This window comes from Cryptotermes secundus, unplaced genomic scaffold (assembly GCF_002891405.2).
Source record: "Cryptotermes secundus unplaced genomic scaffold, Csec_1.0 scaffold330, whole genome shotgun sequence".
Taxonomy (NCBI): Eukaryota; Metazoa; Arthropoda; class Insecta; order Blattodea; family Kalotermitidae; genus Cryptotermes; species Cryptotermes secundus.
Genome location: NW_019734317.1, coordinates 2,060,914 through 2,133,002, shown reverse-complemented (window position 1 = coordinate 2,133,002; position 72,089 = coordinate 2,060,914). Strand labels below are relative to the sequence as shown.

The following is a 72,089-nucleotide window of genomic DNA, read 5'->3' as shown; positions in this document are numbered from 1 at the left end:
GTGGGTTTGGCTGCTTCGAGAATGTTGGACTGCTTCAACAAGTAGTACATGCGCATCGAGTGTGAGTTATTGTAAACCGTGAAGTGACGCAGTTCAAACTCGCGTACAGTCTGAACAAAATATTATTGTACGAGTATATAGTGTGATTATATTTACAATATCACCATGATTCAAGGCTGAAGAATAAATAATGGGTAAGCCCTTGGGAATTACATGACATATATAATAAAGATTATATTTTGCAATTCATGACAAAATAATCACAGTTAATTTTCATTTGTAAAAATTGCTCTTCTGTGTACATGTAGAAAAATTTATTGTCTTTCAGGTTGTTTTTAGTTTTTATTTCTGTGTTGCATAGAATGGAAAATATGGATTTTTCTTCTGATGGTTTGCAAATTTAATTAATCAGGGTGATTTAAATACCGGCCGCAGAGGGCTCCCGGCAATTTAAAAGTCCGTACGTTAAAGGTTAATCCCATACCTTCACCTGTCTTTGCTGATACATTTAAATGTGACTTGCATTTGCAAAATGAAGTAATGCTGAGATAACCATGGAAAGAAAATAAGTAGAGAGCTACATAGTGCTCAGAATAAGAGGAAACATTGTAACACTACAGGTGGTCCAGCTACTTATATGGCTTTACCCCTCATACCTTCTGGTAGATCTAATCAGTCAGTTCCAGAAGAGGTAAGCACAAAGTTGTGTTCAGAACCACTACTAAAATATCTGCTCTCATTCTGAGGCTTGAAACCATCTGTTCAAGTGGCACTGAAAAGTAAAATGAGAAGAGAACTCACCAGATACAGGAAATACTAGCAGCCCTCAAGAACACCTCTCATCTTTGAAGGAATCCTTGCAAAACACGCTGAAGTTAGTCAGCCGAGATTGAAACAACAGTATTTCTTATTTTCAAGAGCTTCAGCAGTGCAAAGTGTGTTCCTGTACACCTTTAGGTTACCCCACAAATAAAAGTCACAAACACTAAGATATGGCAGTCTTGGAGGCCACATTCCTGTACTAATGATCATATCACTAAACACCTTTTGTAGTAGACTCATTCAATTTCATGCAGTGTGCACAGTAGCATTATCTTGTTGAAAGTAGCCATACTGTCTTTCATTGTCAGTCATCTTTTCAAAAAATGGTTCCATTATAATTCTAATGTGTTGGTCCAAGTTGAACCTAATTTTCCCAGCACACCAGACTTCAATCTTTATGTCATGTAGCGGAATTTTGTGAACTGTGTGGAGATTTCCGTCACTCCATATTCAAGTCTGCTGAGAATTTGCATAAGTGGTTAAGTGAAAGTATGCTTCGTTGGTTATAAACAGCGGCTGGGGATCTGTGAGTCCATTGTGCACATTTTCAGCATCCAGTTACAAAACTCAATGCTTTGGGGAGCATCAGCACGTTTAAGCTCATGCTCGACCCTAAATCTGAATGGTCAAAACTTTATTAAGAGTTATACCCCAGAAGATAAAACTCTTCATAACCACCACTGTAAGACCTTCAAACCTACAATACCTTGTTAATTTAGTTCCTTTAGAAGCAGAGCTTGCAGACGTACCTGTCTCTTGTGACAGTTGTTTTAGAGATTTCTGAGGGCTAATCTGTAACAATGCCTGAATGTCTTCAAACTTGTCATCCGTGAGCTCTGCTTTCTTGCACTGTCATGTTTTATCAAGCACTAGTCCTCTATTCTGCCACTTCTTAATAATAAGTTTGAACACACAAAATTTTGTAGGTGTGTGTGAATCATGGTATTTGCAGATGAATCTTTCCCTGCAATGCATGAGTTCTCTTTTGTATGTATGTTTCAACAGTGAATATTCTCTGGAGAGTAGTGTACATCATTGGTTATAAAGAAAGAGAACTGAGCTAACTAGTACAACTTCCCCCTTATCTCTTATATGACTGACAAGGGGTAAGGGCCAAATAAGTAGCCAGTCTGCCTGTGGTGCTAACAATGTTTCCTTTGTACAAGAAATTTATGTCAGTACATTAAAAACTGAATAATGAGTTGTGAAGAATGAAGTGCAAATGAATGGTAGGATAAATGTAGAAAATATCTAAAATCAATACAAAGTCCGTCAAGTGTAACAATGTTTTTTAGGTCACTTCTTTCTCACTCTTGCCTTACATGTTTCGGTTTTAGTAAAACCATCTTCAGAGGCACATGGTACTAACAAGAAAACACTGGCGTTGTTTAACTGTACACAGTATATATGCTGTGTGGGCACTGCTACAAATGTCGATGTGTAAAAGCACAACACTAGCTTGGAGTACTGAATGCACGTACAGAATGCACGTTCAACCTTCGCATTCCATCCGAAGTTGCCCTCGCGTTAAAACATCACTATTAAAATATTTAAAAAATATTTAAAAGTTTAAGACTTTTGAAGTAAAATATAAAAATGTTAGGCTGCTTCTTAATTTATCCCGATGTTGGGAGATGTCTTGAGGTTGTATTGGCTTGTAGTTGGATTATTCCTGTGCGTTGTGTGTTGTGTACACAACAGCCTAACATTTTTATATTTTACTTCAAAAGTCTTAAACTTTTAAATATTTTTTAAATATTTTAATAGTGATGTTTTAACGCGAGGGCAACTTCGGATGGAATGCGAAGGTTGAACGTGCATTCTGTACGTGCATTCAGTACTCCAAGCTAGTGTTGTGCTTTTACACATCGACATTTGTAGCAGTGCCCACACAGCATATATACTGTGTACAGTTAAACAACGCCAGTGTTTTCTTGTTAGTACCATGTGCCTCTGAAGATGGTTTTACTAAAACCGAAACATGTAAGGCAAGAGTGAGAAAGAAGTGACCTAAAAAACATTGTTACACTTGACGGACTTTGTATTGATTTTATGTATAATAGTGTAACGGACCAAAATGAAACAATTCAAAATAGTAGAAAATATCATTGAGAAGTTTTTTTTTAGTTTTGTATTAATTGTCTGTTTTATTTTTTATATTGCTGATTGATAGTTAACTGAATGTGATCCACAAGGCGAAACGAAACAAAACTCACAGTTTGCTGTTTCTGTAAAATCCATTTTCATATTATCCTCTGGTTTAAGTCAACATCTCCCAAGTGATTTATTTGCATCAGGTTTCCCTGACTTAAATTTTGTATACATGTTTAGTCTCCCTCATACATGCCACAAATTTTCCGCTTCTCAGTCCTCTTCTTAGTTCCTCTCTTATCCTTTCATTGCCTGTCTAAAGCTTGTATGCTAAAATACTCAAAACAGAAGTTTTACCCATTGTTTTATAACAGGTGTAAAATTATGTTGAGAGTGTAGTTCAACATTTGTACTGTGTCACATTGTGTAAATGTTTCTCACAGTACAAGTCTTATGACTGTAGCAAGGATTCTGCAACTGTAATCTGCGCCAAACTCCTTTATGAATGTAATTTGGAACTGTTACATTAACTTGTGATGCTGACAGGCAGAGGTCACTCAATCAGTATAGTCAGTATAGCAACAGAGTTTGTTTTTGTTTGTGATAGGTATGCCACCCGGTATGCCGATGGGTCGAGGAGGTCCAATGGGCCCACCAGGGATGAGAGGACCACCACCTGGTATGATGAGAGGAGGTACATATAGGAAGCTTGCTGCCATAAATATGATTTGACACAGAAAATACTGGAATCCCCATTTAGTGTTCCTTTGCATAATCTTAAACCTTTATTATCTCTACTGTTGAACCATAAAACTACAGGCATTGATCTGAACAGTAAAAATTTCAATTTGAAATTTACTGTTGCAATTGCTGAATAATCTGAAATATCACTATAGCAGTCTTTCTCCTGCAAATTATTACATGATAATAATATTTTGTAAAAATCACCAACTTCAAGCAGTGCTTCACGTAGGATGAATTTCACTGTAAACCCATATGTTGACATACTGATTGTTTTTCTTTGCCTTTCAGGACCTCCTCGTCCATATTAATTTGGATTCATATGACAAAATGAATGTACGGAAAATCACTTATTACAAAGGGATGTGAATTGCTGTGTTGGTGTGACAGTGAAGACAACTGTGAAGTTCTAGAGTTTGCAGTTTTGTGATACATATAAGATTTAGAGTGAATTGCACAAGTGTACATTTTCTATATTGTGGGACCTCCATATTTTAAATGTATTTTTAGGTGAGTGAGTGAGTTGTGATGTAGGAAACTTCAAACATCATTCTGCATTAAAAAAATGTTCAACCTTTTATGGTTATTAAATTTTCCAAACCAAATTAATAAGGCTGTTAGTTAATCCTCGAGGAATTGTCTTGAAGTTCTTAATATTGGCTGGCATGCAGATTAGTTATCTAAGAAGTACTGCTCTTTCTAATGAGCAGTATTTGGTAGGCTGTTTTCCTTCATCTAACAAAACGGTAATATGTCCAACCAAAACCCGTTGTTTCTCATATTCTATACTGGTTATCTGAAAAAGAACAGAAGTTCAGTGCACCATAATTCTTTTATAAACTTTAGCTGAATCTGATAGGTTTAGCAGTTTAAAGGATTCGAATATTGTCACTGCAGATCTTGGACCATGAAGGGTTAAGGTTAGAAAAAAGGTAAAGCTATCCTTGTAACAGGCTGTGAAAGTCTATAGGGTTGTGAGACATTGAGGCTTCCAAATTTTCTGGACAGTTGGCTCATGGAAGTCAGTAAGGTTGTAAGCCTCATGTGCCAGCTGCTCTTTACTCCCCAGGAAGATTCCTGGTACTCATTTCTGTTACGAGGCCGAGTCAACTCCAGGGCCATAGTGTGGCTAACTGACATAACTGACATTTGTCAAAAGTGAAAAGTAGGTACTCACTGATGTAATCGCTGACATCTTGATAAGCCTCCCTGAATATGTATACAGTAAAGAATGTAACAGATTGAAAATGTTAATGCTTGTTTACTGACAGGATTGATTCGCATACACTTTATTTTCCCAATCTGGCTCCGTTCATGATGGTCACTGACTGCTCCTTTGAAGGGAAGGGAGGCTTATTACTGGTATGTTGGTTTTTTGGTTCATTTAAACACAGGACTGAATGATAAATTGCCTTCAGATTTACAATGCTTTGAACATTCTAGAAATAATTTGCTAAATCAATTGAATATTGTCTGATGGTATCAGAATGTACAATCTCTGTTAAATTAGATCTGAGTTGTCCAGATTTATATTTCTAATGTAGAATCCAAATACTCTTCATAGTTTACAGAGCCATGTTCGTTTTAGCTGTCATTGCTTCGAGTAATTATCTCACTCTGAACATACAGTGGGGGGGGGGGAACAAACGTTGCATGAATTGCAGAACCCATTCCAAGAACTTGACATATTAACTGATATGTTACACACTATAAAGTAATTTCTGTTGAACTTTGATAACAGACTCGTGGTTATTTATAAGATCAGTTAGTTTTATCCTCTTCCTGTCATGACTTTGGCCACTAGCCCATTCTGAGGCCAGATTGTTGAACCCTCTGCCTTTTCCATTGATTGAGCATTTATTGAGCTTGCCATAGATGCTTAAAAGGTGTCATTCTGATTGCATGTTCTCTCCATCTCTTCTTACTATCTTCAAATTGTTATACAATACTTATTACCCTCAATTGTTTACTAGTGTATTAACTTCCGATGTTGCAAAAATGTTAATTTACACCTTCTTCATTGATGTAGAGTATTTCTTTAAAAACAGCATGTCACAACTGTAATGGTTATGGAAATAAGATCTAAAAGTTTGTGATGATGGTACATTAATACAAATGTTATGTTTCTGGACCTTATCCATGGTCTTGTTTTTATTTAAAACGCATTTTGGAGACTATTTTAAATAGAAACAGGACAGTGGATAATGTCAAGAAACATAATATTTGTAGTGGTTATGAACTTGAAATTATTCCCATGCTGTCATATGAAACCTGGAATTGCAAAATTGCTGATGCCAGAACCAGCAACCCTACAAGAGTTTTACATTTCTTTTACAGTTAACATACATGAATGTCAAATTTGAACCTTAAAATAAGCATTATATTGTCTTACAAGCCTTAATCCACATTCAAACAAATCACATCATTACTGGCTGTTTTGCTCCCCTATCCAGGGTTTGTGCACATTGCCATATCCAAAGCCATTCGCACTGAGAAACCTTAACCCCACACGCACAAATGCACGCCAAGGTCAGTAACATACTTTGGCTAGACCAAATGTTTCCCTTTCTGTGCAAAAATAAGTTATCTTACAGAATACTACCACCCAACCCACCAAGGAAACACGGTGATTGGTTCACACAATGCGATTCGATACATTACGATTGATGAATTATGATTTGTTTACACAAATGCAACTTGATATATTGCAATAGCTACATTGTGATTGGTTCTGACAACCTTAGTTCAACGTATCTGCAAAGAGATGGCAGAAGATCCGCGTGTTTCTACTTCTAAGACGCAGTCAACTCCATGATGCAGTTGACGAACCAACCGTGAGAATGCGCTGACATGTATAAATCTCGCTGCCTTAAATGCATTTTTTTAGCTGGCATGTCTCGCGCGCAGTAACTCTTGAAAAAAAAAAAAAAAAAGCTCTCGGTTGATAATGAGGTGATGATGCCACTGACGAAGAAGGATGCTATTCCAAAAGGTGCAATCGAATGCCAGTAAATGAAGAGTTGTCACAAAGGGACGCAATACGAAATCTATGTTGGAATTTATTTTTTTGCAGTTGATAAGAGGCAAGTACAGAATGCTAACTAAAACTTCGGCGTTTTGTAAGGAATTTCTACTCCTGTATGGGCCAGGATACGGTTATGATAAGAGGTGTGCCGAGTAGCTCAAGTAGTATAGTGACTGGCTAAGGGCTGGACGACTGAGGTTCATGTATAACAGATGAGCCCGAGTAGCTCAGTCAACATAGTGACACAGTACTGGCCGAACTGCAGGGATTCACTCATAACAGGTGCTCCGGGTAGCTCGGTGATGGGTTACTGGCTGAACGACCAGGATTCTCTTGTTAGAAGTGAGGCGAGCGAGGCACCTGGCAATATGCCTCCTTGCTACCGGCAGGGCAAACAGGGTTAGGTTACAGGAGTTGAACGGGGATAGCCCAATGAGAGTAGGCCTAGTAACTCGCTAACTCATGGAAGTGAGCCCTTCTTGAGAAGCTGCCAACTGTGCGGCTACTCAAAAATTTCCCAACATTTTATGGAACCAGAAGTGTTCAGCTCCATGAGTAAGTAAGTAAGAAGGTTCACATGTTCACAAGAGACCTCCAGCGGTCCCTATCCTGAACCAGCTCAATCGAATCCATACCATCCCATCATATCTCTCTGAGATCCAATTTAATATTGTCCACCCACCTACGCCTTGGTCTTCCCAGTGGTCTCCTTCCTTCCGGCTTTCCCACCACTACCCTATATGCATTTCTCCTCTCTCCCATTCTTGCTACTTGCCCTGCCCATCTCATCCTCCTTGACTTCATCATTCTAATTATACTTGGAGAAGCGTACAAGTTATGCAGTTTTCTGCAACCACCTGTCACGTCATCTCTCTGCTGTCCAAATATGCTCCTCAACACCCTGCTCACAAACACCCTCAGTCTAGAGGCCCAGTAGCTGCTGACTGAAAAATTCGGGTTCGAATACAATGGATGACAAGGCATATATCTGTCAGTACTGTGACCTGTTACTGGCTGGACGACCGGGATAACTCAGTAAAGTGACTGGCTAGGGCCGCACCACAGCTCAAGCGGTTAGTCGCTGGCTTCCCACCGCGGTGGCCAGGGTTTGATCCCGGGTCTGGTCAAGTGGGATTTGTGGTGGACAAAGTGGCGCTGGGGCAGGTTTTCTCAGAGTTATTCAGTTTCCCCTACCAATCTTCATTCCACCAACTGCTCCACAATCACCCTCACCTATCATCTGGGGCTGGTACAATAGGCCAGAAGTGGCCGCAGTACAAGGGACTTAGTCCCACCCCACTAACATTAAAAAAAAGTGACTGACTATGGGCTAGTCTACTGGGGCCCGATTCCCGGCAAGGATTTTTCTCCTCGCGACCACTTCTAGACCAGCTCTGGGATCCGCCCAGTCTTTTTACAGATGTGTACCTGGGGATCTTTCTTCGGTGGCAAAGCGACGGTTTGAATTTTCAGCGCTCACGTGGATGTTTGACGTAGCTCGGAATGCTGTATGGATATGCTAAATTCCGCTCACGGCCAGCATTAATAGGTATGTTAATGGAAATATAACTCATCTGTGTTTATGAGCCCTCTGTTGCTTAGTAGGTAAAGTAGACGCGGAATTAATGGCCATTAAAAGTAGCCAGTATCGTATCGTTATCCCGCAGGACGAGAAATGTAATTCAAGGCAAAGTTGCAAAACTGTAATATAACAAGAAGCTCTCCGCTTATTTTTATCTAATGTTGAGGTTAAGAATTACTGGAACAACACCTCCACTTCCCCATACGTTTTCATTAATTAGAGAGAGGAACTTCATTTTTCTTTACGTATTGTAAAGACCATATGTGAAATTTTGAATTAGAAGCATGGTTAGAGTCTTAATCATTTCTTAGTAAGGGACACTGTGCGTTTAAAACGGAAATTTCCCGTTATTGCTTCACCAGAGATGCGAGCTATAAGTCTACTCCATGTGCGTTAGTGTGTTCTGTGATCACACAAAGCGTGAACGTCTATTTGGTACGCAAGCTTCTTTTCGTGACAATTGTATTTCTATGCCTTTTTAAGTAAAACATAATATTTTTCATAATTTCGTCCATAACATATTGTTACGTGTTTTGTGTGTCACGCAACAAATAAATCCACGTAGGTCTCAAATTCAGTAGAACCTTTATTGTTCTCCACACTTACACAATCACACGCTTTACTACTAGGACCGCTTACACAATATCTCGGCCAATACTTCTGTAGCTCCAGCTATCTTCAGTGGCAGCTTCCTGAAGACTCTCTTCCTCGGCGGTTAATGCCTGACTATCTTATTCTGCGACTAATTCCAGACTGTTTTCTTTATCTATCGCGAGAGTCGTCTCCTGTATCCTTCGGCACCTATCCAAAGCCTGACTGTCTCCCAAGTCCAAGTCACATTGCGACTGACAGTCCGTCAGTCTGTCTGTCTTAGTCATCTGACTGTCTCTTGTCGAAGCTGGGCTTTTATAACTCGTCCGTTGCTATACAATGCCTTCTGTTGTCTACCGCTGGGGAAACGCTGCTTCGTTGATTCTGCTATTCCTACGCAACGGCTCACTGTTGGGGTTACAGTATCGCTATTGTCGCTTCCTATGCAACGGCCAGTTCTAGCGTTACTATGGAAGTGACTCCTGGATTCTGAACACGTTACAATATTATACAAATTATAATGATAAATAAATTGATAAAACTTAGATGCCTGCATTTCCTTATCTTCCTAACTTAACTGTGCTCCATCTCTTTAATGGAACATATAGGGAGCCCTTCTATCCAGGGTCCGGGGTAAAATGGCCATTTTATAAGATTTTAGAAAGGTTCACATTTCGGGAAACACATTATTTCCAAAGCTATTTTTAAAAATATGAGTTTTCATAATAAAGCCTGCAGTTTAGAACAAAAAACAAAGCATACACTAAAACAATGTAATAACATCATACAAGAGGAAACCGTATGGAGATATAAAAACATGAAACCAGCACCCCCAAATCCCCACGCCAAAATAAAAATACAAATCGACTGGAAGAAAGCACCCGCATCAGAAATGAAGAAACGTTATTTAACTCTCTACACCTACCGTATACATACAATATGTGGAGCTATCTATTTATGGCTCTACAACCCTTGTGGACCTTGGCCGCTTTTTCGGTTTCTTAATCTATACACAGTCGGTAGAGCTCTTGGACGAGGGATCAGACCGTCGCAAGGTCGCCACCTACACACACAACAACACAAACACAAAATAAACACACACAGACATCCATGCCTCAAGTGGGATTGGAACTCATGATCTCAACGTTCGAGCGAGCGAAAACAGTTCATGCCGTAAACACGCGGTCACTGTGATATACGGAACTCCACCGAATTGCCGATCACAGTGGCCGCGCGGTCTAAAGGCATGAACCGTCTTCGTCCGCTCGATCACTGGGATCCTGGGTTCGATTCCCACTCAAGGTATGGGTGTATGTCTGCGTTTATTCTGTGTTTCTGTATGTAGCGGCCTTGCGTCGGGCTGATCCCCCATCTAAGAGTTCTACCGACTGTGTATAGATTAAGAGCCTTAAGTGAAACAATGCGTTTCACGGATGCCCTATGCTCCAAGTGAGAGCAACAGGAAAGAGAGAGAGATTCACTTAATTACAGACGTACAAACCACAAAAATTAACGAAGATGCGAGAACATGTTCCTTTGACATAGAAAACATGTACACTAACACACCAAAAACAGACACTACCAACGTAATTATCAGTATACTAAAAATTAACTGAGGAATCGTCGTCGAAAATACAAAGGCCGGATAAGAATTTGTGGCAACACCTGTATAGTTCTGAAATAACTTTATTACCTGAGGTAAACACACTTACATTCCTTCAATATAAACGCCCCCCATGTGTACCACCTTCTGCCAAATTTGTGGAACGCGTCGTACACCATCGGCGCGTCCACTTCTGTTGATGTCCAACAGTGACCGCCCTACAGCACGAATAATCTCCTCTCTTGTGTTGTAACGTGTCCCTCGCAATGGTTCTTTCATTTTGTTAAACAGATCATAATCGCTCGGAAGAGTATGGCGGATGTTGCAGTATCTCCCATCGCCATCGGCGAAGGAGATCCTTGACAGTTTCAGCAGTATGAGCCCTTGCATTGTCATGAAGGATGGTGGGGTTCGTTGCCAACAAGTGTCGGCGCCTTCTCCTGAGTGCTGGACGAAGATGATTACACAAGAAATTGCAGTAGTAGGCAACCTTTACTGTCTGTCGTTGAGGTACAGTGTGGTGCAGTATCACTCCATCAGTATCATATGCCACAATGAACATCGCCTTCACATTATTCTGTGTGGGATGCACTTTCTTTGGACGAGGAGAGCCAAGATGCTTGCATTCATTTTATTGTCGCTTCAAGTGCGAGCCGAAGTTTCGTCCAGAGTGACGATCCTTCCAAGGAAGTCGTCACCTTCCCTCTGGTGCCAGTCCAACAAGTCTTGTGCAATTGCATAACGTTGCCATTGTTGCACCTCGGTTATTGTATGGGGTACCCAACGCGCTGCAATTTTGCGGTATCCAAGAATATCGTGCAGAATGTGGAGCATGGTTTTGTGACATACGCCTACCTCAGCAGCTAACTCCCGCGTAGCCCATCGATGATCGACATCCAACAAAGAAGCAAGAAGCTGAATTGTGTGGTTGTCAGCATGGGGTCGTCCTAAACGACGGCTGTCCTGAATGGCATCCCTCCCTTCACGGAACAATTTCACCCATCGTGCCACTGTGAGATATGGCAAAGCAGCATCACCACATGCTTCTTGCAGTCCCTGATAACAGTTTTGTGCAACTTTAATTTTTATCCAGGAGCGTTGTTCTTGTTTCGTAAACATGTTAGGGTGCTTGAACTGGGCTCCTGCACTTCAAGACGATGCACAATACAACTCAGTGAAACACAACCAGAGCCACTCACTGCACTACTTCAACTGAACTTCTGCTCTCAGCTACAGACGGCGCTAGTGCCACCTGACGCACATCTTTCATGTTACATCAGTGTTGCCACTACTTTTTATCCAACCCTTGTATAAAAACGAAAGAGTACACATACTGAAAACAATAATGGAACAAAATTATTTGCACTTCGAATAGAAATATTACAATATTAGCTGAAGCATATATTCCAAATTTGGAACACAAATTTAAAAGTAAATTAACCCCGTAACAGGCCGTGAAGGCCCATAGGGTTGTGAGACGTCGAGGCTCCCACATTCTCTCTTGACAATCGGCTCACAGATGGCGGTAAGATTGTCAGCCTTACGCGCCGGCCGCCCTTTGCCCACAAGGAAGATTCCTGATACTCGTTTCTGTTACAGGCCTTTCGGCTTGTAGCATAGTGCCTCAACCAACTACGCTACCGAGTGCCCCTACACAAACAAATTTACCCAGTATTAATAAAACATCAAACATTCGGATATTTTAGATATGGCATCCTTTTAATCTGCCAACAAAAAAACAAACATAGAGGAAACCTTGGTTGAATTCAACAAATAGCAACCTACTATAAAATTCAGTATACGAAAGGAAACACAAAACTCCATTAACTTTCTCGATCTTTCGATACACCGCAGCGAAAGTAATTCGAATTCGCAATATACATCGAAACCACTCAACCAGATATCGTAATACATAATGACTCCTGCCATCCACACGAACATAAAATATCAAGTAGTAACTGCTTAGTAAACGGATTAAACACGTACCCAGTATCTAAAAAGCAGGGAAAATGAACTAAACAAAGTAAGAAACACACTACATAACTATAATTATAATATAAAGAAGTATCGATTCACAACACCGAAAAACAAAATGGGCCACTTTTACATACAGCTGAAATGAAACGAGGAAAAATATAAAACTCTTGAAGAGTACCCAAATAAGAATATAGAATTCAGAACGCATAACACAATAAAAAACAGTCAAACATTAACCACGAACAGACGAATGCAACCAAAGTCGTATCGACCAAATGAAATTCCTAGACTGTCCACTAAAATACGTAGGGGAAACAGGCAGAACATTGCACACTAATTACAAAGATCATATACAAGTATAAGCAATTAGAAATAATAAAAGTAATTTGGGATAGTTAAGCCACATATTAAACACGGAACATACATACGGGACCATAACAGATACAATGGGCATTGTAAAAACACAGAAAGGGGAAAACAAACACTCTAGAAAAATAAAACATATGCAGAATCAATAAAAATTACTTACGCACGAATAATATACAAACATTGATACACAGAACCCAATATTCAGAACAATGCGGGAAATGAACACCAGTTAGCAGCACACTCACCATGCCCCTTACATAAAATCAGAACCAATTACACGAAACATTCAGAACAGCTACACGCAGCACCAAAGGAAAGCCAACAGACCAACAAAACGGAAATAACATTACAACTACTGTGAGAGAACAACGGTATGTAACATGCAATATTTACTTCATAAACAAAACACTAATATAACCCACAACACGTACATACAACAAAATAATAATAGCTTGATATTTTAAAATACTTTATAAGTATTTTACACAGTTAAAATGATAAGAGTAGCAGTGTGCAGTTTCCTCTACAACCTGTCAACCCGATGGTGGGCAGTTGGGCCGAAACATGTAGGGTTTGAATGGTAGGAAGAGTCCACTGTTTTGCACTGTGAATTTAATACTTCGACGAAGTTTCACAGGGACGGTGAGAAGTGTGAGTACTAATTCAGAATGCACAGTGCAACTGGGTGCTGCAGTATGCTCGTAATGTTGCCCATAATACACGCTTCTTAGGTCCATTTTGAAATCTGCCCTTTGGAAGAATTCCGCCGTGTAGCCAGTTGAAAATCAACCGATGTTTCGGAGGATTATGTCACCATCTTCTTCAGAGTGGAATAATAAGCTTTGCAAGAAATCGGAAGCAAACGGAGCAATCCATTTGCGAAACGGTCGGGTTTATAAAGTCATTTTTCCTCGTTTTAATACCATCAGTGCCAGCGAACATTTAAATGGTTCCATTCCCTGTGGAAGGAGGATATTTAAATACCGACCTATATGTTTTGGGTACAAGAATCTCAGAAATTAAAGTTAGAGATCGGATTACCCGTTATCCTGACTGTGAAGTTTCTCTTGGTCTTTCCCAGCCTCTCCAGGTGAATACAAGGAGAATACCTTAAATTAGGTCACAGTCGCCCTTCAAACCTCACTTAATACCGATTCATGAATCGTCTTCCCCTCTCGTTAAAATATGTCATGTACAGCTGAAGCAACGTTTTGAAGGAATTAACAAATTAGTAAATGTAAGCATAGCGTGACAGTTCTGGTGCTTTCATCATCGTCTCTAGATTTTAATAATTCCTTTAGTTTAATTATGTTTTCTGTAAATCCGCGAGGCTTGTTAAGAAAATGAATTGGACATGGAAGATGTTGAATTTTTTACTACAATTGTTGATTTTACATTGTTTTTATTTTCTAATTTATTTATTTGTTGTAAAACTTTCCATTATGAAGCTTTCTAGTTAGATTATTCTTCTCTTCTTCTTCTTCTGCTCTTCTATTCCCTTTTCCCCTCTCTGTCTATGCTTCTTTTCTTATCCTTTTTCTCTTCAGAAATTCATATTCTTTTCTTTTTCTTCTTCCTGTCCAGCACAGGGACTTGACCGGGCGGTTACGCTCTGAAGCAACAGAGATTTTGCTACCGTTTCACTTATGAAATTCACTGAAATGAGAGTGTAACGGTGTGTTCCAACATGAATTATGCACCTTCCAAATGCGCTCTTTGCAGACTCGCATCCTTCGCTGAACTTAGTTTTCGTTGCAGTAGATATGAATGTACTGTTAAAAGAGGACCCGACGTTACAGTGCATTATTTTTCCAGTATTCTTAGTTAATTATGCGTCATATAGAAGCGTGTTTGAAATAAGATGTATACGTAAGGTGAGGTTGACCCTGTAAGCATCACGCCATGAAGTAAATCAGTACATTCATCATGTACGTTCTTTTATACGAGTATTATGGACTGAGAAATTATAGTAGAGCGTCATGTTAGAGCGCAGCATGAAACAGCCCTAAATTTTGTACCATTTCAGTAAAATGATACTCATGAAGAGAGCCGTCATGTTGAAAACACACTTCAAGTCGGTGGTTAAGATTTTCAACATCCATGTGAGATGCTATGTGCGGTACACTAGCCATATTTTCACCCATTCGCAATTAAGGGGATAACACCCAGAAGCCAGTTTTTCGTACTTTTCCTTAGGACCTCCAGGCACATTCCGCGATATTAGGCCACGACCTTTCCACTCCATTTTACAATAATCATCATCGGTGTACAGGATGCGAATTCGGTTACTTTGGAACTACGGTGTCCGACTACAGCATGTCGAAGATTGTTCTGGCCGCATGTGCCATAGGACTGACTGTCTTGATGAAATCATTGCTTTCGAGATAAGTTTCTGTCGCGACAGGATCGTAACTATTCATCAACATTTGTCTTGTTTGCTGGACTGTTCTTTTAAAGGAAACTGTCGTGGCCAGTTGGAAGGTACTGTCCTAACATTCGCTTGGCAGTGCCGACGACTACACATGTTGTATAGCGTCGAATGGTTAGGTTAGGTTGTGAATGATAACATCATGTGAAAGATGTTGCCTATTTGAATGTACAGTCCCAACATTAGCTTGGAGAGTCGAAGCAAATTTGAAATCTTCCGAATACAAAGCAGGAATTCATTTATATACAAAGCCTACCACGGGAATTTCTGAAGGTGCTGTACATCCTACGAACTGCTGTTTGTGGGAAACGTTCCGTGAACTGAAATTACCGGGAAACGGCTCTGTTCGTTGTTCTTGGCAGGCGTGGCCTCATCGGGAGACAGTACTCCGCAGTTTCCTGTTTGCATTCCACTGCTGCATTTCATCTCCTCTTCTAGACTGTCGGCCTTGCGAATTTCCCCTTCCCCCTCCCACTGCTCACTGTTGTGAACTATAGTCCTCGATCCTTCTACACGTCCTGTACAGTCACAGCTCTTTTACATTATCGAGGGTCAGTCACGCAGGAGATGTGTTTCTGCTGTCTGCCTGGGTAGCAAATGTAGCAGTTGTCTCTCGCTTCCCATAGGCCTGTTACAGCAACGAACATACATCCACCGCAGGAATAGATACGGCTGGCCTTGGCCTTAGTTTTACACATCGATCGCGTCGTTTCACTTTCTAGACATGCACAGACTCGCTTTCGACCCAATTTGCGGACCTGCTTTCAGTTCCCTGCGCTAGTTGGCAGCATTTCATGGGACGGGATGCTTGTATAAAATGATGTAACTAATTGCCGTTGTAAAGCATTTAACGGTAGAGAGACATTGTTACTGCTGTCTACATACTTACTTAAATATCTCCACTCTCCTCTCCTCCCCACCCCAGTCTTACAGTGTGTGGTAGGTCAAGGTTAACTTGTCTGCTTTGTTCCGTATACAGAAAGGCGGAGCAAACTGTTCTGACTGGCATGTTGCTACCTAATTGATACCTAGTTGCAGAGTAGGGCATCATATTCTAATAAGGGCGCTGAAGACGTGTGTACAAATAATGATAGCTGTAACCTCTGCGGACTTGGAACACGCTTGAATGTAGTTAAATAGGACACACCATGTCGATGACGCATTTCGCGGAATATTCATTTTCAGTGTTATTAGACATTCAAAGTACAGCGTGCGACCCATTATCCGGAAAACTTTGGACCAAAGGCTTTCCAGATTTTGTTTTTTTCTGAATTTAGGGTCCCTTGACCAAAAAATGAAAACGCGTGTACATTCAGCAATTAGAAACATTTATTAACATTTAGTTTACCAAAAAAAAGTGCTTGAAATTGAGCGATTAGATTTATAATTATCACTTTTGTCGGCACAAGAGTCTTTAATCTTTTAAACATGTCTTGCTGAGTTTTTTTTTTCACGTATTTAAGCGTTCCCAGTTTTGTAAAACCTCTAGTATTTTATATAGCCACATAAAAAAGACATTTTTGCTGGACTCTCTTAATAAGTTTCTCTGTTAAACTAATGCACTTATCAACTTAAAAGTGTTTTCATTGCCCCTTCATCGCAAAGCGGCAGTACTGTAATGTATTATTGTTTGCATCTATGCACTCTTCCTCGTTATGTTACAAAACCATCACTGGCAACACTTTAACAACATTGTCACGATAACATATCAGTTAACTATTAACATTCCTTTGGCGCGTGCTACGTTGTCTGTGTGAGACGATTTTACCAGAACAGGATTCCGTTACGTTTAGCGAACAGAACAATGATAACATAGGGAAATTACTATGATTTGGAGGCTTTATTGGTATAATAACAATACCCATTAAATATGCAACATGGAAAGCGTTATCCAACCTCCTGTTTTCACCAAGACATTCAGGTGATTTACAGCGTACTGACGATAAGTGTGCGCGAACTGCATATTTTTCAATTTCACCCCAAGTGTGAATTTACCCATTTTCTTGTTAATAATAATATTATTCATTCTTAAAATGACACGACCGCGTCTTTCCTGTCTCTTACACAAATTGCTTGATAACATTTCCACCTCTTAGGCACCGTAGTATCTGAAACGTAGTTGTTAAATACGTGAACATTCAATCTACTTTTAAAACTAAAAATGTGGGGGGTCCCATTACACAAGTGTTCACATATATACGTATATATCAGTGTACAACATGTTTCGGCCTAGATAGGTCATCATCAGCAGAATTCTTGCGGAAATACACAGATGGTGACATATGAACTACAGCGCTAGAACAGAACACGTTCTTTGCTAGTTACAGTTGGTAGGATCCGACATGACGTTAAATTTTAAATTAAGACGTATGTGGGAATGCATGTATAGCTCAATGAGTTATTCTCCTCGGCACTAGATGGAGGCGAGCGTCAGTTTCACACCCCAGCCGCTTTTACTTTAAGGAAAGAGGTTAGGGTGTCCACTCACTAGAAGGCTCGGCCTAAGTTGTTGCCAACAGAAAAATTCCTGCTTCTACCGAGAACTGAACCCCGGCCGTTCATCTCGTACCCAGTCACTACATAGTGAACCATGGGAACGATTCTTTTACACCACAGATGGGGAAGATCAACGAAAATGCCATGATATTCGTACGCTGAGAACGGATTGCCCAGATAGCGGTGCAGGTTGAGGCTCATGTCGGTCAAGGTCATGCACGTTGATAACATGCTCCAGGCGGTCAATATGCATGCGCAGGAGTGCACCAGCCAGCGCTTCAGTGCAAGGAATGTCGCTCGCCTCTGCTCTGTATTTCCCGACGAAGTAGTATCAAGGGCGTTACTGCTGCAGCGCACTGCACATGATGTATAAAAACATCACAGCCGTGTCCTGAGCTACTGCACTCTGAGACGTAGGAGAAAGTGAGTTTATACAGCGTTTTCGCCATAGACGGAAGGCAGGATATGGCAGTCCAGACATGTCCCTTGTACGCAATGTATAAAGTCACGCGGTCAGCCGAAAATGAAGCCGCTGATCCAACATGTACTTCGGCTAGTTATTAGTATCTAACATAGTTATGGCTCATCCCGCCTAGTGCCGAGGTTAAGAATGTGTGGAGCTATACCACCACTTTCCCAAACGTCTTTATGACGTGGTGCTCAGTTAACACAGAGATACTTCATAGTTATCTCAACATTGCGGCAGGTCGAATTAGATTTTTACATGCTTCGCTTTCGACCCGAAGATCGTATTTTACCCATTCCTGGTCTAGAGTCTCTTACATACCGTACGAAACAACATGTAAACTTTCTGGTTGTCTTTTGAAGTAGGAGCTGAATTACAATATGTTAATATTAAAATATAGATTTGATTCTTTTCTTCTATATTAAACCAGAACTGCTCGGAACTTACTGAACTTTAAATGGCGTCAGAGAGTTCGAGAGAGATTTCGCAACGTTCCCATGCTAGTCCCCTTACACGTTGTGACAAGTTGGACATGTTCATAAAATAAGCACTGAATTATTCGCAAGCTTCAAAATTATGTACGATGTGGCTATACAGTGAAATGTTGTTATACATACTAATCTGTTTATGGACTATGTTTATTGGCAGCAAAAACACTTGACTTAGTTGTAAACCATTTAGTTAACAGCTAGCAACATGACCGTTAAAATGCAACAAGAAATCCAAGAGACATAGCTGTAAGTAACTATTCATATGTTCTATGTCACGCCTTAGAAGATGAATTAAGGTGAATATATTTTAATAACGCCGGTCACGGTAGCCGAGCGGTCTAAGGCATGCACTGTCTTCGCTCGCTCGGAAGCCGGGATCGTGGGTTTGAATCCCACTCAGGGCATGGATGTTTTTTGTGCGTTTTTCTGTGTTTGTGTACAGGTAGAGGCCTTGCGACGAGCTGATCACTCGCCCAAGGAGTCCTACCGAACGTGTAAGATCTAGTAAACCGAAGTGAAACGGAGAGTTTCATGGAGGTAGGCCTAGGCCCAAATTGGGGCTGTAGCGCCATAGGGAAAAAATATTTTAGTAACCCTGTGGCTAATATTAAGAACAAGGCGTGCACTGTCTTCGCTCGCTTGGAAGCCGGGATCGTGGGTTCGAATCCCACTCAGGACATGGATGTTTGCGTGCGTTTTTCTGTGTTTGTGTACAGGTAGAGGCCTTGCGACGAGCTGATCACACACCCAAGGAGTCCTACCGTATGTCTAAGATCTAGAAAAACCGAAGTGAACGGAGTTCATGGAGGCAGGCCTAGGCCCACTGGGGCTGTAGTGCCAAGGAAAAAGAAATATTAGGAACTCGTCGCTTTTCTTGATTTAAATGGCGAATACGAGTACGAAATGAAGTGTTTATTGTGTTCTATTTTCTGTCCAACTCACAGCTTAGAAGATACAGTTCTCGCATCCTGTGTCTAATACAATGTGATTCTAAATTATTGTAGGGATTTCCGTGCCCTATAATCTTCAAACTGGAAACAACAAAATAAAACTGCATATGGAATATAAAAATGTAATTCATAAGTTTTATGTGGCATCGCTGTACTCGCCGCATGTCTGTCTGGGAGAAAATTTGACGTCATACCTCGGAATGGCGACTGTTCAGGACTCAAAATGGGAAAGAGCCACCTTCAGATAATGCTATCCGACTTTGGTTAAAGCAGTTTCAAGAGACCGGTAGTGTTCTGCGCCGAATAGGAGCAGGAAGATCGAGCACTTCGCAGGAAGATGTTGATCGAATCCAAGAAGCATTTTCTCGAAGCCCACAATAATAGACGAGCTTCTTTGCATTTAGTTATATGACACATATGACACACGACTGTCTGAAGGGTTGTTCAGAACCGCCTTCACCCCCATGTCAACAAACTGCACATTGTGCGGGCTTTAAAGCCGTACGATGTACCCCGCTTTTCCAATTTGCCAAACACATTTTATCATACGTCAAAGCTGATGAAAATTGCATTCAGGGATGGATATTAAGTGATGAAGCAACGTTTTACGTATCAGGGAGAGGAGTAAATCGTCATAAATGCAGAATATGGGGATCAGAAAACCCTCACGCCATTCGGGAAATCGAAAGAGATAATGCAAAGGCAAGTGTCTGGTGTGCTTTGTTATGTTTCGAAGTTTTGTGGCCCTTTCCCTTTGCTGAACAAACAGTGCCAGCGATGACCTACCATGACATGGCTACAATTGTATCTGTTACCCCAGCCAAATGTGGTGTTCGAGCAAAGTGATACACCCCTACATTGGGCTCGTACTGTCCGAGAATTTCTTGAGATGCATTTTCCTTGGCGCTGCGTTGGGCGTGATGGACCAATTCCGTGGCCTCCGCGCCCACCGACATTACGCCGCTTGGTTTCATCCTGCGGGGGATACGTTAAGAACATTGTTTACAAGCCCCTGTCACCTCCCTCGATGAACTGAAGCTCAGAATTGTTGCTGTGATCGAAACAGTTGCACCGCAAATGCTAGAGAACACTTTGAAGGAAACTGAATACCATTTCAACATCTTATATAACAAGAAAGGGGAGCATGTTGAAGTTGTCCAGTATTTTGCAGTATTGATTCTACGGGTAATAAAACTTTCTGAGTTACACTTTCATATTCAGTAAGCAATCTTATTTTATTTCCGGTCTGAAAATTATAGGCCACAGAAACCCCGATAATAATTTAGAATAACACTGTATTACCAACTCACCGTTTTCCTTATTCTTATTTAACAGCCATATAAACTTGAATTTCTGTCCCATTGTACTCTTATAATCTAACTCTGGTTTAGAAGATAAATTTCTATCACACATGTAAGTTTTGAGGTTTTCACGGCGATGACTATGAAGAAAGTCGTCTTCTGGGTTTAGGCGCCGTGTATTCTTCGTTTTGGCCGACGTTTCGGAGGAATGTATCTCCTCCATCTTCAGAGCAGTTGAATGGCTTGGAATGCAGCTGTGCTACTGCTCTCTGCATTCCAAGCCATGGAGTGTAGCAGTGTAGCAAGGGAGTGTTCATGGAGGCCTACCTCCACGAACTTCTCCGTTCACTTCGGTTTTTCTAGATCTTACACATACGGTATAACTCCTTGGGCGAGTGATCAGCTCGTCGCAAGGCCTCTACCTGTAGACAAACACAGAAAAACGCACACAAACATCCATGCCCTGAGTGGGATTCGAACCCACGATCTCGGCTTCCGAGCGAGCGAAGACAGTGCATGCCTTAGACCGCTCGGCTACCGTGACCGGCGAAATCAATTCATAATACTTAAAATTCCAATTTATGTTTTAAATATATATTATACAACCACAAAAGAGCTTTATCCTCATTACTTTATCCCGAAAAGTTTTGCAAAATAATTCATTTAGTGTTCCTCGTTCTTTCTTTAGTTATAATGCCTACTTACTAAGGGGAAACAGATTCGTCGATAACAGGCTTAGAGCATGTCATTCAGTCGTAGATACCCTATTAACTCATTGTTGTAACTTCCGTATTATTTTCTCGTGTTCTTTCCTGAATCCTTGGATGTAACATACATAGATCTGTATCCCCTGATCACCAGAAACGTACTTAACTCTTTTCTGCGGTTTGTATTTCAAGTCTCATTTCAATACGGCGTTCCTAGCCACAAGGACACCTGAAAAGAAAAATTCCCCTCCGCGAAATCCTATATTTCATACTTGCTAGTGGGGTGGGACTAAGTCCCTTGTACTGCGGCCAATTCTGGCCTATTGTACCAGTCCCAGATGACAGGTGAGGGTGATGGTGGAGCAGTTGTTGGAATGAAGATTGGCAGGGGAAACCGAAGTACTCGGAGAAAACCTGCCCCAGCGCCACTTTGTCCACCATAAAGCCCACTTGCCCAGACCCGGGATCGAACCCGGGCCGCCGCGGTGGAAGCCAGCAACTAACCGCTTGAGCTATGGCGCGGCCGACTTCCATACTTACTTACTTTACTAATGAAGTTGAGCCCTTCTTGAGGAGCCGCCAATTCTGCAGCTACTCAAGAATTTCCCAGTATTTTATGGAACTCGAAGGTTCACTCCTGTATTCACAAGATCCCTCCACTGGTCCCTATCATGAGCCAGATCTATCCAATCCATACCATCCCAACCTATCTCTCTAAGATCCATTCTAATATTGTCCATCCACCTACGCTTTGGTCTTCCTTGTGGTCTCTTCCCTTCTGGCTTTCCCACCAATATCCTATACGCATTCCTCGTCTCCCCCATTCGTGCTACATGCCCTGCCCACCTCATCCTCCTTGACTTGATCATTCTAATTATACTTGGAGAAGAGTACAATTTATGAAGCTCCTCATTATGCAGTTTTTTCCAACCTCCTGTCACTTCATCTCTCTTCGGTCCAAATATTCTCCTCAACACCCTGTTCTCAAACACCCTCAGTCTATTTCCTCCCTTAATGTCAAGAAACAAAGTTTCACACCCATACAGAACCATAGGAAAAATTATAGTTTTGTATATTCTAATTTTTATGTTTTTGGATAGCAGACGAGAAGACAAAAGGTTCCAGACTGAATGGTAGCAACCATTACCCGAGTTCAATCTCCTCATAATTTCCTCCTTAATCAGGTTTTGATTTGTTAGCGTCGTTCCCACATAATGGGACATTTCATATGTCACATTTTTAAAACAACTGTTTCCTATTTTTATGTCATGATTTTGCCCAGCATTTTGGTGATGAGACAGCAACATATACTTAGTTTTTTGTGTGTTTACTTCTAGACCAACCTCCTTACTTGCGTCAATTAAAGTTTGTGTGTTTTTCTTTATGGTATCTATATTATCACCCAGTAGATTCACATCATCGTCATAGACCAACAGCTGATGCGTCCCGTTTAATTTCAGTCTCACCTGGTTTTCCTGGACCTTCTTAATGGCATATTCTAAAGAAAAGTTGAAAATCAGTGGCAACGAAAATCTCCATGTCTAGGCCATTCTGGATAGGAAAATTATTAGACAAATGTTTAAATATACGGACTTTACTATACGTTTCGTTTAAACACATTTTAATCAGCCTAACCGGTTTCATGGGTGTCCCAAACTCTATCAGAATATTGTACAATACTTCCCTCCTAACTGAATCGTAGGCTTTCTTGAAGTATATGAATAGCTGATGTACTGTCTCATTGTACTCCCATTTTTTCTCCAATATCTGACGAATGCAAAAGATCTGATCTGTAGTTGATCTGTTATGACGAAATCCACACTGATGATACCCAATAATTTAATCTATATATGGACTTAACCTTGAAAGAAGAATATTGTATAAAATTTTGTATGAAGTTGATAGCAGTGATATCCCCCGATAATTACTACAGTCAAGTTTTATCACCCTTCTTGTGAACGGGTACAATAATAGACTCCTTCCACTGGTCAGGCAATTTTTCCTTATTCCAAATGGAAGTAATTAGCTATAATCAAAATACCGATTTAATGAATTTTGCGAACCCTACATTGCATCTTGCGTCGGTTATTTAATGAGCTTCCAGTATCGAGAAAGTATAGCGTCGGATTGTAGGACGGACTGAAAGAGCTTTGAAGCGGTCCTGGCCCAATCGAGCCATCAGAGTATTTTCCCCGAGGGACTGAAGAAAATAACGAAATACCGCATTTACGCATGTATAGGCCGCACATTTTTTGCCAAAAATTCAAGAGGAAAACTGGGGTGCGGCTTATATTCGAAATCACACTTCATTTAAAAAAAATGATATTCATAATTAGTAATACAGGGTGTAATACTCCTGAAATAATATTCCAAGAAAATTATTTTTTCTATAATTTCTGTCTGAAAATTGTGCTGCGGCCTATACACGAACGCGGCCTATACATGCGTAAATACGGTACCTATGAGGACAGTCGGCGTCCCGCCGAAGTTCGAATCGAGAACCTCCTGAATACAAGTCTCGAGCGCTGCTGTACAGCAACCTGTTGGGTATTACGTTGTTGACGTCAAGCGCTTTTCGTGCGTGATTCTAAGTATAGAATCGTGGCAAGAAAATCTGTTTAAGCCCTTCCCCCCTTAATTCCTGGGCGTCTTCACGAGTGACGGGGGTTTTATGTTACTCCAAGGCTCTCTACATCTTCATTGGCTTTGGTCCACAACCTGGTTATAGATAAGGAGACGTAAAACGAACATCTATACCCTCCTCACGATGGCTACGAAGTGAACGTAACACATGTAGGGTAGGTAACGTTAAAATTCTGGCCTCCTGCCTGCCAGCCAGAGGAGTCACAATGAGAGCAGTTCGTAATGTAGTCACTAGGTTTCGCGAATGTCTCAGCCGGCTGGGAAACCAAGATTAGTGAAGTCCCCGATCAAAANACCCTGAAGATGGAGGCGATACGTTCCTCCGAAACGTCGGTTAACACCACACATACACGGTACCAAATCCCAGAAGACTGCTTTCTTCAAAATGTTTTTAACTCACTATGCCCAGGACTGGGGGGCACGCGGTCGCGTAGTTGGTTGAGACACTGTTACAAGCCGGAAGGTCGAAGGATCGAATCCCGATGAGGTCACTGGATGTTTTTCAATTTACCTAATCGTTCCAGCCTCACCTTGGCCCTGGGGTCGACTCAGCCTCTAACAGAAATTAGTACTAGGAATATTCTTGGGGGTAAAGGGCGGCCGCCGCGTAGAGCTGACAACATTGCCGCCATCTATGAGCCGATTGTCTAGAAAATGTGGGAACCTCAACATCTCACAATCCTGTGGGCCTCCACGGCCTGTTACAGGGATACCTTTACTTTTTTTATACCTAGGACTGGTGTTTTAGTGACACGTTATACTGAGAGTACGGATATAAATCCTCGTCAACGATAATGGGTAAGAGATCCGGATACTGGACGTAGTGAAGAAGAACTGTTCTGAGGGAATACCCTATGGCTGAGAAGTATGCAGGCCTACGATTAAAGGAATACAAATCAATCAATTTAACTAGTCCCGTAAAACGCGGTCTCATGAAAACGACTATAACTGGCATTCATGAATTTCTTAAAACCATCATTAGGAAGAAAAGGTACCAGTCCCATTTTGACAATACCAAGAGTCCACCACCGGACAGGATCTCGAGCCACTTCCATTCTCCCTGAACTTCATTTGAATATTATCCTCCAGTCTTCTTCGTGGTTCTTTAAGGGACCGTCCTAGACAGAAATCTGTATGCATTCCTTGTCTCTACATTCTCATCCCCGCTTGAATTCCGTTATTCTACTAATATAACAATATAGGTCACAACGGCCATTATGTAACGTACCCTAAACTCATCGTTTACTTCATTTTAGGTCAATATCCTCTGTTTACCAGAGCAATTTGTTTCCACATTCTTGTAATCTGTTATTCCCTGAAATAAGAGTTTCTACATTTGACACCTATGCCAAACCACCAGCAGAATTATACTTTTGAAAGTCTTCAGCGTTTTGTGAAATACGAAGGGTGATAAACGTCTGTCGAGAATTCATTCTTTTACTGGTTTCATCACAAACATCACTTCTACGTGTAGTGCTGTTCCTTGATGCTTAAAATCTTAACTATTCTCATATGATTTAAAGAAAAACTAGTGTCAGTTCATTGTGAACTAGTTTCTGTTTCTTCTGATATGTTTATTATATAGAATTAAGAATAAACTCATTTTAAATATATAAGCTTCTTTTTATTATTTGCACATACATTAACCAGTGATCTGTGGCGTTCAAATAAACTTGACCAGAGCTTCAGTTCTTTCGTAATGAACTTAAATATTAACTTCGGTAGTTGAAAATATCGTCCGATGATACAGCCTCGAAGTGACGGTCTACCCGATTTCAGTATATGTTCTACATTGTTTCCATTGGACCCTTCAGAGTAAAATGTAGACCCTGGGTATTATTACATTCCATGAGCGCTGACAAAGGAAGACGCAACTGGTTCGTTTTCTATACTTCACGCCCATCTCTTCCTCCAATTAGACTTTCACAGATACACACTTGAGACACAAAAACAATCCCCATTACTAACCTTTTCATGTTATTAAATACACTTCGTGCACTGCAGTGGTTTGCAATAATACGATTTCTGAAAACTCAGACATATTGAAACAATAATAAATTACATGTATATATGACCACTGTTGTGCGTTATGTCAATCATGTTGCATCCAAACTCAGTTTCAAACTGTAAGATTCAATTTTGTTTTTCATTTCTATGACAACGTGAACGAAGTTCTAATGAATTAATGTGACATGGTACTGTGGTCATGTACACCAAACTCAAAATTATCATAATGAATTACTATCAAGTGTTAAAATGTACTATCACTGCAAGATGACCCTTTTTGTGTATGCATATCTATATCCCTATACACGCAGGGATTAACACTGTTAGCGTACTTCACCAGTTTACTGCTTGTTCGAAATACCTCCACAAGGGAAACCGTGCATGCCCTTGGCATTCTAATGGATCTGAAGCTGACTTATCATCACATTACAAGATGTAGAAAATACTCTTCTTAATATCATGTGGCATGCCTTTGTATATAAAATTTAATATTTAGTGAAAGATTCTGTCACTCTTTAAATTATGGATCTTTTAAAACAACGTAGATGGTGAATTTCAGCTTATTAGCAATGATTTTGTTGCACATATAAGAGATTTACAGAACATTGTAAAGATACAGTCTTTTGTTACTTAGTCCTTTCATATTGGTAACCTGTTTTGTCAAATCTTATCAGTAATATCAAAAGCGGATTCGGTGTTAATGTTAACATTTATTGGAAAGAATACAGGATATATCACTAACACTCAATTGCATAAAATACAGAATGTTTTGTCAGTGCTGAGATGAAGTTTCATACTTTATAAACAAACCACATTTCGTGGACTACACCACACACAATATTCCAGTCACAAATAAACTGTATGGAATAAATTCTTTCTCTAAGCTGAAAACTTTTTAGCAAATATGCCTTCTTGTTTTGTATACTTCCATTGTGATTGGTATTCAAACACATGTTAAACTGAGATACCAAGAGATGGCAGGAGAGATTTTGTTTGATGTCACACACCAAATATACACAGGAGAAACTTCATTCCACCAAATTCTCCATCATCATAATCACCCGGTGCAGGCTACAATAGGCCATCAGTGGCCGCCGTGCTGAGGGGACCCAGTTTTACTCCACCCCCCACTAAGCGAATTAAAAAAAAATTACACAGGAGAAAAATGATGGGTTTCAAGTTTATGTTATCTTGTTCGCAACACTGAAGAGGTTACGATGTTTTTTATACAGACAGCTTGGTTAGAATCATTGCAGATAATGTGCCAGCGTCAAATAAATAATAATATTTAAGTAAAATTCAAATAACAGCCATCTAATCATAACAAACATTTGATGACGGGAGCAGATCCCACCCATATTAAATTAAACTCGAATGTTGTCATCAGAAGTATTATTCTAAATATAAGAGGGGTGTTACATATGCTCTGGTAGATCTGTTTTATTAGATGTGACTCTTTTGTTTAACATTCTTCAAATGAAATTTTCCCTTAACATTAAGGTAAAAAAGTAAAGTTGTCCCCGTGCTTCACTAATTACGCACTACGCCATAAATACTTATGAGGGAGTGGATGTATTGACCCATGTTTTCTTGACCTAAACACTAGTTGGAGGTTGAGTGCTCAGCTTCACGCTCCGCCGGCTTTACCCCCGGTATCCATTAGATAAGAGGTTGGGTGGACCCCAGAGCCGGTCTGGACGACATGGAGAAGTGAAAATTCTTTCCCACATCGGGATTCGAACTCGACCCCTGGTCGACCAGCCCATAGCCAGTCGCTATACCAACTGCGCAATCCCGGCTTTTCCCTGAACAGTATAAATATAATTTAATCTGACATAATTAAAACCAACTGAACTTAAAAACATGTCTGATATTTAAAAGGCTAAATACAGTAAATGAGCTTTTTTGACTGAAGATTCAAGTAATTTTTTAGGTGTTTTGTTCTTATATTGTTTAGCATACGTGTAATTATTTTAACGCATCCAAGAACGAATAAAATGTTATAAAGCAGCGTGATGTGTACCCACGTCTTCTGAGATGCTTTGTTGGGCAGTGGTGTATCGGAAGGGAACATCAAATTTAGCTAAACACGTTATATCAGTTGCCAGAATTTGGATAGACCTGCATTCATCGAATGTGACCACACTTCCACATTTGTTCCGCCCAAATATGGAAGTCATTCTCGTTACTAGGAATTGGAATGGAAGTTCAGAAAAACTCTACATCAGCCAACTGGTGGTAACATTAAAGTTGGAAAGAAACAAATGACCATCCAGCTCGTTTACTGGATCTCTAGTTACATATATCTACATTACTCTCAAAAGCACTACATAAACAATTCTATTACGTTCTATGTAACATATTAATTTTTTCTTCTTTCAGTTGACAAGTTACATGGCTGCGGAGTCCAAGACTTATGTGGTCTCAGACCACATGTATTCAATTCCCACCCAGAATGTCTGTGGGGATTCTCTACTGTTTTGTCCTGTGCAGGTAAGAGGCTTGTTATGGACTACTTCCACATCCAAGGACGTTTACGAAATGGTGAAGGATTCATAGTTTGAGAATTAATTCTGGGTTGGAACAGGCTGTGAAAGTGGCGGGAAAAGATTTTATTGGTCTTCACTACTAGAAAAACTCACGATTTCTAACCATTTCAACGCAACTGTGTTCTAATAAAAATATTAACATCAAATAAATATTTTTCCAAATATAGCTGAACTAAACTCAAACAGTATTCTGGTGGTAGACCTACACAGTGACATTATATGTGGATATAGGATATACAGGTAAACATATTCCTTTACTGAAAGTTTTATGTTCACAAAGAGTAACATAAAATAAGTTTCAGATTTTCTTTGGTGAATTATGTTTCCATATGCACTCTTTTAGCACGTATCAAGCGTGACAAAGAACAAAGAATGAAAATTATTTTCTCACAGTTCTGTCATATTATATATAAACTACCTTGCAGCAGTTCTATATGAACAAGAATTAAGAAATCACATAACAGNTATTTTTTCTTCTACCCTGAAGATGGAGGCGATACGTTCCTCCGAAACGTCGGTTAACACCACATATACACGGTGCCAAATCCCAGAAGACTGCTTTCTTCATAGTCACCGCCGTGAAAGCCTCAAATCTTTAATTTTCTTACATAACTTGCCAGTAACTAAATTATGTCTATACCATTCGTTAACGCAAATTCTGATCTAAATCAAGAATTACACTACTGATATCTTTAAATTTGTATTGAGGAATTTTGCCTGCAAGTGATGCCAACGTTGACTTTAGTTTCTTAAGAAGCAGCTTTATATATCTTAGGAAATTTGGAGAAACTAAAATGACTAGAAACTGGACAGAAAGTTACGATTAATCTCTGAACACATTATATGGTTTTGTGAAAGGTTTAACAAAACGTTTACATCACATTCTCTGCTACTTCTTGACCTTCAAGAATCACCTGCATTCCAGAAGGCTTATCATATTAGTGCATAGTGGACACCTGTGTAAACACATGACAAACTACACTAGGACACTTATATTGACATCGGTTACATGGCACTTACAATTCATATTCCATTTCTATTAAATCTACATACAAGCTGGGTTTTTTATGTACAAAATCAGTAAAGTATACAACCTGCATGCTCACATAAGGAACTGGCGGTAAAATAACACTAAATTATATTTACAGTCTTGGTATTTTATACTATTTACAATACATGCACACGATGAAGCATATTTTCTTGCAACAGTTGATTTGGAACATAATTTTCATCTGCCCACATAAGACAAGTGCCTACACATATATAAACGTATTTCAGAAACAATGTCACTCCAATTCCAAAAACTCTGTGGACACTGACTTCTGTGTATGTTAATGTTATTGCTTCTGTGAAGTGCAATGGCGCACACTATTAATTCGGAATGGAACACTGTTTTGCCTTAGAGGCCTGAATACCACATTTATCACAGACATTATTGAGGTTTCCGTGCTAGCTAGAAGATCAGTCTGTGAGATCAAACCTTTTTAACCTTGAGCCTGAGTTCATTACGAGGCCCTTGCGTAGTGAATGACCGATCTAGATCGGACAGACACCACTTCTGGCGCTGCCGTTTCCATGGATTTGAGTATCATTTTTGAGCGTTTTCGTGGTGGCAGAATGAGAACCTCCCTGCTGACTGTGGCGAGATCAACTGGGTCTGGAGAGGTGGAGGGGACAGGACTCACAGGGTTGCTACTGGGGGGTGTCAGGAGAGGGTCTTGCTCATCTGCTGAAACCGAGGGTTCCATCTCTGACTCATCTGCATCCTCTGGTCGTCGTTGCCTGCTGCTGCTGGAGCTGCTACTACTACTGGGGCTGCTGTAAGCAGGCGTCAATGGCAAGCTAATGTGCACAGGCTCCTCCAGGTACTCTGGTGGTGGCAGCTGAAAATGGTATGGCGACGATCGCCGCTGCATTGATGGGAGGGGTTCTGGACACAAGTACACTGAGGGTTCTGTGACGGGCAGTGAAGGCTCCGGTGGGAACTCTTCCTGCCGCTTCCGTAATACTACACTGTCTTCATTCCGCTCTTCTGTGCCGGGAAGAGGTGACAAGCTCCGGCCCTCAGATGCAGCTGCGGCGACAGCAAGTAGAACGGGGTTTACCCCGGAGGAAGAGGACGCCGGAAAACGCTGCTGGTACGGCGTTCCGCCAGGGTACAGATAGTAACAGAGCTCCCGCATATTGGGGTGTGGCTGTGACTGTTCTTGCTGGGGCAACGGTACAGGTGGGGAGAAGGGCACTGCTGTGTTCGGAGAGGCTGAGTCAAACTCATTCTCGACAGGTGGAATCCGGGGCGGATGTTCGCAATCGCTGTCGCTCTTGTTCTCCTTATCACTACTGGATGACGCGCATGATGATTCGCCGAGATCGGTGTTCTGTCGCCCTGTCGAGGGCGCTGCGGGTGGTTGCGGGCTCCGAGCTGTGCTCGAGGGTTCCGAATGACTCTTGATGTGAACTTCCATGGTCTTCTTTGACGTAAATGTCTGGCTGCATATGGTACATTTGTACACTTTTTCTCCGTAGTGTGCCACTTGGTGGAGCTTCAGCACGTGGTTGTAGCCGAACGCTTTGCCGCAAATATCGCAGGAATACGGCTTCTCTCCGGTGTGGGTACGCGTGTGCACCTTCAGTTGTTTTGAGCAGGTGAAGCCCTTGCCGCACGCTGCGCACACGTAGGGCTTCTCGCCCGTGTGGGTCCTCATATGGATGACGAGCTGTCCGCTCTGAATAAAAGTCTTGGCACAGACTCCGCACTTGTGCGGGCGCTCGCCCGTATGGATTCGCATGTGGCGATGCAGCTTGCCACTGTGTTCGAAAGCCCTGGCGCAAATGTCGCACTTGTATGGTCGCTCCTTCGTATGTATGCGTCTGTGGACGCTAAGATTTTCCTTCACGGAGAAGGACTTACTGCAATACTCACACTGGTATGGCTTTTCACCCGTGTGTGTACGGTAGTGACGTGTCAGTCGGGCGGGAACAGCGAATGTCTTGCCGCAAATGTTGCATTGGTACGGATCCTCGCCTTCCTTTCCGTGGGAACGTAAGTGATTCTGATACGTGTTCTTCTGTGGGAAAGTCTTGTGACAGAACGAACACTCATACGCCTTATCTCCCGGCACTGGGGCGGAGGCTGGGGATGCAGACGACTCAACGACGGCGGCCGCCGCAGCCTCCTCGAACGCATGTGTTAGCGAGAAGACAGGCAAATCCGGGCTGCACACTAGCCGCTTGACGGGTGCTTCTTGCTCGTCGGGGTGCTGCTCGGGCACCATGGGACCAGTACACTCCGCACCACCGCAACCTGAACCGTCCTCGGCGTTGAAGTAACCCACCATCTCGGATACTCGGCTCCAGATGTTATCTGAAACAGACGTCATATTATCAGCAGAAAGCCAAGCCACAGAAGTTCTAATTATTTCTAATCACTGATGAAAACAAAAGAAAGCACTTCGGAGTAGAAGACCAATAACGTTCCCTTTCGCAAACTTAAGGTTGTAAATGCAGCACATAGCCAATACGTATTTATGCCCGTACACATATTTTGGCATTACTCTAATGCACTTAAATAAAATGAATTACTAATTCCTATAAAAATACAAAAAGTATATAAAATCGTTGCAGTCTGGTATTTGGCAGCTATTATTTTAAATTCCAAAACATTTTTAATAAATATGGAGCAACTCAATATGCCATGTTACAAAGGACTTCTATACTTAGCGGATTTGTGCCACATCCTACTAAAACTGCCACTTCCACACCGTTATCAGTAACACAAAACTGACACCTCTCAGGAATTAATGTTTAATATTTTTAATGTTTTTTATATCTGTTACGTTTAGTACATATATTTTTGTTGAACGTAAATAGCGTTTTGCGTTTGTGCATAAATATGGCTGCAAATATCTTTGTTGCTGTTCTCATTATGAACGTAAATACCTTATCAGTCAAAATAAATATAAATTAATAATTTGACGACCATGGATTTTCGTCACTAGTCAGATTTATGTGAGGGGGGTGTATTGTAAAAACAATCGGTATTTGTTATTTGCCTCATTGAGATTAATTTTCAAAATCAAAATATTTACTTAACAGATTAGTATAATAAAAACACGGCACGTGATCATTTCACGTGTTGTTGGAATAAATTACTGAAGATATTCAAACCAAAAGTTCTCGAATTCTGGAACTGTCCCGTTAGCTTCTTCCGAATAACTTCTACCACTAAAAGGAGCTATAAAACTGCCGTAATCATAACAAAATACAGTTCGCAGATATGGGACCTTACAATTCTTACCGGGCAATGTATTCGGCTTATAGGCGAGTAACAAATTCTTTATCCATTCCTTTTGCGTTTTTTCCCATATATCCTCCATACTGCACAGCGGTCAAGCAATCTTACAAAGGTATCCGTCGAACTTGCTGCCAAACCACGGACTGAATGAGTTGGGATCTCCGGAGCATTGTATCGGAGTTATGGTATTTACATCGCTTCCCCTACTGACAGCACGTGGCAAGGTAGCCCTCGTAGGAGCAACGCTGGGGGAGTGGCGCAATGGGCACAACCGCTCATGCGCAAACTGATGTCATGACAGAGACGAAAGTATCCGAAGCTTACCGAACGAGTTCGTATCTCCCCCCTCCTAAGTTGCATCCACGTGTGGGCTCCACGAGTGACGGAATAGCTTCCTCGACTTTGGCTTGTGAAAGGTCAGTTCGCGGGCTTGCTTCTCCGATTTAGCTTCCGACCCTAATGAAAGCGAGAGCGGCGCACGAAATGGGTTTCTCACGTAGATGATTCAGGAGAGTGGTATTGCTGTAATTAAAATTAAACAAATGCACTGTTAACAAAACCAGTGTTGACGCCTTATCACCCGAATGCAGTACCCAGAGAACGTGGGGGCCAGGCGGGTGAGAGACTATGTGGCAAGTTCAACTAGCTGGTGACTACCAAACCCAAAATCACTCGCGAAGAAGTTAATGAGCAGATTAAATACTAAAAGTAAAAGTAAAGCTATCCATGTATGAGGCCGTCAAGGCCCATAAGGTTGTGAGATGTTAAGGGTCCCACATTACCTTGACAATCGGCTCAGATTAAATACTACGAATGTTTATTATTTAATCAGAATATTGTATCGTCCCATCTATATTTTAAAAACTAAAGATTATAATATACAAAACTGTGAGTAAAGCTTCGTCTCTCACATTAAGAGAAGAATAGGATGAAGACTGGAACACAGGGCGCTAACGCGAACATCGGCCCGAAGTGGGATGAAGTAACGGAAGGATGGAGAAAATTATATAAGGTGCTTCATAATTCGTTGACTTAATCTCACACTGTTTGTAAGATGAGATGGGCAGTACGTGTAGCAAACATGGGAGAGATAAGAATTACATACAATATTTCCGAATACCTTAAGGGAAGTCCAAATACGTTTTGGCCTACGTGCTTTCTCTATTTCGAAAATATAAAATAAAATAAAAGTAGGCTTGTCAGATAACATTGCTGTGTCTGTGTGTATGTACATCCCTCCCCCCAATTGTTACTAGGCAACAGCTCGTTATACACGTTGCCGCTGCAACGAAAACACAGGCATCGTAAAACTGCTGGAAACGTCGTTTTCTATGCGCTGCGTGTCATATAAACAGGAAAGCTGACCATTACTCGTAGTTCTTCCCAGAACTTCTCGATCCCTTCTCCATAACTTGCAGACCAGTTCCGAGGCTCACCCGGCCTCCTATACAATGGATACCACGGGCTGTTTGCGCGTCGGTGACGTGGCAGTGGCGTGTTGAAGTTAACCAGTCACCCCCCATCTAGCTGTCAGGCTAAGCATGGCGGAGCCACTCATCCCCATATATTACTGAGGTTAAGTATGGCGAAGCTATACCTGGACTCCCTCATATGTCTTTATTACGCGGTACCCAGGTATAATTGTACCTTTTTTGCCTATATCTTCGTGCCACTTTGTTTCATTCCACTTTTACTCTGGCTTGTTTACTGACACTGAAATGTAGATGTGTGTGCAGAACCTTCCAACGAAGTTTTGTATCCTCATCCTTGGCCAGAGATGGACTTTCCGCTATGAAGTATTCTAATGTCTCGTCAAATCGCTGGCACATTCTACATGAACAGTCATCTGTCATTTTTGTATATCATCATCATTATGCTATTATGATCAGCATCGCCTTACCAAGCAGACTACTGTAACGTTAAAGTCTTGGTCAGTAACTGGTTTGATTTCGATCATGCTAACGGCTAGCTCCTATGTTCTCTGTCTCGTCAGGAAAATTCCAGGATATGACCTTAAAATAAGTCACGAAATCATCAATATAGAGTCTTACTACTCACTTCATCCTCGTATCTTATCAGGCAATACTATAATCTATACAGCGAGAACACCGTCGTTAAACAATAGCGACCAACGACTATTACTCTGAAGAAAGCAGTTTTCTGGGATTTGGCACCGTGTATATGTGGTGTTAACCGACGTTTCGGAGGAATGTATCGCCTCCATCTTCCGGTAAAAGCAGACTGGACACCAGTCTGCTTTTACCGGTTCTCACGGTCTCTTCGCTTGCGGTTTTCTTATATTTTTCTTCTACCCTGAAGATGGAGGCGATACGTTCCTCCGAAACGTCGGTTAACACCACATATACACGGTGCCAAATCCCAGAAGACTGCTTTCTTCATAGTCACCGCCGTGAAAGCCTCAGATCTTACAGACTATTACTCTTCTTACAATTTATCGTCTTAATTATCTACTCTCTGCACCTCATTAGGACCTAAGCCTTTATTACCGCTAACATTTCTAAATCATTATTCAAGTAAACTCCCGGATGAGGAAGCACCAATATTTAGCTATATAATTTATGAAGCAGCGGGGAAATAGCGACCGGCTCTTGGGTCACGGCCATATGTGAGCCGATTGTTTAGAAAACGTGGGAGCCCCGAAGTCTCACAACCGTACGGGCCTTCACGGCCTGTTGCAGGTAGCGCTTTCTGTGCCAGCAAGAATTTCCTGAACAACTTACCTTCTTCGTGAATATAATTTTTTATTTCTTACTGTCGTTACCAAATATTTAACCTGAATATGAATACTCAAACAATATAAAAGCTTTCTGTATCACTTGATGGGTTCAACTAAACCCACTGGCAGACATGTCACTGGCATCCTGGTCTTTATTTTAGGAGATGGAAAGGATTCACAGGATTCAAACGGTGATCTTTGTCACTCTCACAGAATACATTTTTCTACATCACGGCTCCTAGAGTTCGACTTTAAATTAAGTTATAGTTTCCTCCTCCGTGGCCTTTAATCCACAAGAGAACTATACCGACCGAGCGACCGCCGCTCGGAGAAGTTAGTGCCAACTTTAGCGGATAGAGGGTGTCGCGTGGTCAACGCAACGAATCCCCATGGCCGTTAATCTCGGTTTTATAGACCTGAGCCGCTATTTCCTTCCTTATGCAGTTGAGTGGACTCCGTTCCAGACCCACTATTTCTCAGAAAATCTGGTAGCAAAGGGAATCGAACCTGGGACCTCTAGATTTGTAGCAAGAACTTTGACCAATAGACCACAGAGGCGGTCCACATCTGGGGTGTATCTCGCCAAAATTTATTAGCGCAAAAAATTGAACAAAATGAAATCCTATACACTTTCTGTGCAGCTCTTACGGGTTTCAGTATAATTAAAAAAAGATTTTTCTTTTATGTTGTGTCATTTCATGACTCGCTAATCGCTGGACTGATTTTACCACATATCGTTCGTTCCGCTATTCTGAAGGCAGCGATGAACGTCAGCATTCATGAATTGACAATCTAGAGGTAATAACAAAGCGAAAAAGCTAGAGTTGTTAATGTATGCGTATATTTATGAACTTCCTCATTTCCTGTTATTCACCGATGCATAATTAACGCAGTGGAAAAGTTGTTGTTAAGTACATTATGATACAAATATCCCCCCCAAACTAGTCAATGTCAGAATACATTTTTCAAATCATTCTAACATTCCGACAATTAAGAGGGGGAAGAAGCCTCCTTAAACGGTCCTGTCTCGAATCCGGTAATAGTGAAAAAAAGAAGTATCATCATAAGCCATGGCCAATAGTTCTTCACATACATGCTCATGTAACTGAAATTATTAAAGTTGCTTTTATGGAAATGCGCGACGAGGATTATTAACGGTGTTGAATCTTGAGTTCTATTACCAAGGAGTTAGCTTTCGTTGATTTGATAATTCGGTAGTTATGCCCCCCGAGACGGTAATTTTTTACTGAATGAAAAATCTCAGGCACAATTAATCGGAATAAAATATGCAGCTGGCCCATAAGGAGCTTAATATTAAATCCGATACCTCTTGTATGAGTTATCAAGACAAACGGCCTTACTTCTTGTATGAGTTATCAAAACAAACTGCCAATACCTCATGTTTGAGTTACCAAACCAACTGCCAATACCTCTTGTGTGAGTTATCAAAACCAACTGTCAATACCTCTTGTATGATTTATCAAAACCAACTGCCAGTACCTCTTGTATGAGTTATCAAAACCAACTGCCAATACCTCTTGTATGAGTTATCAAAACCAACTGCCAATACCTCTTGTATGAGTTATCAAAACCAACTGCATGTTTCTCTCGGTAGGTTATTTAACGATGCTTTCGAGAGCGAGACTATATACGTCGGATGGTTGGATATATGCATGATGAATTGGAGAGGATCTGGAAGGAAGAGGTCGTGGTCTAATCGAGGTACTATCCAGGCATTTACCTGAGGAACTGAGGAAAGCCACGATAAACCTTACTCTGTGTATCTGGTGTCCAGGCCGAGATGAGAACCGAACGCCTTCCAAATACAAGTCTAGAGTATTAACGCCAGACCAACCCTTTCGATCAGTAATTATTTTCCCATGTAGGCCTGTAAAGTTGTCCCTGTGTTTAATTAATTAAGCAGAAGACGTATGGGGTAGTGGAGGTATAGCTCCACCATTCTTGACCTCGGCACTAGATTGAGATGAGTAGACAGTTTCACGCCTCGGCTGCTTTAACCCCAGGGAAGCGTCCCATGTACCCACTGCATAAGAGGTTGGGTGCGCTCAGAGCCAGTGAAGACAGTGTGAAGAGAAAAATCTTGACCCTGCAGGGAATCAAACCCCAGCCGTCCAGCCAATACTGTAGGCACAAAAAATCTATTTCTTCACTTTATTTTACGTAAGTTGACCATTTATTCATTGATTACTACAAGATGAAAATCATGATTGTTACAATCAATAAAAATGAAAGCAAAAAGTCATAACAAATACATACTGCTTACATGATCAGGAGTGTGGTAGATTAGTATACCACTTCTACTCAAATCGCATTATAGTGTGACAGTCCAACTGCACTAACAGCACCTAGCTCGGACAGTATAAATATATTAATGGACTACTGAAACAGCAATAGATGTCATACATACACTAGGCGGAATCATTAAAAGTAAGAAGTAAAGCTATCCCTGTAACTGGCCGTGGAGGCCTATAGGGTTGTGAAATGTTAAGGATGTCAGCCTCTTGCACAGGCCGCCCCCCAGGAAGATTCCTAGTACTCAATTTTGTTAGAGGCTAAGTCGACCCCAGAGCCACAATGCGGCTGGAAGGATTAGGTCAATTGAAAAAGACATACCTCATCGGGATTCTAGTATTCTCAGTACTCTGGTATTGCTGGACGGTTCTCATTATTGGTTGGTTACTAAAGCTTCACTGACAATCTTGGTTTAACTTAATGTAGGAAGCGAGCGATACTAGATCAAAGAATCGAAGAAAGTTCTCCATGATGGTGTGGCTGCCTCTTGACGGTGGATACTGACGTGATACCCTTCTGTCCCTTTCTATACATGATACATTTTGTTATCTCCAAGCCTCGAATTTCATAAGGACTGCGAGATCCTCGTCGTCACAATTTTCCTCCTTTCTGGCAACGTTAGTTACTGTCGTCGTACTGCAATCTCGCCTGTTCGTTGACGTAAGTTCCTCGTATCTACATTTTTATCTTCATCTACCAACCCGTGTTACCGTGACCTATTGCAACAAACTTGTATGAATTCTTGAATCAGCATTCTTGTGGTTATGGTAAGAACCCGAGTTTGTTTTGTCTTTGGCAATATGTCACAAGTCTGCCGTCGTACCTTCTTCGCAAGCGAATTAACTTGCAATAAAACGAAAAAATCGTTGGGGCTGCAGTGTACAACAAGGATGTTATTCTTAGCTGTAGGATATGAAACATACAAATGTTCATGTGCACAATTCGTGCGATTTAAATAAGTGAACTATCCACAAAACAGTCTACGCCTGTTGGCCTATCCTTGATCAGTATCCATGCCCTGGGGCACGCGGTAGCGTAGTTGGTTGAGGCACTATGCTACAAATTGGAAGGTCGAGGGTTCAAGTCCCGATGAGGTCATTGCATTTTTTTTTCAATTGACCTAATCCTTCCAGCCGCACTATGGCCCTGGGGTCGACTCAGCCTCCAACAGAAATGAGTACCCGGAATATTCTTGGGGGGTAAAGGGCGGCCGGCGCGTAAGGCTGACAACCTTGCCGCCATCTATGAGCCGATTGTCTAGATAATGTGGGAACCTCAACATCTCACAACCCTATGGCCTTCACGGCCTGTTACAAGAATACCTTTACTTTTTACTTACTTTTTATGTTCATATCCTCCCTCTAACAACATACTAAATGTTCTAACGGAAATTGTCCAACTGGGCAGTTGTGTAACAGAATTTCACTTTTTCCACTTGTGTACTTGTGTACCTTCGTGGAGCAGAGTCGTGCTTTAGAAACTTGACAGTCGCTCGGTTTATCAAGAAATTCCTCGTCATTTATGGAACCTGAGGGTTCGGTACCATGTCCACAAAAGCCTACAACCGGGATATATCCTGAACCAGAAGACTCAAGCCCGCAGAAGCCTCACAGTCTATTTCTTTTAAGATTAATTTATGTTATCGTCCTATCTACATCTGTGTCTCCATTCAAGGGGTTTCACGGAAATTTCGTATTCATTTTTTAACTCCCCGTGCGTGGTTCATGTCCCGTCCCTCTCATCCTCCATTATTTTATACCCAAATACAGTGTGAAAGTCCAGAAACGATTTCCAAGGTTACGAAACGGTCGACGTAAGAAGCATGCCATTCTACAATTTCAAAGGGCAGTTACGTCACGGAACGGGAGAGTTATGATAGGCCGAATGATTAGCACACCTGCTACGTAATGAGAAGGGGGGGAGGTTTCGAATTTCAACCCGGATACCGGTTATTCTGAGGTTTTGTGGGTTTCCTTAATCCCCCAGGAAACAGTACAGTATGCTCTTAAAACAGACCACCTTCCATATACTTTCCAACTCACCGTTCAGAATCAGCCTACAATGGTATACAACTTACGAAATCGAAAAAAAAACGTCGTTATAAAACCCATATCCAATTCTGGAACCAGTGGCACAGAAGAGGAAAGAAAAATGTAGTCCCCAATTTTTACGAAATGTGAGTTGAAACGGCATCAAATAAGAAGAGGACTAGAATAGATCAGTCGCAATAGTATGAACGATTATTAACGCCGTCCAGTGTGACTGATAAATGCTGTGTTCTTTAATGTTTCATCCTTTACATGATTCGGTCGGAGCGACCATCTTCAGAAGGACATTATCAATACATTGATTGATCAGTAACTGTCAGATGACAGGTCCACAGTCTCTTCCAAAACAGTTCCTCCACTTAATGTGATCTTCTGTTTTTGGAAAGAGACTGTCCAGGAAAAGTGATAATGTGGTAGTTTTTCCATTTGCTTTCCACATCGCAGTACAACAGCCGTTCAAACCACTCTGGTCACGCCTGTTGCTATACGAACTTGAACCATCTCGAGCATCATTTGTTCTGTGCTTCAAGTCGCTGCTGATGACGCTGCTTCCGGCATCAGTTTTTGGTTTTTGGTGTCTCTCTTCGTCTGATGCCTACCCTTTGACCTGTCCAGCAAGGGAGGCCCTGCCAGTAGCTACGCTACCGCTGGTATAGCTCTCAGGGTCCTTGGCATACTCAAACCCCCTCACCACGAGGGGGTATCAATACATACGGGAAAAAATTGTTTTTAATTCGCTTAGTGGGGAGTGGGGTCCAGTTGGGTCCACTCGGCACGGCGGCCACTGATTGGTCTATATTGTAGCCTGCCCCGGGTGATTATGATGATGGTGAATTTGGTGGAATGAAGATTGACAGGGGAAACCGAAGTACTCGAAGAAAACCCGCCCCAGCTCCACTTTGTCCACCACAAATCCCACTTTACCGGACCCGGGATCGAACCCGGGCCGCCACGGTGGGAAAATACATACGGAAACTACTATTACAATGCCATAGACATGAAATATTATACCCTTTAACAATTACTAAGATATGCTTGAATTTGTTAAAACGTTTATAAATTATTATAATGAGTCTATTTACAAAGTATTGTTTAAAGAACCTTTTGTTAAAATCTAGAACCAATTTGGTTCGTGTCTTTATACTTTTTCTCTTTAAAGGAAGATGAATGTGTTCACGTTGTGGTTCCGTTGTTTCAAGAACAGGACTCTTTAGCGTTGTTGTCCAGCTGTTCAGGCCACGCTGTGTTGTTATACCAGGATGTACCACGTCAAAATTAAACGCGATAGTTTTTAGCTTATCAGCTAGACGACTGAGTTAAGGTTCGGCCACACAGAGCGCTACGTACGCAACGCACACTACGTACGCTATGTTCGCTATACGATCAGAAAAATATCTCCCTTTACTGCCAATGTGACTGGCCACACAGACTTCCGTACGCTACGTACGCTGTTCCCTATGTTAGCTGCGTCGCAGAATATATACAGCGTACGTAGCGAACATAGCGTAGCGCTCTGTGTGGCCGAACCTATAAGATTTCCGGCAGGAGCACACATATTTCGTCACCACGTCCAGACCAGTTCTGTGGCCCACCGAACCTTCTATGGGTACCAAAGGTCCTTTCCTCGAAACGAAGAAGTTCAGGCGTAAGGCTGACCACTCACCTCCATTCAGTGCCAAGGTTAAAGAGTACATGGAGCTATAGACATATATACAGTCTGCCAAACGTCTTCACGGCAAAGTACACAAGAGTTTTTCAATTCTGTTGACCCGTTCACGGCTCTACGCTTCACAGCGACCGGTGCACCGCCGGCTGCGAGACGCATACGAAGTTTGTCGATGAATCGGCATGCCTGATGGCCTACAGCCTTTTGAATGAAGGGAAGTAATTAACTTGCGGACCGCTTTACGGCATTATGTTTCACATCGAGCAGTGCAATTCATGCGTGGCTGTTTGTTCATGATTTCTCAGCAGTAGGCAGCAGTTATCAGCTCCATTAGCCATTTTCTTCTCAGTTACAGATACTGGGCAATGCGGTACGTCATGGTACGGTATACTTCAGAGCAACGCGTATTTTTGTATGACATCCATGTAAAATACGGATATGCTGGAAAGTGTCGGCGAAAATTGACGTAAATTTCGTGGTGAAAGAGTTCCAAGCAGACAAACAATTCGCAACTTGGTGAATAAACTTAGAACAAATGGACTCTTAAGAGACCAGAACAAAAACATAATCACCGAGTGCTTCCTGAGAACTTAGTTGACATATGGGCCAGACTTGAACATACACCAAAACGATCACTGAAATGTCTAGCTCAAGTTACTGGAGTGTCAACGTCTAGTGCAAGAAGGGCAACACAATTGCTGAATCTTAGACCCTATAAAAGAGCAGTAATCCACGCCTTGCAGCCCTGTGATCCAGACAGCAGGGTTCATTTTTGCAGTTGGTTTCTAAACTCTGTCATCGAAGGTGAGATCAATCCGCAACTGATATTCTTTTCTGATGAGGCGTGGTTTCACTTGCAGGGATACAGAAAATGATCGCTACCGGAGTTCACAGAATCCACATTTAACTCATGAAGTCCCGCTCCGCCCAGTGAAAGTTGATGTCTGGTATGCTGTAAGTGCAAGAAGGACTGTTGGACCTGTGTTTTTAAGAAAATAATTACGAAACATATGTACAAGCCGTTCTCGTGCAGTTCTTTCCAGAATCAACAAAAGATCGACTCTAAGGCTGCCTTTAACAAGCCTCAGCTACTGCCCACACTGCACTGCAGGCTTTGTCCGATGTCTTCAGGAACAGAATTATCAGCAGCGGTATTTGGCCAGCACGTTCACCTGACCTCAATCGTTGTGATTTTTTTCTTTTGGGGTTATTTGAAGGACGACGTTCACAACAGAAACCCACAAATGGAAGAACTAAAAGAAAATATTCGTAGGAAAATTGCAACTATTCCTGCAGAACAGCCTCAAATTGTAAATAATTACGAAACATATGTACAAGCCGTTCTCGTGCAGTTCTTTCCAGAATCAACAAAAGATCGACTCTAAGGCTGCCTTTAACAAGACTCAGCTACTGCCCACACTGCACTGCAGGCTTTGTCCGATGCCTTCAGGAACAGAATTATCATCAGCTGCGGTATTTGGCCAGCACATTCACCTGACCACAATCGTTGTGATTTTTTTCTTTTGGGGTTGTTTGAAGGACGACGTTTACAACAGTAACCCACAAATGCAAGAACTAAAAGAAAATATTCGTAGGGAAATTGCAACTATTCCTGCAGAACAGCCTCAAATTGTAAATCAGAATGTTTTCGACCTGTGCGAGGAATGTCTACGTGTAGAGGGACAGCATTTTCAACACCTCATGTGATCTGTGAACAAAGGTAAAACTTTCCCTTCAATCCTAACGTTATCGGTCGTCGGGCATGCTGATTCATCGGTAAAATTTGTATTCGCCTCACAGCAAGCGGCGCACCGGCCGCCGTAAAGCAAAGAACCGTGGAACCGGTCAACATAGTAACAATCCTCCCTGTACTTAATTAAGCACAGAGAAAATGTGGCTTTACCTTTACCTTATAATAACAACATCACAATTTTTCTCCGAATTATTGGCTTGTTCAAATCACGTCGGGGTCACCAATGTGGGATGTCATATGAAGAGACAACCACTAGTTGAACTGTCCTATAGTATTTATTACAGTTGCACCGTATACACAGACGAATTTGCGTTTGAAGAATTGAAGAATAATAATAATAATAATAATAACAATAATGAACACGCTGAACTAGAATTGTAGAACTGTAGAATCTAGAACTGTAATTGTAACTGTAACTTCCACTCAATGTATCTTCTTATATAACCTAGAGTCGGACATATAGAAAACGGTTACGTAATAGGTACTGCTGTTGCCGAACACCGTGTTTGCAAGTTCCCTAGCAACCCCTGTTTACTCGTTGCTAAGCAATAACGCTTGCGTTGTCACACTTGCTTGAATGTGGGCAGTTCCCACACGTATTATGACAGCCAAAAGGTTGCAACATTCTGCAGTCACACCAACACTCTCCTATGAAGGCGTGCACATCACTTGGTCCTGGTCTTCAAATACACAATCTCCTAAAAATAAGGGAGGGTACTTACACTTAGACCGCTCTTATTTAGCAAGCAACGACTTCGGTGTGTACTCAGTAACAATGTGAAGATTACCAAAACCTGCTACTCCAGAGCAGCTGACCTGCGAGTACTGTGTAGTCCGCGCTGTACCACAGAAAGGAACCATTCCAGCTGTGCGGCCCACCCAGTGGGTAAAGAACTGAAGCAGCAAATACGTTACGTTTGATTTCATAGTTATACAAAACAAAAACAAACAAACTCGGTGGTTCTAGTTCGCAAGCGAACTATACCGACCGAGCGACCGCCGCTTGTCGGCGAAGTTAGTGCCAACTTTAGAGGACAGAGGGTGTGGCGTGGTCAGCGCAACGAATCCCCACGGTCGTTAATTTCGATTTTCTACACCGGAGCCGCCATTTCCTTGAAATAGCTCCTCAATTGTCATCACGAGGTTGAGTGGACCCCGTTCCAGACCCACTACTTCTCAGAAAATCTGGTAGCGGCAAGAATCGTACCGGGACCTCTGGATATGTAGCCAGGAACTCTGACCACTAGACCGCAGAGGAGGTCCATTTCATAGTTATGACTATCGTAAATACTGTCGGTTGAGATATGACGCCACGTCTAATGAATTTGAGAGGTCTCACGTATACTGTTTTCTAGGCTACAACGCTCAGTAGCCCGATGGAAATTCACCGACATTTCGGAAGTACCCACTGTCTCCATCTTCCCGAATCAAAGAGTAAACCATGCACGTAACCAGCAAAAACTAGGCGGTAAACAGCTCGCCTTCATCCGTAGAGTCAAATAAGCCAAGCAAATAACCAGCATTTAAGCGGGCGGCAAGCAGCTCGGTGCTGTCACTTGCTCTGCACAATCTTCGCCTCTGAGTATGGAGGCGGTACGTTCTTCCGAAACGTCTATGAACTACCGGACTACACATCGTTATATCCCAGATGACAGTACAGCCAGAACTTCTCAAATCCGTCACCACTGCGACCAGACCGGAGAATTTACCGAACCATATGACAAAAAATGCATGGAAGTTATTTTAAATAAGGGTAGGGTACTGTGAACACGGTAATGAACCTTCGGGTTCCATAAAATGCTTGGAAATTCTTGAGTAGCCGCAGAATTGGCGGCTCCTCAAGAAGGGCTCAGCTCCATGAGTAAGTAAGTTAAGAGTATTGGTACTGTAATACCGATACAGCCAAATTCGCGCCGCACTACGGATGTTACCGAGCCAAGAAATTTCGAATTTTAAGAGGTCCGAACTATACTCTTGTGATCACTGATCTCCACATAGACATGAAGTCTAGAATACAAGGAGTTCTGTCTTTGTCTCCTGTAAGTGTTCAACACGTGACACTTTACCACGATAGGATCTTTGTCGTGCCTGCACTTTATCTCTAAATTATTTTTGTACGATTTCAACATAAAAGATCCCAAAAACTGCTCCCGGACACAGAATGTTGATCCATTAAATTAAAGACAGCTCGAATTAGTAGGCCGATTACATAAGTGCGTTATGCACAGTTCTTGTGGAACTAATACAGTTATAATTCTCACTGTTCAAATAATGAATACTTCTTCAATATACTACATCGTTTCCTTCAATTATTCTTTGATTATTTTCATAATGTCAAGCATGACAATTTGTTCGTTGGCCTATACTAATACAGATAATTACTGCTTGGATACATATATCATAATAATATTAATCTTGGCACCAAAGCATGACGCGACCTTGGGCTGTGGATGAGTATGTCACCAGGTATGGAAGGCAACGGGATTATACAGTATACTGAATATGGCCTCGCGGGCAGCCGTGAAAGGATAGTTTATCCTGCTTGGGGATAGGATGCTGGTTTACGTACACCGCACAAAGGAAGTATTGTGTATTGTGGTTTCAGATGTGTCTACGGCGACACAGGAATCGGTACTGCGACTAGACTAACGGGCTAGGCAACCGAGGGGTCCGGGTTCAATTCCCGGTTGGGAAAATAATTTTCTCTTCCCCGTAACGTCCAGTACGGCTCTAGGGTTCACCTAGCCTCCTATACGATGGATTTCAGGGGCTGATTCCACGATGCTAACGCAGCAGGGGCGTGAAGCTGACCACTCACCTCCGTCTACTGCCGAGGTAAGGAATGACGGAGCCATACCTCCACTTCCTCATACGTCTTCATTGCATGATAATTAACCCGAGGGATACATTTACTTCTTTTTACCCATTCATCTACACAGTTACTCTCGTATGGTTCACACGTTGCCTACTGATCATACCACCCTCTGACGTGCTACACATCACAACTACAATGTGACAGGAGCGATATCTCTACGCCCCTCCTCCTAGCTACATGGAAAACTGACAACATCGAACTGTGATATGAGGATACGTCCAATTATGGCGTTGTCACGTCACGAAATGAGGAAAGCACTCTTTTTCGACAACACACGCGTTTAAATGATTACCTATAGGCGATGGCTAAAGCTGAAATGCGTAAGGTCGACACAGTACGCATGGCGAGTGGCTCCCGCCCCTCCAACGACATTCTTACTTGGAGTGTATGTAGCGAGTACAGCACGCCGGACCTTTTCACTCCTCGACTAAAGCTCGTCCAATAAAAGCGGGTCACTGCAAAGACTTTCGGAAACAGTTATACAAAAAGTTAACAACAGCTACGACATGCTGGGAATGTGAATAGGATGGAGGCGATATGGAATTAAAACATAAATTTTGGTGAAGAAACCGCCTGGAAAGTGTACATCTCGAAAAACAAACAAGAGAACCCCCACACTCTTAATAAGAGCTGCTACAATAAAAAGCAACATATTGGAATCGATGCATTTCTTATACTGGGGAAAGAATCACACATCTAATAACCTATAAAGAGCCGTCGCGACGTGGAAAGAGTACGCAGCAACCAACCCAACACTTTAAAAATCTATTTCAGAAACAGATACCAACTGAAATGAAAACGTATGCCATACCGTGGAATTCACCAGCAAATATGATTCCTTGTGCGAATGCACACAAATTCAAAATCGCAGATAACACAAAAATCAAATACTGCGGTTGTAAGACTGCATTAAAATGAAAAACCATGGATACCTGAAATCGAAGGTTGACTAGGCACTGGTGTTCCGTATTTTATTTTTATAATGTGTTTGTGCAAACTCCGACGGGTGTATGAATTAGCGAGGCGGGACTGTGCTGCGAATTAAAGTCTGTGAACTGAAATGTGGACCAACTGAAAAAAAAAGTTACTACACAGTCAACAAAGACATTAACTCTAATAGCGAATAAAAAGGTCCAAATGCTTTCTTTTCGATTCTGAACACAGTATATCGGTAGTTGTAAGGTTTGCTATGCTACTTATAATACTGCGTATCCGTAAATAATTTATTAATTGTAACTGGATTGGTTTCTTTAAAGGCTTAGACGATAACTGAAGGTCGGTGGGTCGGTTAACTTGGCTTCAGGTCTCTCTAGACACGTACGTGTTCAGAAGTGAGGCTTCCTTTTCTACAACAGGAAGGCTCGGTCTTTCTATGCAGGCGCAACGCTTGCTGCACCTCTTCGCAATTCACCAACTGCTATTTTACTGTTGGTCCTCGCCAGCACAGTCAGTTTTATATAGATCGCTAGGAAGTCACTGGTTCTACCTGGAAGACCAAAAAAATGTAATGTGAGGCAGATGGAACTGGCTCAGTGTCATACTCAATTACGGATTTTGTTATTACCTGTGCTGAACCTTAGAGCTCTTCTACTATCGTGCGTTTGTTAGTACTGGTCGAATGTCCACTGAAAATTCAACGGGAGTTACGGCAATTTCCACTTTCATTTCCACGGGTGAACCTTTACTATTACACTATGTGTGACAGTGGACTGGGATGCCCTTAAGGAACACGATTTCGTTAATATGTATGCTGTGAAGGAGAAACTTTCTGGACAGACAACTTGATAACATGAGAATATAAAACCACCGGTAACGGCGGTAGTGGTGGTGGTAACAGTTGTAGTAGTAGTCCAAGGGCACTTTTTTTTTCAGCAAAGATCGACAATGCACTAGGACTTATTGTAGAGAAAATATTTTAAATATAAAATAGGCCTAGGCAATGCCCATCCGGCCTTCTGTAGCACATAATGCACTAGGACTGAAATACTGCCGTCTACTGTTGCCATCTTGTAGTCCTACTGTAGCTAACAAACTCGGTTTGCATTTGATTTCCATGGAAACGACAAATCGACAACATTACGACAAACAATGTTCTATCTGGACTACTCATAAGGATAGATCAATATTTTCTGACAAGAGCCGTACTGTCGATTTTACAATGAGATGTATGCTCTGTGCTGCGCACCAGTTTTGATGTAATATGAGCCAATTTTTATGAGAATGTTAGAATTCAGTTGAACCGATACGCACCTAAACTGAGTTGGACCAACAACTAGTGCAGATTCCCCCTTCCCGTACAAAGCGTTACCAGAGTTTACTGGGTTGTATCAAACGTCCTAATGTTATTGTTAATACATGCAGTGGTTTATTTTGAAAAAGGCCGTGAAAACAAGAATGAAGATAGATGTAGAACAACTGATAATTAGTTCCACAACAATAGCTCAATGCGTCGCATACGCTGTCGTGAACTCTCGCCATCTCTCTCCCTCTGCGGTGGGATGCCGAGTAGCTGACTTCTCGCTGAGGCGACAACTGTGGGGAACTGTGTGGCAACAACCCAGCGGCGAGAAACCACTGCCTCACGCCGCCACGTGGAGTACGAACAGTTTTTATAGCGATCACCGACCTCGTGCAACCGGCCCCGTGGTAGGGATGTCAAATTACATCACCCAGCGCAGCACGCACGCACGCCGCGCAGAGCTAACAATGAAGTCCTTCTGCAGCAGGTCCGAGTAGGTCCCGTCCTAACGTATCCGTACTCTCTTCCAGTAACGCAAGTTAACGGGAAAAAAGCCTACTTATTACTCCAACACTGGTGGCGTTGCAGCCAAATTCCTGTATTGTCTTCCTCAAATTACCTCGATTTTCTAAATCGAAGTCAAATTGGCAATGTTAATTTACTTCCCTTTCTGCTGTACTCTCATACGAAACACAACATGTTATCGTTGCAACAGTGCTCGAGACTTTCATACGGGAGCTACATAATAGTATCTTGCACGAACCGCAGATATTCTGATTGTAGTTGTCGTAGCTTTTCTTAGTCTCTAGTCAAACTCAACGATAATACCTTCAAACAGGCAACTCTACTGCCTTCCTCTAAGGCCTTCACCTTTCAGAATTTGTTCATCTTATGCGATGACACATAGCCTATACGTACAGTTAAGTGATGTTAAAGAAATCTAAGAACCATTCAGAAGACAACACAAAAAAGGCTGTGCGATGTCTAAACAATTACACTGCCCAACTAGGGGCATAGAGCCCGAAGCCATTTTGTGTTGCTCCGTGAAGCAGTTTCAGGAACACATAAGGCTCGTAGGTCATCTTTAATTAAAATGGGGAAATCTGCGGTTCGAAGGCAAACGGTCCCACAGAATGTGACATTCAACATACAGCAAAACAACCGCTCCAGTCAGGAAAAGTAATAATTACCGGGCTTCTTCATTATTCATTCATTGCACGCGGTGCACAAAATAACACACAGAAAGGAAGCCCTGTTTTGATGTTTGAACACGGTCTGATTGCATTTTTGTGCAATAAAAACTTTCATAATTCAACTTGATTCGTATCGACACAATGCAGCTTTACACCTCGAATACAGGGTGTCCGGATTAAAGGTATCCAAAATAAAAAGAAAAAAATTATATCTCGGAAACTGTCATACACGTATCCGGTTTATGTCATCAGGAAGGTAAATTCTGAAAGTTTTTTCATGCCCGGCTTACGCGCATGCGCCGGCTGGTGACTTTCGGCGAGCTCAGTAACGATGTCGACACCACAGAAACAGGTTCAATACGTGTTGTGGCTAGCAGAGTTGCAATGTCTGACGGCTCTCCAGCGTCATTTTTGAACGCAATATGGACGTCAACCTCCTACAAGGAAAAGCATTCGGTTCTGGGACAACAAACTGAGGACTACAAATAGTCTGTTGCGTCTCCTGGAAAACACGGACATCTGAAGAAAATGTCAACCGCATTAGAGGGGCATTCCAGGGAAATTCGCGCAAATCAATTCGTGATGCTTGCTTGCAGTTGCAAATTACATGATGTGCTCCACAAAAGGCTCCGCCTAAGAGCGTACAAGATTCAAATGATTCATGCACTAAGACCGAGTGACGAAGTAGCACGCACAAACTGCGCTGTGGACATGCTAGACAGAATTGACGCGTCATCCTATTTCCTCCGCGAAGTGTGCTTCTCGGACGAGGCGACGTTCTATGTCAGTGGAGTTGTGAACAGGTACAGCTGCAGGATTTTTGGCAGCCAAAATCCACATGTCACGTGTGAGTTGATGAGAGGCAGCCCCAAAGTGAACGTGTGGGGCAGCTTGATGGACGGCAAATTGGTTGAACCGCTTTTCTTTTCGGAAAATACTGTGACCGGACATTCGTACTTGGACATGCTGTAGCTGTATGCGCTGCCCCAATTACCACCTCAAACTATCCTCCAACAAGATGGAGCACCGCAACATTTCTGCCACCATGTTAGGAATCGCCTGGGCAGAGAGATGGCTGGGAGATGGATCGGCAGAGGTGGACCAATTGCTTGGCCTCCTAGGTCGCCAGATTTAACACCACTGGATTTTTTTCTTGTGTGATTATGTGAAGAAGACTGTCTACCAGGTTAAGATCAACGACCTTCAACACCTGAAAGCCCGCATAAAGGACGCTGTGGCTACAGTAACACTGAACATGCTTCAAGCAACGTGGAACAAAGTCGAATGTCGTCTGGATATTCGTCGTGTCTCCAAGGGAACCCACACTGAAATTTAATGAGAAAGTTATATACTCAGGAAAAAAAAATATAGTTTCCGTTTGTAATGGTGTAACCCATAAATGTTTATAATAAATGCTGATTTTATTCTGGATACATTTCATCCGGGCACCCTGTAGAACTTCATTATTTTCTCAAACTTCTCACATTACAAAATACTGGCAGGCTGTACATACAACATAAAATGCATACGCTGGATTTATTTTTCGTTCTCATGGCGAAGACTATAAGACTTCTATGTTCTGGGTTACGTTGCAGTGTAGCCCGGTGTCAGGATGGAAGCGTAAGCCAAGCTGTGAGTAAGCTGCTTGTTACCTGCGTCATAGAAATTTCTTGCTTAGCTTACTCTTCGATCCTGAATATACCGGTGACACGTTCCTTCGAAACGTCGGCCGACTTTCGCCGGGCTACATGCGTCATATCCCAGACAACTGGGCTTTTCATAAAATACATCGTAAGGTGTATTTTCTTCACACGCCTACTGTCCATGTTTTACAGTTTTAAGAACTATGTTCTGTCTTCAAACAAAATTTGGAACTTCGAAATAGGTACTGACAAAGATAATACACCACTCCTACCAAATTTTAGCGCCGTACAATGAACAGGTCTAACTCATGAAAATCTACAAATTATTTTCCGTATGGTGGATATTTAACGAAATATCACAACAAATATTAATACTTTCGTTTACATTACTAAATTCTGCACCGACTTTGCGAGAATATGGATAAGGCAAATAAATGGACGCGCTTAATTTATGTCAGCAAGAAGTGTAACAGGGCCGCAGAGAAATTGAAGTATAGAAGACTTTTGAAAATGTGTGCACTGTTATGGTAATCTGTCAAAATGCAAATACAGCGGGTCTGTATTTGATCAGACCCAACAATAATATCACTCGTTCGTTTCACTTTTCGCTCTGCTGCTTGCTTAAATGTGCTCTTATGAACTTTCTTACGACCAAACAAGAGTAATGAAATACAGTATGTTATGTATTAACGTAATGATGCCACTTGTCTCGGTCAGAACGGCTGTTTCCCTCGCTGTATCCTTCGCATCGTGAACGCGACGTGGTGAGGTCATGTCTGCCCGTTCCTATGTCCCATTTTGGAATCTACTGAGCATATTTCCATTAAATTTGATATTTTGAGTCTACAACAAAAGTTGGTGGGCGAAACTGATTTTGGTCCGCACCGGTCCAATACACCACCTTCCAACGAAGCTCAAACCGAACTTTATTTGACCTCTTTTCAAAAACTATTCAGCGCACTAAACATTTCGTACACGGTCACTAAGATCTACTTGCAAATGTTGTCTGAACTACATTTAAGGAAAGCAAAGACAAGGAGGACACTATCTTCTCAGACGTGATGCCATGTTGTCTCGTTGCAGTCTACCGACATTCTCCCAATTGACAGTAAATTTTGAAAAAAATCAAGTGCATATAAAAAAGGGCTATGCAATGCTCATCAGGCCCTCTGTGAACATCTTATCCCATCATAGCGGCCACCCCGCGATTTTTGAACATCTCTCTTAACGTAACTCTTAGAATATACTATTACTATTTTGTACATAACTTATTTTTCTTTTCTTAATAAATTTAGGAATTCTAGCATAAAGTAACAGATGACTTTATAGACCTATAAGGTTTATTATGAACTCTATCCATCGTCTGGTATATAAGACAAAGAACCACAGCGTTTCGGAGACTGGATCTGTCTCCGTCTCCCTCCTCAGGTGGATGGGGCAAGATAGACCTACTCAGTTGGGCCCGTTAGAAAGAGCTAGTCTCAATCACTGGACCTGGAGACTAGATCTTTCTAATGGGCCCAATTTGTAGGTCTATCTTGCTCCATCCACCTGAGGACGGAGACAGACCCAGTCTCCGAAACGCAGTGGTTTTTTGTCTTATATACCAGACGATGGATAGAGTCCAAAATATACCTTATAATTCTATACAGCATACACCATCGTCTGAATCCTTTAAAGTCTAACAGATGACTTGCACAAATCTCTCTTTCCCTCGAGTTTTAAGGGCCCTGCAACTGACTTTGGGTATACTTTTTTTGCTGTTCTCAGACAAAATGTCCATCAATGTTGCCCTTTGGTCCTTGTACAGAATACAGTGATCTCTATAGTCGGCGGCAACAACCTCAGATCGAACTACGAAAGACGATTTATAAATATGCGTTGTGGGATTTTTATAATGTGACAAGGGTTCAAATTGGCGATTCGTGTCTGCAATAAATAGGCAATGAAGCCAATGGGATATGCAAAACTAGATGGAAGGTATGGTATTTTAAAAATGACATTTGTTCATTCGCGTTCTCCGGTCTAGAAAACCAAGATTAACGGCCGTGGGGAACCGTTGCGCTGACCACGTGACACCCCACTATCCGCAAGTTGGCACTAACGTCGCCGACAAGAGGCGGTCGCTCGGTCGGTATAGTTCGCTTGCGGAATACAGGCCACGGAGTTTTTGTTTTTTGTTCATTCACATTGAGATGAACGGAAATAACGTGGCGTCCAGTCGCTTGCCTCCATATTCTTATTTCTGACGGCAAATCTGCAAAGGAAGGTACAGCGCCCAACCTTTCTCGTGTCACATTACAAGATCGAATTCTTTAGGACTACAACACTATAAATAAAGGATACAGTCCGACTTTTCACTGAGAAACCTTGTTCAATCCAAGGTCGGTACTTGTGTGACCTGTGATCAACAGTGTGCGAAAGAGATGCTCTTCCTCGGTATTTGGCGCTCTCATGCCAATGCCAATCTAATAACGTTGCACGTATCACTCACTGCTGCTCAGGCAACAGACCTCATCAGCCAAAACTCTGTTCTAAGCAAGGCTCTAGCAGCTATTTAACTGCGCTGTATCAACTACAGAGGTCAGGGCCTATTTTAGCATCGTGGTATCTATCGTACCTGCCTGGAACGTATGCAAGGTTCTGTACCTGTACTTATACACACAGAAGTCAACAAAGAGAACACGTACATATAAACTAAAAACAATTACACTGCTGATTTCAGTGTGTCTATGCCTACTGCTTAATGTGGATACAAGTCTCTTACCTACGCTGCATTTTCTATGGAATTCGCCAGAACTGACACGTACACAAACCGAAAATTAACATACAGCACAGAAACTCCATGGTTTTAGTCCGCAAGCGAACTATACCGACCGAGCGACCGCCGCTTGTAAGCGAACTTTGTGCCAACTTTAGCGGATAGAGTGTGTCGCGTCGTCGGCGCAACGAATCCCCACGGCCGTTAATTTCGGTTTTCTAGACCGGAGCCGCTATTTCCTTGAAACAGCTCTTCAGTTATCCTCATGAGGCTGAGTGGACCCCGTTTCAGACACAATACTTGTCATAAAATCTGGAATTGAACCCGGGACCTCTAGATCTGTAGCCAAGAACTCTGACCACTAGACCACTGAGGCGGTCATATATAGCACAGGCAAACGGAAAACAAATATTAGCAATATCTACTTTATTATAAGGCTAAATAATAATTAAAGGCCTAGGCGCTGACATTCAAAGTTTATCCCTACTTACTGCTTACTGGGGATTGTCTCTTACTGGATTTTCTATGGTAGGCATTGCGTCTATCACACAAGCAGCGTCTTTCAACATTTTAATACGAGACAGAATACAGTATATTTAACGCCGTTATGCAAAATGGCAACTAGGTGCATAATCTATTCGATCACGGACTTATAATTTGCACTTTCCGCGTCGTAGCTGACCTCAGGAGTTTCAATTCAATAAAGTTCAATGCCGTTTGCACGGCCAATCGGATGTCACAACAGGGTCAACATATGAATTTGCACAAACAGCCTGCTACACGTGTCAGTACGCACTCGATGGTTCGAATACTCCTGATAACTTGCATAACTTCTGTACAATCGATAGCAAAAAGAAATACAAGACCATGATTTACACGGGAATGTACTGTGGTCCCCGTCGCTGCTATGTGGTGTACAGATACAAAATGGGAACACGCGTCCATGTCTTTCAAATAGATTTGTGTATCTGAACACCCACCTCCGGAAGTGGAAGGCAAATTACCAAGATATTTTTAAATAAGGTACTTTGGCATGCTGCAAATGTTCTGATGGTAGCCAGGGCTACTTGTAAACAATTTCAGCATACTACTGTAGTACTACCTGGCAACAATTTTAAATCCATCCGTATTAGGAATGTCTGCTCTTCTACCGATAACTATTCTGCCGTACTACGCACGTGCTTACCAATTTGTTTCTCTCATCCCTAAACAGAAATCCTATGCGATCGTTTCAATTTACTTTCTGGTCTTATTTACTTAATGACAACTTTAAAGGATAGAGGATGTCGCGTGGTCAGCGGAACGAATCCCCACGGCAGTTAATTTCGGTTTTCTAGACCGGAGCCGCTATTTCCTTGAAATAACTTCTAAGTTATCCTCACGAGGCTGCGTGGACCCCGCTCCAGTCCCACTACTTCTCAGAAAATCTGGTAGCTCCGAGAATCGAACCCGGGACATCTGGATCTGTAGCAAGAAACTCTGAACACTAAACCACAGAGGCGGTCAGTTGGCACTAACTTCGCCGACAAGCGTCGGTCGCTCGGTCGGTATAGCTCACTTGCGGACTAAAGCCACGGAGTTTATTTACTTAATGCCGTTCTCAGTAGGTCTGATTATATCGCATCGAATGATTCAATTATTAAATAACTACATGAATTGAAAAGGGCATGGATGTAAGCGGTCGTGTTGTAATTTGAGGTACTAACGGGGCATTTTCTTGGTGCGAATGCAGATAAAATTGTATATGTACATATCTTTACATTCTCACTTAATAGAGTGGAAGATTCTGAACTAAGTTGCAGCAATCATTCACCGATTTAATCTGCTCTAAACCATTTCGTGAACGAAATTCTGATTTATTACCCACCTTTATATTACGATTTTGTCCTGCAATCATTCTTATGACGAGACATAACATGTACTTAGTTTTCACTGCGTTTACTTCTAAGACAAACCAAACCACCTTACCAGGCTGTAACAGAGCTTCAGCATCCTTGTTTATTGTTAAGTCTTAATTATGTTTTCGCCCAGTAAATTAATTCCGCGTAGACCGGAAAGCTAATATATCACATTTTATTCCAATTCCTCCAGGTTTTCATGGGTCTCCCTAATGACATATTCTAACAGCAAAGCGAAGCTGAAAAGTGATGCACTTTGTTGCACACCACAACAAACAGAACAAACGATTGCCTACACGGACGTTACTGCAGGAGTTGCAACTCCTCCCCGCGACTGCATCCGTTCTGCGGTGGTATGACTCACGGCAAGTTGCAGCCGCGGCGCGCACTTGATTGTACGCACTGTATAAACACATTTTAATTAGCCTAACCATGTTCATGTGTATACTGAACTCAAAGAAGATACTGTAATTATAAAAATTCTCTCCTAACCTTCCGTTAAGTCAATGAATAGTTGATGTATTGATCCACTCCCATTTTTTTCCAATAATTTCATCTGCATATGGAGTTAAACTTGTGAGACTAATAATATTGACGCAATATTGATGTTTCAACACCCTTTTCATAAACAGGCAAATAATATTCCTTTCACTGTGTGGCAATTCTTCCTTATTCCAAATAGTTCTAAGCCGTTTGTGGATCTTAGAATGTAATGTTTCACCGAATGTTTGGATCAATTCTGCCGAATTTGATCAGTACCTGGCGATTTATATTTTGAAATTTTCTCCACCTCACTCAACCTCTAAATGTCTACTCGGGTGCATGTATTTCAGCCTGCTTAAATTTTGTATGCCACTTGTATCATTTGTCATTTACAGCTAAAATTATTAACCTGTGCTCATTGATGTCTCCATAATATGGTGATTGAGAGGGTTCCAGTTTTTAATGTCTTACTTCGATGGGTCGATATGAAAACTATATCGAGAGATGGTCTTCTCATTCCCTCCTATCTGGCAATACCTTACCTCTACAACGCGCATAACAGAGTTCAACCTGAAACGGGCAAGCGAGATCTTTATCGAGTTAGTCAAATTAATTTATATCCATGTATATGTCTAAAATATTTTTATATATGTTTTGTTTCAAGTTCATAAATCCTGCACTTCAAATAATCTTTCTTTATGTTCTGGAAATGTCTAGTGGTTTTACATCTTGTATTACTTATACTGCCTTCATTAATTCACCTTGGTTTCTGCAACCTGTGCAATGTACCGTGCTTCCTTTAATCTAATGTTATGACCATTATTCGTCGAGCAATGCATTATGCTGCTTTAACTCATAATTATCTAAACCGTCTTTGGATGGTTTTTGCAATCTCTCAGACGCCACGCCACAGTCTTGTCTAATATTCTCTCAATACCTCTTTATGTCCGCATTAGTATCCAAGTCTTCCAAAATTGTAAAATATTTCCGAGATTTTAATTCGATGATGTTCCTTAACTTGCATTTCGTTTACTTACTGACAGTTTCTCCTTAATTTCTGCTACCACTAGTGGTTAGAATTACATTTCGCTTCTCTTCACGATAGGACATCACATACCTATATATAAATGACACGTGATATATCTGGTCTGAGCCTTCTCATCAAGAGTCCTAGGGTGTTGTGGTGTGCGAACACTGTAGCCGATTCCTGACAAATGTATCTGCCCATGCGATAAAGTTCATCACTCTAATCTCATTATCATTACTAGTGTCATACCACATCTCAGGATGGCGTGGTATGGACTGGATTGATCTGGCTCGAGATAACGACCGGTGGAGGGCTCTTGTGAATATAGCAATGAACCTTCGGGTTCCATAAAATGTTTGGAAATTCCTGAGTAACTGTGTAACTGGCGACTTCTCAAGAAGGGCTCATCTCCATGGAGTTAGTGCCATACAAACTCGCGCTCCCAAACCTCGGTTTGGAAATATCCCCTCTCCCTGCTTTTGGATTGAAATCTGATACAATAATTTTCAAGTGGTACTCTGGAAAGCTGTCCTCTGTATCTTCGCTTTAATCCTCAGTTTGGACACCAATGACCTATACGATGTCCCTTCACTAACAAAATCTATCTTCTTACCTGCTGATCCATTACTACAGAAAATGTGTAATCGTCCGCTAGTTAAATAACACTATTGTCCCGTATTGCCACAAAATTTTACTTATTATTTGCCAATAATCTTGCTACAGCCGCACTATGGCCCTGAGTCGACTCAGCCTCTAACAGATATGAGTACTGGGAATATTCTTGGGAGTAAAGGGCGGCTGGCGCGTAGGTCTGACAGCCTTGCCGCCATCTATGAGCCGATTATCTCACAACCCTATGGGCCTCCACGGCCTACTGCAGGAATACATTTACTTTTACTTTACAGTTTTCAACTAACTGACATACAGAGGCTCCTGACACAAACACTTCCGAACCACGTCTATTTTCCGTCATTTTGGTCGATCCAAATAATCCGCCAAAGTCCGAGGTCCTTGTAACATTTCCCAACATATTGGTTATCCACGGCGAGGCATAATTAGTCCCCGTCCAGCTCCCAAGGAGGAGGACTACACATTGTCAGCTGTCCGCAACTGTTTGTTTAATGTTTGCAGACAGCCTCCATATTTGGAGGTCGTCTCGTCCAACCAACAAGAGGACGCGCCATGCAGTGGTTACATGGAATCCTTGAATGTGGACAGGGTGAAAACTTGCATTATAAAGTTTGCTAAAATAATGATATAAAAAGGAAACAATATTCCTAGTTGAACCAGGGACCTTTAAACAGTACCACTATACCACAATCAAAAGTTGTTCACTTTTTGCTGTCAACTAGCAAACGGTGATGGACTAGTAAGTCCCACCGTGACCACTATTACGCATTACTGCAACAAGAAACGGCACCCGTAGTATTTCTTTTGCCCTCCTTTCTATTATACAACGACGGCGAATTAACTACAACCTTTATGTTGCGTCCAATGAGACACAAAAATATGCCATCCGAAGAAATTCGAACCGCTGACTCAAGTGACTGTATTTCCTACATGGAAATGCAAGATATTTATATTTCCCAATAATTATTGGGAAAGGGGCATTTAAAATCAGAACACAGATCCCTTTGGGGATTCCGTATAGTATATTCTGAGAAACCGTATAGTCTCGGATATGAAGCATTAGAAAGCGAACTTCGACGGCTATTATTTGATAATCATACAAACAGATGGTATGCTGTAATGAAAACACGGAGAAATTCATTTTACGAAGTACAGTATTATTCACAGGCGGTCAGAATGTCAGAATTCCTTGACAGCCTACGCCCATCCACAATACACCACGCAAATAAACTACCACTGCGTGTGGTCTATATGTAAACTACGTAAAGGGCCTATATACACGCAGCAGTTCTTCGATATATTCTCATTCAAAGTTGCCTTTGCCCCCCCCCCAAGGGCAATCGGTAGTCACGAGACCTGGGTGCTTAATGGTTAACTAACGTTACCCATTTAGCATTGCTTTATTTTACCTTCACTGCTAACAAGGTATATTTTACAGTTCAATTATTCTTTACAGGCCTTGCTGAGCTAAAAGTGTCCCTATGCCTACGCACCATGCGACAAAGACGTGTGATCGAGTACGCTTGACGCTCAGCGCACTGTTAAGATGGGCAACAAATGACAGGCATGGCTCGCTTCCCTGTTCTGGTCGCTTCAATCCTGGTACACACCAGATAATTGACTGGGTGGGTCTCACAGCCGGTCTTCGAGTTGGTAGCCCGGGGGGGGGGGCACAGTTGGGTATCGAAACCCTCCCAGCTGAAAGAACTATCCCGGATTATTTTATTATCATCTGTTGGAACCCCTCTCAGCTGAAAAAATTATGTCGGATAATTTTGTTTTATTATTATCTGTTAAGTTAATGGAGAATGTAACTGGCGCAAACAAAATACACAACCTCGGCATCGAAACTTACGTGTACTATCCACAATGCGAACTGATAGGGTTCCTATGGGAACTTTGACAAACTTGAAGGGATGGAGGTGCAGAAATAATTGTCATGTGTCGTTAGCTAACTGACCCTGCTTTCTCGCAAACCTGTTCCACAACGCCAAATAGGGTGCAAAGTTCCTTAATCAAGGCTTTCTACTGGTTCGCAGTTCTGTAGCCTACTTTAAAGCAAGGCCGTACTAGTGACATGGGGATGCTTACGTGTTTCCCCCACCACAATGAAATGTTTGCGGTATAAAACAACGTAGTTCAAAGTAACGATCTGCCGACGAAGGTGTCTGTTGTTTATTTAACAACATTGTCAGTAACAGGGGCCATGTAGAGTGAAATTGCTAGATGACAATAAGTAATGAATTTTAAAGGATTCTGGGAGGGAGCGATCGTTACCTGATTTAAGGCACTATCCTGACATTTCCCTGGTGGGACTGAGAGAACCAGTGAAATATTTGTCAGACTAGTTGATGTCTCGGCTACGATTCGAACCAGGCACCAGCCGCATACCAGCTGGAAGCGTTACCGCTTGGGACAACTTTCTCTGTTTGGAAAATGAACCGACAATCATAGCAACGACGGCTTGCTTTTAATAACTCCCAAATTAAATCCAAGATACTCTGTTGGTGAACATTCTTTTTGGTCTTGTTATGTGGTGAATGTCTATCCGTCAGTGACCCAGTATCAGCACCTATACCACTGGATGGATTTTCTTCATATTCGAGATGGGCTGAAAGAAGTCGAAGAACGGTTCCAATTTTCAGTTATAATGATCCATAATAAGGCCTGATTTACATAAAGTCATAACTGGACTTTTTCATGTTTCATAAACCGTTTCATGAATTTTTCTTTAATTTCATATGGGGTGGCGTTCACTGATTTGCATTTCATAATTACCATTTTTAAGTAAGCTTAACAAACGTCAACGCAGTTGATGATCTTAACACTTACTGGAATACTCCCTCACCTACCATGTTATATATAATTCAGTATGGCCTCCAATAAGATTCAAAAACCAGTATTCAAAATTGAGATAACGTAAAATAAATATTCGACTAAAGTGAAAGTGAAAACTCGCCCAGTTGGCATTGTTTAAAAACTCGACGTGTCCGAATCATCAAACTTTCAACGTGTCAAGAACTAAAAATGTTTCAGGTCCCATAAATTACACGCTCCTATTGTATTTCAATTATTGTTATACGTATCACGCCGATCCCAAAGTCCGTGCGATCTAAGGCATGAAATGTCTTCGCCGGCTCAAACACAGAGATCGTGCGTTCGAATCCCTTTCGAGGCGTGGATGTCTGTCCGCGTTTCTTCTGTGTTTGTGCTGTCCTGTGTAGGTAGCGACCTTGTGACGGGCTGATCACCCGCCGAAGGAGTATACCAACTGTCTATAAGTTTCAAATTTCAGAAGTAACTGTGAACGGAAAAGGCCGGAAAGCCTAGCCCGTGACGGTGGAAGTTACACGTAAAAGGTAAAGTTGCCCGTGTGCTTAACGAATTAAGCACTACGCCATGACGGTGTATGGGGGACTGGATGTATACTATATCCACATTTTCTTGACCTCGGCACTAGCTGGAGGTAAGTGGTCAGTTTAACGCTCCGGCCGCTTCACCCCCGAAGAAAGAGCCCCCGGTACGGATAGGAGACCGGTCTGGACGACTTGAAGAAAATTCTTGACACTACCGGGACTCGAATTCCAACCCCTCCACCCTCCAACCCCTGGCCAGTCACTATACTGACTACGCTATCCCGGCAAGATGCATTTAATCGCAGGGTGAAAAATATGTAAACAGGATTAAATAAAAATCAGACATACGACGTTTGTAAAGAAAATGAGCAATTTGATTTAGGCCTACCCTGAACATGTCAGGCTGGTCTATGATCTCGTCTGCTATCCTATAACGAACACTAAGGGCCAGGGTCCTTGCTAAAAAGCTGGTGGTGGCATACTGAATAATGAAATTCCCCCGCCTTTTATGCATCGCAAGAGTTCATTTCCGTGTACATAATGACCTCCAAACTGGACCCTGTCGTAAGCAAGATGAATAAGAACATGATGATGATGGTGATGATGATAAACTCTTCCAAACAGAATCCGCCACTGAACAGAAAAATCAGAATTCTTGCAATCCGACACTGAAAATAAACAGATCTGTACACTTCGTAACTATGCACTAGGGCTCGGTAATTAAATCTCCCACCACCATAGCGATTTCTACAAGCTTCAATACTTTCAACTGCAGAAGGGCTACGTATATATGGCTTGTTATACGTAATTTATCTTTCAATTTTCATATCGCATAATGACCTCTTTGCGCATTCACTTTTGGCATTCATTGCTGTATTGAAGAATGCACCATTATAATGGGATAACGAACGACAAGCGAAGGTGTTTTGTAACACGCACAGTGTACGATAACGTTCCTTTATATAACCCTGTCTTCCGTCCCTTCGAACTTATCAAATTATAAAATGCTTGATAATATATCCGTGCAGGGCTAGTACAATCCTGCTGTAAATCCATTTGACAAAGACTCTATCTCGGAGAAGCTGATGGATCCAACAGCACTAAGCGGTGTCAGCACCAAGTCCCGTGAGGTTGGTCAGTGAAGGACACTGACAACAGACTGTCGTGTCAAGGCATGGAATTATGCGATTTATTAAAAATAACATGTAATGTATCTTTGCATGAGCAGTTTTTCACTTCATGGATACATCAGGTTGGAATAGAAATTACGTGCGTGACATATTATATTATTTCATTGCAGTACGCTATAAAAACCTATTATATAATTAAAATACACCTTTTGTGCAATAACAAATCCTAATCCAGGTGTTTTTATTTAGCACATTACCGAAAATGGACAACGAAATATACTTCTACTTAATTTACACATTCACTAAATTACTTACCAATACATTGTCCTAAAATATCTGCATACTAGATGAAATTGAAAAGACCTTGGAAGAACATATTCGCTTTCATAAAATGACAAAATAAAGGAACAACAAATAACTGGGAAACACCAGTATTGTTACAGCTCTGCAGTTATAGACTTACCAATTCGATATGGCCCACTCTTCAGCCAACAATTCACTTATTTCACACGACAACAAGGCCCTGACGTCATCATAATCCCGTTGGGAGGTGCTGACTATATAAATGAAATGTTTTCCAAAAGACACCAATTGTCCGCAAACCATATCTCCGCGGATGATGACCAAAATCCGACCAAACCGCCTTAGCAGCTGAGAGAACGAGCCTTAATGTTTACCTCCTACACGTCGGAACGGAACCCGATAGCAGCCGGAGATAGCCGAATGCCAAGCGCAGCCCAGGGACATCGTCTTCCCCTCCACCCCTCTGTCACACGACCTACAATTTCGGCCGGTAACGCGTTTAGTGGCAGCACGTGGAGGCGATGCACAGTGGTTTCGCATTAAGACGGCGCGTGCAGAGCCAAGGACCGCCAAATGCACTTGCCTTGCACTGAGCGACAGAGGGCGGTGAAGGGTGAGGCCCCGTGGCAGCGATGTGTTTCAAAAAAACATCAAATAAAGAACTTTGAATCTGTGATACAAAGTTTTTATTTGGAGTTTAACAGATCTCTCAGGCGAAGTGTCAGGTCAGGAAGCAGCTTTACATAATCTTTCTAATTATTTAATTGGTGTATCTCATAATTCTAATGCTGTCAGCTTTGTTTCGATTGATATTGCGAGGGTATTCAAAGTAAGTAGTTATATACTACGATTATGATTTAAAATTTTATGTAAATAGAAACTGGTACATGGACTTAGATAGGCACCGACATGTGTTTACGTAAAACTGTGATAACGTTTCAAACATCTGTCAGTTTTAGGTGAGTTATTTTTAGGACTGCAGTGAGAATTAGTAAGCATAGAAAAATGATGTGTGCTAATGCACATATGATCAACACGATGATCACATGTAAGTCTTATATTTAGAAACTGCTCGGTTCACAGGTTTTTGTTAACTGCTTGTTTGAGACAAAAGATCTAGTGGACAATGACCCACTGTGAGTTGTGCTGTCTGCACGTGGAGATAGTGAGAAACCACCGATCACCCTCAACTGAGGCCAATGGCCTGGATACTCTTGCTGCTATGCACTAGGACATTGGCGCGAGAATTCGGTTGGCTGATGGAATAGGACCATACTTTTGATTGGATGCGGTTTATAAACACTTGCAATAGGTATAAGAAACCTGTGTTATCCAAAATGTGCTTCGGCAAGTATGAGATAAAATGCACTGCTTGCTGAAAAGTTTGTGGTGATGCTTGATATTCTTGGGGGGGGGGTTAGACATTCGATGACGGAATGTGTAGCCGTGGGAAGAGAGAGTGAGGAGGTCTTGACCAATCTCAATGCCGCTTGTTTTGGGCTGCTAATAATAAACTGCTTCCAACAGCAACATATTGAGGTCAGACATATTCTGTGACAGCTTCGCGTAGATCATTCGTTAACTACGATATTTTTAAATCAATAGAAATCGAGATAAATTTCGGCCGACGGACGTTATCAGAAAAAGTAACTTTATAATATGTTAAGAAAGCTTTCGTGCGTATTTTAAAAGAATCGCCGAAAGACTGGAAGTAGCACATATGAGACGTCTACCACCTTTGCTTGGTATTACAAGATTAGACCACCGGCGAAGTACAGACAACAGAAAAAGTAAGTTAAATGTTTCAAATCTTATCTTTGCCATATGCAGCACATATACAGAATACCAAAGCAAGTGCGGAATACAAACCACTCAGGCAACGAAATCCATAGTGCCCGAAGAGGAGGCAGAGAAAACACCGAGAGGGTTGAAGCCTAATCTGGCGTGGTTTATGAAGATGGTAAATTAGTAACACTTGGGGAAAACGTGCAGTTTCGCACCATAATGCATAGTAGTCTGCAGAGCACTTAGGTGCATCGGTACATCGGGGTCCATGAGGAAGGATAGTCGCACAACTGATCAAGAAAATCCCAGGTTTTATGCAGTAAAAAGGTCATTACTGTGTTCACGAGATCCTGCCATTTGACTCTGTCCTGAGCCATTTGAATTCAATCGAAACTCTCACATCCTATTTGTTTAAGATCTATTCTACTGTCTAAGTCCATTAAGTAGCCTACTTCAGATTTTGTGAGTAAAAGTTTGTATGAATTTATGATTTCACCCATGCGTGCTGCATGTCGTGTCAATCTCATCCACTTTGATTTGATCATCATGCTAATATTTGGTTAAGAGTTTAATTTTTTGTCCACATTTTGGTAATAATTATATGGCTGCCCTCTGAAGATGTGTCGTCCTTTACTCACAACACGGACTATAGTAGTAGTTGTACTCTGTACTCCTTCAGCTACGCTGTTCACGTATCAACGTAATTATAGCGCAAAGTAGTTGGTTATTCGACTGTGATGCGATATCGTTACTGCTCTAGGTCACTGACGACGAGCCGCCGACTCGAGCCACACGCTCTAGGAGGCAAACAAATTAGGAAATATACGAATAGCGTAGCAGTTCTGGCGTATTTATCTTTTATTTAATTGCCACGAAATCGGTAAGGTTTATAGAAGAATTATAATGGAAACAAAATGTGTTTCATGATTGTCTGCTGCGTTTTTGAAAAAAAAAAATGCTTTGATAAATACATAACGAGTTATAGGGAGTTACGCTTGAAATGCGCCCAGAAACGCATATAGGTTATAATGTACACGTAAATGTGTCTGCTCTTGTTGTCCTATTCTAACCAAAAGTTGAACGTAGTGTCACGTATGAAGGGTTTGCGTGACTAATGTAACGGGTTCTGGGTTGGATGACTGGAGTTATTGGCACTTCTAGTACTACAATTACAACCAATTATAACTGCTCTCAATCGATGATTGCTTGAGACTCGCTCCATTCCTTACCACACAACGAGTCTCTTCTCTTGCACTGTGACTGACTCGGTTCTGATTTATCAATCGGTCACTTCTTCGGCTTCTGCTGTCTGCTGGTTAGCACTCCACATCTGAACACTCAACTTTCTTATGAATGACGAATGCTTAACGACGGCTCACTGCTCACACTCTAGAATGAACTGAACCAACTCTTTTATAACTTAGGGACGAACCGAATATGTCACCATGTGTTATAGTTCCTATGTTATTATTTATTGACATGGAAAAGTGCTTACCGATCCGTTGCCTAGCAATGGTCATATTCGTCTATTCGTTGCTGCAGGAACGTGCGTTACATGTGAAGTGAATGAATGGCATTCAATACAGCATAACAATTTTCGAAAATTAAGGTTCCTGATGATGGCCGGTTGGGGTCGAAGCGCGTTGTAAAAGGGAAAGGGGACGAATAAAAAAGTTGCATTGCTGACGGAACTTTATTGTTGTGTGTAAAATGAACTACGTTCCCTTTAAAAGTTCGATTCTTTTTCCATTGATTTGAAAATAAGTATAATTATTAAACGCCTTCGTGCCGATACTGATGAATGCGGAGAAGGTAGTTTTTGAACTGATGATTGGCTTCCCAGACCTTAGACTGAGATGGAAACAATTTTCTGAGAAGGCTCTGCTGCACTTCTATTCTGAAGTCAAAATTTGATCCAGGGGACAGCTGTTTCATTATTGGAGGGGGGGGGTGACAAGAAACATGCGTCCGGAGTTTCAGTTCTTCCACTAACTTTATCTTATTCGTGTAGATATTGCTGGTCGTTGTTTTCGTATTCTTTCGCTTTCGTTGCTACACTATTAATTTCTGTTGGAGGTCTTTATTAATATTTTATCCTTCAAGTTATTAGTGGTGACTGAATTACTTCTTCCAGAAATTCCTTTTTTCATGTTACCCTTTGAAACCGCTCCTGAGGATACAAGTGGGGAACANTATATATATATATATATTAATTATTTAATTGAATTCAGTAATAATTCCATTTAGTTAATTTACATATTTTCAGATTCCTTGAGGTGGAAGAATCATTAAATTACACTTTTTGATTTGGTAGATCAACACTACAGTGCATGGTACAAAACAGACCACATAAAGTGGAATATGCTGTAACTAAGATAATGCCTATTCCAACCTCTGACCACCGGATTAACATTTCAAACCTAGGCGCCTGTCCACTACAGACAAACTTTTCGAGAAAGCCATTCTAAAAATAGTCTAAGGACACATCCAAGAAAGAGACCTGCTTAAGCAAGTCAGTTTGGTTCCCGTGCATATCAGATCACAGCACTATAATGCATGAGGCTTACGGACCACGTGACCTTAAACTTGAACGACTGCGGTACTCTTGGATATCGAAAAAGCTATTGATACTACATAGGACTCTGATTTGTTGTACAAGTCACATAAATTAAAGTGTTCGACTAATATAATTAAACTGATCAGCTCCCTTCTTTCCGAGAGAAAAGTAAAAGTTTCGGTCGAAGGCAAAATCTCTACACCCAAAGAAATACAAGTAGGGTTGCCAAGAGTTTCCATCCTATCCCCCATGTTGTATAATCTGTATATAAATGATACCTTCCTTATTCCAGGTGTTTATTTCGCTCTCTTTGCCGATGACACTCGCATGTATACGACGGAGCGTATAAGCCATATCTTTACACCAACGCTACTTAAAGCGTTGATTATATCAGCAATGACATATGCTTGTCCCGCCTGGGAATTTGTCGCAGATACTCACCTTTTCAAATTGCAGCGCCTGCAAAACAAAGTTCTCCGCACCATTGGAAATTTTCCAAGGTGCACTCCGGTCCGCGATTTACACACGACTTTCAACCTTCCGTATATATATGATTATGTAATAAAACCGTGCAGGCAACATGCAGAAGTCATACAAAATCATGAGAATGAACATTTTCGCGGTATAGGACAAGGCGAATCCAGACAAAGAAAATCTAAAAGGCTTAAACTTGGCGGCGATCAAGCATACGACCGTTCAAGTGACTAAGCTGCCGCTCTGATATAAGCTAAATGAGGTAGGCATGATCTGTCTGGCAAAACCTAGTCCGACAAAAGACTTGTACGTAATGTAAAAAGAAAAATCCCCTCGAAATCACGTTAAATGTGCGATATGTACATTTAACAAAGGCCGAATCTCTTCATAGGACACAAACCCATTCTCTCGTCGGAGATGTTACATAAGGAGTATAACCGCAAGAGTTCAGTTAAATAAAATTCTGGTCGTGAATCTCAAGAGGCTCGGCGACCAGTTGAACTGACTGGCTGTAAACCGCCAGTCATAAAGTAGATCAGACTCTGACTCTGACCCGTGAACGACGTGAGAACGGAAGCAGAAGAAGACATTGTTGGGAGCCGCTACCAAGCGACAACTAGTGAAGACATAGCAGACTGAAAATACTTAATGTTTGCCGCAGTGGGTAGATTAGAGATAGCCATATAATTATTTGTAGTTGCGAGTTACAAGGGTTCAATAAATCCAATTGTCAATCCAAACCCCTTGTCTAATCACTAACACGTCACAAAAATATTTCTGTAATTCCAATCGTTTTGACAACCCCCACCCAAAAGTAGGATCAAAAGAATAACGCGAAAATTAATATTTTAATCAATGACAAATGTAACCCAATTAAGTAAAAGAAATAAAGAAAACCAAACAATTTGGTGTATAATTCTGGGCAGTTACAGCATCCTAGAGAAGAAACCTAGATAAAAAAAATAGGCTCTCGAAAGCAAGGACAGCGGAATGCGGTTTTGCGATTTTGGTGAAAAGATAGACATTTTAGGAAAACCAATCGAAACTGGCTTTGAACTTGCAGAAGTATGAAGTAATGGTCCTTGCGTTTTTATAACCGTAGCAATAAGAGATCCAAAATTAATAAATCTATGGAAGAATAATTACGAAATAAATAAAAACGTTAACAGCCAGCAGTCACTCGGCGTCCAAGCAGAGAAATTTTAGAAGTTTGAAATGTTCTCACGTCATGCAGGATCTGTCGAATTGCAAAATCCAAAACTGTTTCATAATGTGTAATCAATAAGTTGGAAATAGATACGTCATTATCATTATATAGATATAATAACATTAAAAAAAAACTTCCCTTCTCCTTAGATTGTCAGGTATATGGAAGCAACAGCGCCTCTGTGTCTACCCGGTGACTCGCTAAAATTGACTTAACGAAAAGTATAACGCGCTGCATTTACTGATCCTACACATGAAGACTGCTTCATTCGACACGATCCACTCAGTGTATGCAGTCCATACAGAAAATGTGTCTACCTTCACAGCATCTTACTGTGATAGACTTGATTCAACTCGATTCAGTAGTCCACCGGCAGCCTAAGTGGCTCATCAACTGAGTGATCCTCTAACCAAGTAACTCCACTGAGTCCATGTGAACCCGGTAGCAGCTCAGCTAGCCACTGGACCCTGCCCTGAGCCAGCTGAGCTCCGTCCACAGCCTCATACTTTATTTATCTAAGATCCATTTGGATAACGTCCTCCAATGCTGGCCGAGGACTCTCAAGCGGCCTCTTACTTTCAGATTTTCCGACTGGAAATGTTTATATGTAGGCCTATGTCTCATTTCCCCAAACATTCCGTTCATATCATCCTCCTTGATTTTATTGACTCAATAACATTTGACGAACGGTACAGATTATGAAGCTCTTCATTATATAATTATTCACGTCAGCACCCCGTTCTCCAACATCCTCAGTCTATGCCCTTCTCTTAGTGTTACGGACCAAGTTACAAACGTATGTAAAACAATGGGTACATTTATATTTCTGTGTACATGAACGCTGTTTTAGTATGCAAACAGAATATTTACTGTATTTTCTGTGACGAGTGCGAAAAGTAAGATGTAGGAAACGGAAATCTAAACACGGAAGAAGTGTACAGGCCTATTTGCGAACCGTATGAAATGCTATGATGATTGCTCCACATTTGAGGTTTTTTAGTTTGTATTGTTTCAAGACATTGCATCGACTGATAAATTTAAGCATCACCTGAATATAATAGCTTGATTAGGAAGGAGGAACTGGTGAAAATTCATAATTTGTCGCTGCCTGTTTTGAGTTTTGCTGCTACGTACTCTCTGATGGGTGCACTGAAATTCTACACTAAAATCTTCGTTCTAGATAATCGTTCTGTGCGCGATACTGCATCCGGTTTCCACTCGAACGAGAAACTTCTACGTTACCCTAGTATTCACGGAATGGTAAGGTAATCACTAGAATTTGCCTTGGCCAATGACGTGGAACATGCAGCTGACCACAACACCTCTTCGCGTAATCTCGGTCTCGAAAATGCGTTAAACTTTACTTCCAAGCCGCTGTAAGCCTTCATTGTTTCGTGCTTATATACGGAAGCTACTGCATTCACATAGGTTTTAAAACAACCGTGACCTTGGAAGCTTTAGAGAGAGAAAAAAAAACAAAGGAAGGAAGGAAGATGGAAATAAAGAGAGCCGGTTTCCGAATTGTGCGTTCATTTTCTAAGTGCTTAAAGTGTCGGCTGATTACTTACTTTTAAGATAAGGTCGGTCCTCCTTAGTTTCATATCCCCGCACCCAGTCAAAACCTGATGCAAACTACGCGCTGACTTAACTAAGAGCAGTAGAGCTGAAGAATTACAAAAGGGCCGTGCGTCATTTCTTTTCTCGCTGTAATTTCANTGGCGTCTCCACCTTATCGTGGTGAGGGAGTTTGAGTATGCCAAGGACCCTGAGAGCTATACCAGCGGCAGCGTAGCAACTGGCAGGGCCTCCTTTGCTGGACAGGTCAAAGGGTAGGCATCAGACGAAGAGAGACACCAAAAACCAAAAACTGATGCCGGAAGCAGCGTAATCAGCAGCGACTTGAAGCACAGAGCAAATGATGCTCGAGATGGTTAAGTTCGTATAGCAACAGGTGTGACCAGAGTGGTTTGAACGGCTGCTGTACTGCGATGTGGAAAGCAAATGGAAAGACTACCACATTATCACTTTTCCTGGATAGTCTCTTTCCAAAAACAGAGATACTATATATGCGAGATGTTTCCTCTGGAGACAAAACAAACCGGAATGGCGGATAGACGTGCCCAGAAGACGAGGAAGAAGACGTAAGAAGATGCTGGATGACCTTGGGGACAGAAGAGGATATTGAAGGAGAAAGCTTGAGATCGCATTAAGTGGAGGAACTGTTTTCGAAGAGACTGTGGACCCGTCGTCTGACAGATTATTGATGAATGAATATAGAGTCACTTGTAGGCGGCTACGCGTGACTACAATAACGGATTATAGACCGGATGATTGGATCTACTGTCACTTCGGTTACAATGTCTCTTAATTACAAGTAATACAGCGCTATAGCCGATATGCACACCTTCCTTCAATACGAATAAATCTTTCGCCTTTTACTACTCTGAGTCAAAGTCTAAGTCAAAACGACTTTACGACTAGCTGTTTACCGCCAATCAGTTCGTCTTGGCGCCAGGCCCCTTGAGGAACACGACCAGAGATTCCTTTTCAACTTAACTCTTGCGGTAATAGTCCTTATGTGTCATCCTCTCTGAACAGAAGATGGGTTTGTCTCTTATGAATATGCTTGGACTTGTCTAAGTCGAGTCGAGTCTTATAGACCGACAATCAGTCGGACAGTTTGTCTTGGAATAAAGTACCCATCTGGGGTTTACGACCAGATTTTTAGTACTCTCAGACAGTTGTGGGTTTGTTGATGTGGGGCGCTCTCTCTGACGAGAGGACTGGTCCGTCGTTTACAATTGCTGCTGGCCCGCGCCAGAACGGTCATTCTCGGGTCCGAGTCCCTTGGGACTAGCGACCATATTTTACTGTCTCA

At 41.7% G+C, this 72,089-nt stretch overlaps 2 protein-coding genes and 1 long non-coding RNA gene across 5 annotated transcripts in view; 1 reads left to right on the top strand and 2 right to left on the bottom strand.

Annotated features, from left to right (window-relative positions):
• LOC111868549 (small nuclear ribonucleoprotein-associated protein B) overlaps positions 1–4,232 on the top strand; it is a 15,095-nt gene extending 10,863 nt beyond the window's left edge. The window contains exons 5-6 of the mRNA XM_023859286.1: positions 3,521–3,607; positions 3,946–4,232. Coding sequence (XP_023715054.1) covers positions 3,521–3,607; positions 3,946–3,965 — 107 coding nt within the window. The 3' untranslated portion in view covers positions 3,966–4,232. The remainder of the gene's footprint in view (positions 1–3,520; positions 3,608–3,945) is intronic.
• Positions 3,950–6,355, bottom strand: LOC117282635. Of its 2 annotated transcripts, none has more exons than XR_004513453.1 (2): positions 6,269–6,355; positions 3,950–4,450 (listed from the first exon to the last, which is right to left on the bottom strand). It is a non-coding gene; the product is annotated as an uncharacterized LOC117282635 (long non-coding RNA). The 2 variants fall into 2 exon arrangements; XR_004513452.1 differs by lacking the exon at positions 6,269–6,355 and adding an exon at positions 6,047–6,262.
• Positions 6,356–29,666: 23,311 nt separating this feature from the next.
• On the bottom strand, positions 29,667–63,564 carry LOC111868576 (Krueppel homolog 1). 2 transcript variants are annotated; one of them, XM_023859348.2, is made up of 2 exons: positions 63,349–63,564; positions 29,667–32,203 (listed from the first exon to the last, which is right to left on the bottom strand). In XM_023859348.2, exon 2 carries the CDS (start codon positions 32,175–32,177, stop codon positions 30,345–30,347), a length of 1,833 nt encoding a protein of 610 aa, XP_023715116.1. In that variant the 5' UTR covers positions 32,178–32,203; positions 63,349–63,564; the 3' UTR covers positions 29,667–30,344. The 2 variants fall into 2 exon arrangements, with proteins under 2 accessions (XP_023715116.1, XP_023715115.1); XM_023859347.2 differs by lacking the exon at positions 63,349–63,564 and adding an exon at positions 33,137–33,276.
• Positions 63,565–72,089: the final 8,525 nt, after the last annotated feature.

Excerpts from the sequence above, each read along its gene's own strand:
- LOC111868576 (XM_023859347.2), bottom strand. The coding sequence starts at position 33,215 with ATGGAGGATATATGGGAAAAAACGCAAAAGGAATGGATAAAGAATTTG. Across the intron at positions 32,204-33,136 it reads TAAGCCGAATACATTGCCCG|ATAACATCTGGAGCCGAGTA; the intron begins GTAAGAATTGTA and ends CGTCTGTTTCAG.